This window comes from Cyrtonyx montezumae, unplaced genomic scaffold (genome assembly GCF_038088225.1).
Source record: "Cyrtonyx montezumae isolate F1298 unplaced genomic scaffold, pur_monq_1.0 scaffold_17, whole genome shotgun sequence".
Classification (NCBI taxonomy): domain Eukaryota; kingdom Metazoa; phylum Chordata; class Aves; order Galliformes; family Odontophoridae; genus Cyrtonyx; species Cyrtonyx montezumae.
The window spans coordinates 1,609,195-1,664,479 of NW_027071903.1; the positions used below are offsets into that span (position 1 = coordinate 1,609,195).

Here is a 55,285-nt window from a genome sequence, read left to right on the forward strand (position 1 = left end):
AAAACTCAAAAAAGCAGAAATGAAAGTCTGCCACTCCTCAGAATTATTTAACAACTGGTAAAAAGAACAGTGCTGAGGTTTTTAAACATCTCTTGGCAGCTGCTTAATCTTGCATATGCAGCACGTCAGCATAAAACTAATGTCTGCCAGATGTACATGAACAACTTATGATGTGTGTGTGTATATTTTTTAGAAGTTTCAATGTCAGTCATCCTTGAGAAGGATTTTTTTTTTTAATACTGTCACCTCCTAGGAGACCCAACCAAATTTTTCTTTAATTTCTATGCTAATTCCCACATGCTTTCAGCCATAGAGTGATACATTCACAACACAGATACGTCATACTGGTTCCAGCTCAACATATATAATTTTTTTTTTATTAGAAAACTGAGAAAACTTGATTCCCAAGAATTTAAACAGAACAAAAAATCACCATGTAAAGACATCGTGGCTTCACCCAGCAACACTTACACCCATGCAATTAAGACAACCTCATTAGCAGAAAGTGCTTTAATACGATTTTACCATGAACTGTGGTTCCAAATTACTACAAATTTCAGCTCTCACTTCTTTAGACTTGATTGAGTTGATAAAAAATCTCATGCTCACTACAGCTGAAGTTACTATCTACCTGTTACTGGAAAAGGTCAGTTAGCAGTTGCATGTTAAATAGGATCTTTGGCCTTTTCCTTCTGCAGTGCTTGTTTGTATCCAGATAAAGAGCAACAATAACGACTTTCATGAAAACAATCATTAAATCAGTTCATCTTAAAATGTACAGAAATGCCCTTCCTCCAACCTCTAGCACAGCACACCGTGACATTCCAGCAGACTGCTGCTCAGTAAGAACTCACGCACACTGCCTGGCGATTTTAAGCCATGAAATTCTTCGAACAATGCATAAACAAAGAAGCTTCTGGGACCATTCACAGCACTGCTATCAAAAGATATTTATTAAAATAAGTTACTTTAAGAATTTAAAACAGACTCCTTGAGAATAAACAATTCAACAGGTAACGCTCTTATAAATGATTTTCCTCCTAGATTATAAAATTAGCACGCACATTCAAACCTAGTTTCATATTAAAATAGCTGCAACTGTGCACCTTGACAAAGAACTGAGAGCTGGACCTTTGGAGTTAAATCAGTGCCAGATACAAGAAAGCAGCACACAGCCTTGCCCAATGCTCAAGTCAAATGCTCACTCAGTCATTTTCCTTCTGAATATAACATGTTTAAACTCAGGTAAAAAAAAAAAAAAATCCTTCTGTAAAATGAAATGGATTTTCCTAAATACCAAGGAGTACTTCATACAACTTTTAATATGATATCTGCATGGAGAACCTACACACAACTTTCTGAAGGATGTTAAGATGTGCTAATTCTTAAACATTTGCACAGCAGCAGCACAAGGAACTCCTACAAATCATACAATGGCTGTCCTGTGTCAGGTATAAAGATAAGGAAAGTAGTCAAGCCAAATGATTCACGTGGGCAATTTGGCTGTGTCTGCTCTGGAACTGAGCTAGAAATAGTAAAGTTAAACCACAAAATCTAGGATCTAGGATTTGTTCTCCCTGAGCATTAGCATCTTGTGGTCCCCTTTTTTTTTTTTTTTTTTTTTAATTAGTACAAGCCCAGCTGTTACTAAGCTGCCTAAAAATCCTGTTCTACCTGTAGAAACAGCTTCAGAACCTTCCAGGCAGGGCTTTGGGTCACCTCATCTGATCAACACTGACAACACAGTGTTCTCAAAACATAAAACGCGACACACATCAGCTCCTGAATGAAATATATAACACAGAGACTGACCATATGACACACTAAAATATGTTCTGGAAAACATTACATGCAATCCATGTGCACCTAAGCTCCTCACTATCCAGGAACAGCAACTGGATCAGCCCTTCATACATGGGTACTGCAGATAAGCCAGCTTTGTACAGCAATCTAGTATGAATAGTCTAGAAATTACCTTTAACTTCATCCTCTTCTCTTTTTCAGATGGCTGATGGGTATTTTATTTCTTCATTAAAAGTATCTAAAGAAGTTACCCTATTGTGGGATGCTATTATACCATTTCCATCTCAAGATAAGTGAGACAACTTTTTTTCATAATAACTAAAGCCTCAGTGGACTTCCTCAATCATCAGCTGTGAATAAACAACAGCATCAATTAAGCACATCTTGAAACAACAGAACAGCATGGGGAGCAAGAGAAACCAAAAATGGCTGAGGCATCTTCATCAGGAAAGGAATCCCAAAGGCAGGAAAGTTTTTCTGTCATCAGAAATACAGCACGACGCATGCAACATTTTATGGTTCAGACAGTCATTTAGACAGAACTTAACTCCTGTGCACACCTGTGAAAGAAATTCACTTATACAAATAGCAAAACTCCAGCCACGTAGAGAGAAAAGAACCAGGAATTTGAGAGTAGTAACATAGTGCTAGCAGAAAGAACTGACAGGTACACAAATTACCATAACTGGTTTCAAATATGCCATCCAAGGACTTTAGTTCCACTCTTGCAGTGAAGCATGCTTCCTAATCTATTGAGATTTCACATCTAGCTCACATGTAGCTCTATGTTCTTCACCTGACTAAAGATGTAAGACTTATGTACCTCTATATCCATGCACACTGCCATTCTTGGATTAGATGTATTTTGGTAAAACAGTCTTGTAAAGGCAAAGGGACCAGCACAAACAAGGAGATGTGACAGAAGGAAGGAAAAAAATGAATGCTCACTTGTCTCTAGGGACCTAGGCTCACAGGGAAAGAATGCCAAAAGGAGGGATCTCCAACAAGAGATCCTTCCTCAGTGGCAGTCAGACCTTAAATGAGATCTAAGAGTGATGCCTTCACCTCTGCTCCCAGGGCTGACCCAGATCTTCCCTTCAGGTGCTCTATCAGTAGCTCAGGCCATGACTCAGCAGTCCCCATACAGAACACTATAATCTGATGCTATTATTTAAGTAGGACTGCAAGACTAAAAAAGGACAGTTCATTAAAAAAATCATTTCTATGCACATTAGCAGCTGAAAGGATTTGAAAAATGATGCTATATCAAAGTAAGTGCTTTTCAGAGTTAAAATGCCTTTCTGGAAAAACAAAACAAAAACAACACAATGAAACACCACGTAATTACTTTAAAACCTTTCCCTCCAATACCTTAATTTAGGACCTTAAGTTTAGAGGGGCTGCAAACACAAGTTCACACTGTTCTCTTCTTAAACCTTTCACAAGGAAGCAACTAAAGTCAAACAGCATTTTTGATGTCAACAGAAGTAAGGTATTATCTGCTACTCAGAAAGGCCACAGAGAACTTCTCACAAGAGACAATACATTATGAGCTGTTAGCTGCCCAAAATTATTTATACAGTATCACAAGTACAGTCCATTGCCTAAGGTAAGGTAATATACATTTAAAAAAAAACTGTTGGTGCAAAAGTGCTTTTACAGCATTTAATAAATTAAAAACTCACTACCAGTTAATCTTAAAGAGCCAGGTTGTTAAAGTGGTGTGACTCCATGCATGCAAATTGTTGTGAATGTCTTATCTATAGCCTGCGTACACAGATACAATAGACAATTTAAACTTGTACTTCAGGTATTGATAAGCACTGAAGTCTATGCAACTGCCCACCTTCAGAGTTTTAATACACAGAAAGCCTGACCTGCACAGAGGTACAGGCCAGACTTTGTACAGAATATAACTTATTTGGAATTAAAACAGTTTTTCTTATAACAAGAAATTATTAAGAAAATCCATCTTCCCTCCTCTTCCTCCTCTTCAATTCATTCAGCATGATGAGATCTTCACAGAATAGGATGACGAGGATAAATCAGTATCTCCACCTGAACTGCTCCATAAAGCATGCATCAGTAAGTGATTGCTTTAAGAGTAGAATTTGCTGTTACTGACTTTCTTCTCCCTTAATCTTTAGGGAAAAGAAGAAGAAAAAAAAAAAAGTTAAGTCTCCTAGATATTTCCCAGAGTGAAATGCTTTACTATGTTCATTTTACTTAAGACATAAATGGTGAGTAATGTATCAGCAACAAGGATTGTAATGTTTTGCGTGAAATAAATGGGAATAAACCAGTGATTCATACAACTGTTCAGTACACACATAAAAAAGTTAAAAAATATATTTAAAGAAAAAAGTCTTCCTCCCATCTCATCTCACAAAGCCACAAAGATCTACTCAAAACTTACAGCTGATAGAGGGAGCCTCTGTCTTCCTCATAACCAACCCAAAGGTGGCAGCAAATAAGACATACCCTTCCCTCAGCTTTGGATAGGACACTGACACTTCAGTGGTCTTAAAACTGTTTTTATCTTTTGTGTTATGTGTCTCTGGAAGCATGTTTTGCTCCCATGGATTTAAGATGCTCAGGACACCACCAGGGACATAGCTTTGACAATGCAGGAGAGAGATGGTTTGTTCATTTGGCTATATAGAATGCATTTGCAAGCTTTTCTCCTAGAAAGCAGGAAAAAAGAACAGGATTACGTTTCACTGTAATTACTGAAACCTAGATTTCACTGAACAGCCATTTCACTGAGTCTGCTGGCCTCTAGTGGTTTGCAGCCCTGTCTCACTTCAGATACACTCATCCTACTCTGACTACTCTTAGATGCTAAGATTTTCTTAACATTAAGCCATAATTGGAGCTGCCTTGGAAAGAATTATTGACCCACCTCCGGTTACACGTTTCTTGACACATCTGTAGTTTGTGTTCATTCACATTGAACTCCCTTAATATAGCATCTCTGTTAGGGTTCCTTACATTCATGTGGGTGTCATAAAGGAATAGCTGGTTATTAAGCTCCTCCTGGCGCTTCCGAAGCTGCCGACATGAAGAATAAAGCTCTTCTTCATGTTCCTTCAGAAGAATATTGGAAATCAGTGTAATGCTGGTAATCAGTGGATGAAAGACATACCCAAGATTATACAGAATCAACAGAGTTTGGGGTGGAGGGGGAGGCTGTTTTGTTTTCCTAAACACATTCCATTATCTTTACATAATGTTTTCTAATTTTCTACCAGGTTTCTGCAAAGGAAGACTGGTTAGCTTGAGCAAAAACTGCACCAGGCTCCACACAACAATTCACACATATGCATGCTTACATTTGCAACATTCTTGCTACTCTATTCCTAAGGAAATTGAGTAGTAATTCCCCTTGATAACTTTGTACTTCATCTCCAAGAGAATACAGATGGAGACCTGTATTATAAACAGGCCTGCTATTAAATTATTTTGTGAAGGGTCATTACACAAATAAAGAAAAAAAAAGGGCTGAAGAACAGATGGATACAGCCCTGATCATTCCTGGTGCTTCTTGAATGATCTGGCAGATCATTTGATTTTGGCATTTGATTTAATCACTTCTAGAAGTTGATTAACCATGGCAAACCTTGATTTGCTGCAGACTGCCAAACAAAAGGAAAATTTTATTGCAAGTTCTCCTGCTACTGCGTTACCACCAAGAAACATCAGACTCTGTGAAAATATGGAGCTACACTGCATCTTCCTCTGGCCTAACAAACTGAAGGTGTTTCAAGAGTGTGAAATGTGCTACCACCAGAGGATCTAGTGCTGACAGACTGGGAGACACACTGCTGCTATGAACAACACTAAGAGATACACCTGCCCCAGGCAAAGAACAATCTGAATTTCTGAAGAGGAATCAGCAATACATCTATGCATCATTCCCATGCTCAGTATTAGGCAACAGTAAGTTGTTACCAATTTTCTCAAAGGCAACAAGCCAAAAAATATATAAATAAGTTTATCTGGTCTCCTGGATCAGACTCACATCCACGGAATACTAACACTTTAAATGCTATCTTCAAAGGACATACCTCTCTTTTCTTTAAACATGCACTTTTGGTCTCAGCTCCTTGCCTTCTCCTTCTCTTATAACTAGCCTACAGGAGAAAGCTACTATGGCTGCCAAAAATTGATTACATACAGTCATATTACATTGAGTGTTTATTAGGTGGCTTTGCAAAAATGTTAACAAGAGTGTCTGAAATAGGCTGCCACTCCCCCACGAAGAATGAGTCTACAAACTCAGTAATTTCTATTTCGGTGCACGTAACTGTAGGGACAAATCTCTCCAGAGACATAATAACCTACTGTTATTATGCAGAACCTGGTGTTTTAATCAGGAAAACTAACATGCACTGGTGTGAACTGCAGCATTAGCTAAATGGTTGTAAACAACTACAGATGAGTTGCACTTCTTCTTCCTCCTCTGAATATGGAGGGTACTGGAAAGTACCCAGAAACCCTCACTTCCCAGAAGCACTGTAAAATTTCATTACTTGTTCTCTGTGCCACTGTATTTAATAAGATATAATACAATACAGATTCATCTATAGTTATAATTGTATAGTTAGTTAAATATAGTTCTATTAATGTATAAAATATATAGAATAAAATATTATTGACATAGAGAGAGTCTGAGAATAAGCCTGCTTTAAATTAACGTATAAAGGAGCACCTCTGAAGCATCAACAAATGCCCTTTGCAAACCAAGCATTTGAATGTGTGGTTTCATGAGCAAAGGATGCATCATCACCATTTTGCCTTAAATGTATAAAAATACTAACTAGTATTTCAATCAGAAAAAAGTCTGAATTTCAGAGGTGAAACCCTGAGCTTAGCTAGCTTTGCATGGCATCAGTCAGTTAACAAGGGAAATACAACAACCATGCTGGTACAGCAAAAAGCAGTGGAGGTAATTAGGTTCTGTGCATTATTAATTTTAACAAGTAACCTGTCTCCTCAGTGGGAGAGTAGCTCAATTTGCATTACTGGTCTTCCCCAATATCTAAAGAAGCAAAATCAGACAATAACACATCAGACACTGGACAGAAAACTAAATCCTCATTTCCTGGTTTCCACAAAGAACTGCTAACACATAGTGTTAGTGCACAAAACAAACCAGAGGTTCTCACCAGAACTTGCTGCATTTCACAGTGAACCAGAAGTGAGGCTAGCTCTATGTCTTCACTATATCCATTCTTGAGAGGAACTGATCTAAAACCTGAAAGAAAAACAAAAACTCAAGTGCTTCACTGCTGAGAAGCAAAGACAAGAATGGTAGAACTAAGAAACAAAAGACTTTGTATCTAAGGCAGACACTCTGGCACAAAAACAGAAAACAAACCTTCCCAGATTTTACTCAGAGCACGTAACTCTGTTGCTGAAATGGAGTCCACAGTAAAGACAGTTAAAGACACAGGGGTTATATCAGTAAGGAGATAGGAATAATATCAAAGCATTGATCTTGTTGCTTTCATCTGAAAAACAGCACGAAGTAGGAGAGAAAGGAAGAACTTTAATGGAACCTCCTACTTTCACAAAAAGAAACCTCTGGGTCTATCAGTATACAATAACTATGTTTGGCTTTCACAGTCATGGCACACTATCAGTAGCAGCAGTTTAACCCTCTTGTGATTTTTTGTCACTGCAAATTTTTCTATGCTATCTAAATAAAATAAAAAATGAATAAATAAATAATTTCAGAAGGCAAGATAAGGATTATTTTAAATACTTTCACACTATCCACCCAGCATCATAATAAACAACAAATTAAAGGAATTCGGGTCAAAAAAGCACTTCTCATTTGGTGTGTTATAGCTGCCACTGTAGAGAACAAAATAATACCACGATTTTTAACATCCTTCTGACTTAGGCCCTCATCACACCTCCTATTCTTACCTGATTTGATTCCTTTGATGGGAAAAGTGGCATGTGCTAAGAAATTAGGGTCACTGAACATATCCTCCTCATAAACAACAAAGCGCAAAAATGCTAGATTTGGATCATAAATTTCAAATTTCACTTGCTCTGGACAGGGTGCCCAAACTGGATTAAGGCCATTGTCATCTGTAATGAAAAGGAAGCATTTACAGTATGAAGCAATAAATTCATTTCATTCATACATGGGTATGTATCCCAGGCCATTTTCTGGGCATACAAACACCCAAAAATCCCATTTACCATCTGTCTCATGTTGTAACCTCACTGCAGACATTTTGTATTTGTTTATTTGTGAGGGGAGATAGGATGAATCTTGGCAGGGATGAAAATCCACGAAGAAAAGCTATTATTCATCTTTAAATATCCAAAACCGCTGTGGATCCTAATTCATTGCTCAAATTCATAAGCCTCATGTTCCATATCAGAGGAAAAGCATGTACAATGTACAGTGCTGATGTATGATGGCCCAATTCATTTACGGAACACCAAGTAATGTGGTATGTGCAATGCAGTTAGGAATTCTGCTGTCTAAGGTCTTGGTCACTCCTGACAGAAATTTAAAATCATAACCCTCTTCTGTGTAGTACTGAAGAGCCACAATGCACATTCTGTTTCTAATTTTGTATTTATCTTCCACTGCTGTCTAAGCTGTAGGTTTCAGTAGCTTAGATAATTAGATTCAAAGCCTCTTGTCTATCACAGGAACACTACTGCACCCTGACATATTAAATTGGGAAAAGACATCCAGTCAGTTTATTAAAGATTGTTCTGTGTTATCTTCTTACATTCAAAATTTCAGTAATCAATTTTTGTTTGACTGCTGCTTAGATATTGCCCTATTTCAGTTGCTTAAATGAAGGTTCATGCACACTCAAACACACACACTCCTTATCCAGAACTCACCAGGAGTAAGCTTTGATCAAAATTTTACTGCATTGCAGGTTATACAGCTTTACAGCCACAGCTACCCAAGCTGTCTCTGAGGGAATGCCAGTCTCAGAACCCAAATTGAAATAAACACAGTCTGGGTCTCACAATACTAACTCCCCATTTCAGCCAGAATTTTGGCAACTGACTAACTCTGTAAGAGGCACTTTCAAGACAACGCTTTTAAAAAGCATGCAGACGATACAAAATGCTGCACGGGCAAAACCATAACACAACTGCAACTCTTTGTGAACTAACAGTTCAGGTTTTTTTCCCTGAAAAGTCTGGTATTCATTCAAGTTTTGCAAATTAACTCCGGAGAGTGGGAATGTGTAACTCATTCGATATCAAATTCCTCCCCCTATAGGTTGGTGGCCAATTACAGACATTGTAAATTCATTATTGTCACTCAAAGTTTAACCATGTCCCCACTACACAAAAACCTGCAGATACTCACTCACAACTGTTGTCTTGAATTTGTTGTTATCGTACTCAGCCCCACATATTTCTACCTCCACAAAGGGACACGCAATGCTTCTACCAAGCTTAGGGAGATGACGAGCACCTAGCACCTTCAAAAGAAACTGTGAGTTATAACCACAACCAGAGGAAAACCCGCGTGGGAAGGCAGCCCACAGAACTAAAAGAGAATTTCACTAGAGAAAGAAGAAAATCAGTTTGTCACATTACATTTTACCTTAAAACATTCCTGCTTCACTTCACAACCCTTGTTTACCTCTTTAAACTGCAGTGAGAAGCAGTTAATATGTTTCTGCCTCCTCAAAAAGCACATTTTTAAAGGACATCTCTCTTACTGAATAGCAACTGAGAACAGAAACATGCTCAATTTGCATTTGGCACTAGAAGACAACATGGTATAATTTTCAAATGATACATCCCATTTCTCCATGAAAATGAGACTGACATTCTGATTAAGTCACAGCATACCAAATCATATGATGAATAGGGGAAAATAATAATCAGCTTATTATTTTTTTCTGTTCAGTTTCTCTCCTTCATTATAAACATCTTTCATCCCCATGCTGCAAATTTCAGACTAGTTAATCTGCTGCTAACCAATCTCCAATAGGACATTTCTACTAAGAAGTTATTGGGTTGGAAACGCAAGTTAGTATATTTGCAATTTTTAAGATCAGTTACATAAAATTATCCCAAGATTGTGTTTTCAGTTCCGTAGCATGTGCTTCATTAGCCTGACAAAGATACGTATTTACTATCAGGAGCCTATCAGTTTTATCCTCAAACACTCCGACATTTAAGAACAGTATTTTGACAATCTGTCAGGTCTTTCTCTGAAATATAATAGCTTTATTTATAGTTTTATAGATATTTATGACTTGTAAAAAACATAATTTACAAAAGAGATTTACCCTCACTGTCATAATCATCTGCAATTTCCTCTTCGATTCATTTGGCATTGGGTCATATTCTTCATTTCTCATGCTTTCTGGCTGCAGAACATAGCCAGTGCGTCCATTTAGTGAAAACAAGGCATGGTTCAACTGCATGTATTTATCTAGGGAGAGAGTTAAACAGTCATAACAGAAAGATCCCCATTTGAATAAAAGGAAGTATCAGACTAATGGCTCCTCTCTGCAATTCTTCCTGGTTGCCACTTCCACAGAAGCAGTTGGAAAGGTAAGTTGGAAGACGCAGTTCCCTTCAGTAACTGAACCTGACAGGCTACTTTTCACCAATTTTAATCCCAATAAACCCATCTCCATTCACAATTAGTTTCCTGTGAATGTGTCATAAGCCAGCTTCCCTTACTGAGAAGCTGTGTACAGCTTTCCCTGTGTGTGAACAACTGTTCATCCAACTCAAGTTTACTGCAAATACCTCTGCTTGCTTATCATGAAGACATCAGAAGTAGAGTAAGCCCTTCGCAGGTAACGAATGGTCTACTCTGGTTCAAAGACAGGGAGACTGATTTTTGTGGACCTGCTCCAATGGAGGATTCACACACTCAACGAATTCTCAAATTCACATTCACAAACTCTCAAATTTTTGTTCTTTTATCACCCTTCTTACTGTGAATGACAAACGAATACAACAACCACAGTGACCAGAATAGCAGAGGGTCCATTAATGGTGAAAGAAGACACGGACTAAATCCTATTTAAAAGAAGTTATTACCTGGAGTTTGGAAGTTAAGAGCCACCATCTGAGAGCCACAAAGCCAGAGGCGAAACGGGTCATAGTTTGAGGAGTCAACCCTCTGCCCCTTCGGATAGACACGTGTCAGTCCCTTCAGGTTGTATTTCAGCAACTCAACTGGCTTTTGCTTAACAATGCTTTCTGCCTTGGTTTCCACAAAGGAACGGACTTCTTTGAAATCAGGATTTTCTGCACAAGGGAGAGAGGGAAAAAAAAGGGCTGTTACCACAGGAAAAAAGAAGTTGACATTTATGCTGTATTTCTAATAACATTTTGTTTTACTTTGGTTTGCTTTGTCCTTTAATGAAATAATTTGCACTGTTTTACTGCAAGTACAATAAATTGGTTGAACGTCAGGTCTGAAAGTTAAAATTGCCTGCCTGCCACATGCTTTGCAACAGGGCAGATAGTCCATAGCCACGCTCTTATCTCATCATTGCTAATAATGCACTTCTGACCACTGCGGGACACATTTAAATGAGACATCTTTTCCTGGGTTTAAATGGGTAGAAGAAAGGGTCAGCCAGGGTTACTCATGCCTCAAACAATGACTGTAATTATAATGTCTTAGCCACGGTGACAGCTTATTAAAAGCATTTGCAAAGAAGCTTAAGGAAGAAGGGCACATTTGCTGGCTTCTCTGGAATACAAAATACATATTTCAGTGTCAGATTCTATATGCACACTTACATAGATACCAGTTCTCACTTATATTAGGGAACTATATATCATTCCTATAGCTTACACATATGGCAGAGGCACTACAAAACCACTCAGAGTTCTTACAAATAAGCGTCAAGTTCTCAGCCAAATTTTTTCATCTCAAAAAAAGCCACCTGACAGATCACTAGTGAACTTCCCTATTGAAGTTATATTAAGACGATGTCTCTAATCAATTAGGTAAGAAATCTGGGACACTTTCAAGATCTCTCTTCTTTCAAAGCCTCTTTTCTAAAGGAAATTCACCAAGCCCAAGAAGCTTCCAAGTCTTTACCATGATTTTACTGACTACAAAAACATGGTGTGAGAAATGAGAACAATGAGAAACTATCTAGGGTTTCATCTCCTCATTTATGAGCTCTTGTTTCTTTGTTTCATACCACTAATTAGTTCCACATTTGGTCCCACACTTAAACCCTAACAGGTTGAGATATGTGATCAAAACAATTCTGATAAATCAGGGTCTTTTACTGGATACTTTATAGTATGAATAGCCTCAAGCTCCCCTACTGTACAATTCAAACTGTCACTGAAAATTCTCCATGGGTTAGGCTCAATATTCTCTAGTAGAGAAAGAATAGATTCTATCTTCATTTCCAGAATTTCAACTAACATCTGTACAGATTAGTAGAAAAGTTAAAATTCAGATATAATATTAAAGGAAATACCTAAATTGTCCTTGGTTTTGCTTGTTGGTTTGCAGTAGATTACCAGATCAGATAATTCAATAGCAATCAACTGATTTTTTTCCCAATACTTCCTCCTGTTCTCCTGTAAAGTTGAATAAAGTTTTAGATTATGGACACAGTAGGCAATATGGTACAGTAACTGCATTCTAACAAAATGACTATGTTGATGCTTTCTTTTTTGCCCAGATTCTTATTTGATTCTTAAAACACAGACATGGATTAACCAAGTGTGGGTGTTGTTTTTTAAAGCATATGTTACAGAGCTTACCTTAATCAATCCCAGTCAGAAGCTCAGCAACATTTTTTTTATTTAAAAAATAGTATCTTGGTTCTACTCCATTTTCATTAGATTCCTGACTCTACACCTCATGTAAATGCAAATGTATGAAGGAAAAAATGCAAAATATAGTGAAGTTTCTCTCTATTTACCATCTTAAACAGGAGCTAGGTCTTATTAGTAACTCCCCAACAGCTAAATTGAATCCCTAAGAGCATCATTCCTGTAATTTTCTATTTGCACATCAAACCAAAAATGTTATTTGTGGAAAATCATACGTAATCATTGAGGCCTCACCAATAATAAGCCCACTATACACTTCCCTGTTTGTAAGCACCTGCTATGTAGAAGCTGAGCCAAGGTCCTTGCAGCTTTAGTCTGGAGGCTACTGAAATCAGCAAGACTTGCCCTGAGCAGAGATGTTTTAGCTGGAGGCTTTTCAGACACAAGAAGCAATTACAGGTCAGAAAAATGTTAGAAGAACCCCATACCAAACAGCTATTAGCTTTGGTACAAGAGGTTACGAAGCAGCAGCAATTAGGAAGTCTTCCAAAAGAATTCTCTGAACAAGATGAACTGAAGAGGAAAGAAAATCAGAGAAGCTGATGAGTTGCTAGAATGTTTCACTGAATCAGAGTTTATACATTGAAGTTAAAGAAAAGCAAGGAGGAATACAGCATTAAGAACTGAAAAGACTTGGAAAAACAAACAAACCTGTAAACACAAACGCCATCGTACTTAGTGATTTACCAGTTTCCCAGACATACCTCAACAGTATGCAGTGCTCCATACAGCAGAGGAGCAATTCCAGATGCCTTGAGCTCACTTTTAGACATGCTAGAGATACCCAGCCAGGAGAGCTAGTAATGAACAATGCATCTTGTATATGTATTGCTCATTGTATATACCCTTTTATATACAATGTGCACATCCCCAGAATAATCTGCAAACGTGTCTGTGCCATAGTGCAGCATTAGACTTTTTCCTTCCCCAAAATTTAGACTGTTAATTGTACTGGCAAAGGCGGCCTTTCCTTGCCTTATTCCTCTCCCCATGCTGCAAGGATTTCAAGAGGCTACACTGAGAAAGCCTCCTGACTGACAGAAATGAGTTTAAAGCATCTTTGAATGCAGGCTGTTTAATACTTCCCATACAGAGGGAGAGAAAGCTGCCAAGCTCCTGAAGAGCCATTGATGTGCTATGAAAAACATCCCTTTTAGAAACACTTCTTCTAGGTCAGGTTTCTCTTTTTTCTCATTTTTATTTCTAAATGAAAGCTTGGCATAAGAACCACATCTCTCCTCCCACAACAACAGCTCCTGCTGTTTCTTCCCTTGCTGAATTTGCTGCCCCCTCTGTTTGAGGCACCAACTTGCTTGCTATCGATGGGATTTTGATGACCTTCAGAACATTGCCATTCCAGTGGAAAGATAAACAGCACAAGCCAATGCAATACTGAAAAATACTTTCCATCATTCATAATACCTACTCAATAATAAAGAGCAGAAACAGCAGAGGAAGCAGTATTCCTAAGCATGGTCAACACAAGGGCATTTTGGCTATGTCAAAGACTTCTTAAATACTAAAAGAGACAACAGGGAAGTAAATCAATACAGAATCAGAGCAGGAAAAAGAAGAGCTGAAGGATGTTTTTAAGAGGCAATAGTAGTACAGGCACATAGATTAGGTATGTAGTTTAGCAAGGTTTAGCAGTATGAAAACAAATCCTATTGCAAACGTATAGCAGTACATATTAAAAACCATTAAAGGGGTATATTTTTAACAATACCTCTTCTGCAGTTTTCCATGTGATTTCACGGACGCTTTGGTACCACTCAAACAGTTCTTCTACTTTATCAGTTGCAAATTCAACACACGGATCTTCTGGATTCTTAGGTTCCAAAATGAAGACAAATGGCTTTTTGTGTTTCCCTTGTGGCATTTTCACTGTTAGGTAAGTAGCAAGAAGTTTACACTAAAATCCAGAAATTCTGCTAAGCTGTCACCGTTGACTTGACGTAACAGCTAGTGGCCAAGTCCTGGTCTCTTACAGGGCTGAACAATTAGTCTCAGAACATTCTATAATATAATTCTATAATATTAATAGTACTCACTATATTAATAAAAATAGTTTTGAAAACCAAGTATTTTACACTAAACACAAAAGATCCTCCTCAGCACAGAAAGTTCAGGAGTCAACAGGAAGTACATGCAGATAGTACAAATCAGGAAGTACATACCAACATTGTAGGTATTCAGTACCAGTATACCATGACACAGAGAACCTAGTGGATTGTCCTCAATAATCTGTGAAAAACACAAGATACAGCTGTCACTCAGCTTTCTTGAGTGAATACACATAGAATATTAACAAATAATAACTAAACACCACTAAATCTAATTACACTGAGTTTCAGGCACATTATTGCTTAGATAAGCTACCTGAAATAAAAATCTGTACTAGTGTAATATACAGGAAAACACTATCACCTCCTAAAATCCAAACAAATCAGTTATCTTCTTGAGTAGCTTTCCTTGATGGACATCCTGACAAAAACGCTTGACAGCACAAACAACAGCAAAGAACACATTCATTTCTTTATTCTGCATTCTCTTAAACACAACATTTCAAGTCCATAAAACCAGATTTCCACTTCCAGCAGGCAGTATGTTCTAGGGAAACACAGCAGACAAACCTTAAACCTCACCTGGCTTTCAAGCTCAGCAGAATTATCAGATGACATGTCTTCAACATAATTAGATGGAAAATAGTGTTGGATTTTTTCTCCATAATCCCCCTTCCACCTGAATTGAAAAAGAGAAGCACAAACAGAGGGGAAAAAACAACAGTTTAAGTGTTTCAACAGGCCATTAATGGAGAAATGATTTCACAATTCTATGAAATAATCCTCAAGAAAATGGTCATTAATACCCAACAACAGTTTCTCTAGTTGGCAATCACCAAAAATATAAGTGATGAAGTAGTTGCAAGTTCTAACAAAGTGATCATTAACTGTAGTAACAGATCATTTTAGAGGGATTACAGTAACTGTATACTGCAATTAATGACTTAAGAGGCATTTTCCCCCTCCAGTACTAAAAATACTATTACGTGGTTGATTGCCCTGCAGAAACTACAGGGAAATATTAGATTCCCAAGCAATCTGCAAACCAGCTAAGAAAAAAAAATGCTTATGAAAGGAAACTACACAGACAACTAAATAAAATGGACTTCATTCTTGAGAAGAACTAAACAGAGCAAAAGAAACACACCAGTGATGATAACAGTAATAGATGCATGACTCCTCGAAACACACAAGTGTTAAGGAAGTATTAAAGCAGTAAAGGAAAAACAGGGAATACACTGGCATAATGAAGGTTCTGCAAGCTGAGGTTAGTTCTGTAGGGCCAAACAATGTAAAAGACACAACAGGAGACTTGATCTGAGGACTTTGGGTTTCATTTAGTATACCACCATTAACATATATAAGGCCACAGTTAATACACAGCAATCAGACAATCAGGTGAAGATTTAAAAACCTGCAACCCAAAGCTTTATCTTTTTCTCCTATTCAGTTAGTCACTAGAAGTTTTCCTATGAGGAATCTCTGTCCTTACCAGCCTCCAGTTTCCTTTATGACATTATGAATTAGAGCTCCTCGGCAGAAGCTCAATTCATCACTTCGTTTGGCTCTGTAGTCATATAAGGCTTTCACTGTTCTCTGAGGCTTTAAGAGAAACAAAGCAAACAGGTCATCCAGGGGGACAGGTCATAAAATGATCAATAATGCAATTTTATTTTTTTTAGGAGGTGGAGGAGAGGGTGGAATTGGATCCTTTTTTTGTTGTTTTTGTTATGAAGCTCAGAAAATGAAGTACTAAAGTTCCATAGTGACATCTATTGTTGGAAGCAAGTAATGCTACTTAACTGCTATTTTTCTAGTATCAGCTTGGAAAAAAAATGTTTTGTTTGTTTTTTTGTAGGAAAAAAGAAGTGAAGTGTCAATCTTCTATCATCACTACAAGTATTCTGTGCAGCTGGAGCTGGAGTCAGTTAGAGCTTCCACTTCCAAACCACATCAGCTATCCTGCTGCTCACGGCTCCTTTAGGGAGGCATCTACTTTCAGTAGGACAAATAATTGCTTTAACTTGAATTTATTAGTACTCAAATTCTTCAGTAGCAATGTAAATTCATTAGCCAAAAAGACTAAAAGAAAATTATAGCCACTGAATTAACCAACAGGTGAGCTTCTTATGAGAATCAAAAAGTAGGGGACCCTAACAAGAATTAGAGATATGGAAATGTTTGCTGTGCCACTATTATTCAGTTATTCCCCAAAACTTAATAAGCACATATAACAAATCCAGACACCTCCACAGACTAAATAGCAAGAAGTGCCTGAATTCCCAATATGGGTGAATCAGGATTTTGAGGAGATACTGGAAAAAAGTCACAACATACAAAAGTTCACAGTCCAGTCCCCCATAAATCAAGCTGCCTAACACTTTCAGTTAACTTTTTCATTACTGCTCACAAGAAATCAACAAACAATTCTCATCATTTTCAGGAGTAAAAGAGAAAATATGAAGGCCATCTGTCCTAAAGCATACCACTGTAGGGGTGATTTCACTGGGCTCCACGTACATCTTGACATCATAAAGAGAGTTTATATCTTTTTCCTACAAATGAGAAAAAGGAAAGAAGGTCAATTACAGTAATCAAAGATTAGAGAAATACCTTTTGACATTACAGATGCAAACTGAAGATCATAATATAGGTGTCTGGCCTCCCTCCTCATTTCTGTAGTTGAGCACAGCTGAACAGCAACATTAACAAAAATTATGAGGTCTACAATTTTTTCTGCTCCTTTTACTGTCTCCAAAAGAAACAGAAAAAAACCAGACTTGAATTTCCTGAAAGACAGCAAATTTGTTTTTTTCCTACAGCTTCTAACAGCCATACATTTGAAAACAGAAGGAATCATCTCAGGCTTTTTGAAAAATCAGTTACCTGTTTAAAGCTCTCTCATCATGAAATACACCCATCCAGAAAGTAGGCATCTATCCAAAGCTAATTATTTAGTTAGTGAACAGACAGGTATCTCCAGGGAAAATTTTCTCACACTTATCACAAAGAGTGAGCTTCAGAGGTACCTCTCAATTTTTACCACAAAAGACAGCAGGACACCACCCTGGGACAGCTCCAAAACAGTAAAGTAAATGCTACTGTCTGTCCAGGATGACAGGCACAGCAGAATCTGCCATTTCTTTCTGATCTTTAAGATCTCTGCCTACTCCAGAAACAGAAGAGAGAGCCAACTGCAGGTGAGGCTATTATCAAAAACAGAGCAATGATCATCTACTTCATGGAGCAGCTTTTCTAATCAAGTCATGAGGAAAGCAAAAGCTGTCCTGTTAACAAAGATGAAGCTTTTTCCTTCACGTGTCTCAAAAACCTTGTGAGAAGTCAGCATAAGTATCTTGATTTCACAGGCTGCTTAAGCTTTCCTGAAGGACGTCCATCACAGCCAGAACCAAACCCAGCTCCACCAGACCCAGACTTGGGACTCCACCTGCTAAAGTACTTGGCGCTCATACAAAGGGCATCACTTACTGTGCTGTAGCGCTCCAGCAGCTCCTCAGTCACAGGGTAACGCAATTTCATTTTCCTGTACAGAGGGTGCTTCTCATAGTATGTTACCAGCTCCACTAAACTCTCAAAGTAGGCTGATGTTCCAAGCACAAAATGGCGACCTTCTTGCTGAATTCGGAAGTGCTTCACCTTCCCCTCAGCTCTGTGAAACAAGTGCAAGTGCTGTAAAAGGCACTGGTACTTGGCACAGTGAAAGCACCAGCGCTGCAAAGTAGACCAAAATTGCTTTATGCATCTTAATCACGTGAAACAGATTCTCCCTCTTCCAAAGCATCTTTTATTCAAATAGAACTCCATTTGCCTGATTTAATTCCCAAAAAGATATTCTGACTTTTCTACAATGTACAGGGCCTTGGGAAAAATCCATGTTTTTACCTAGATTAAATTTCCCTATTACATTCCTCTTCACAGGGGTATTCTGCCACTTTCATACTAACATAAATGTCTTGAATCAGACTGAGAGTCCCGTCGGAATCCCCTGCTGCTGATCTGCTGCTGTCCCTAAGCAACGAGTCAAACTCACCTCAAACACAATTTGATTTGAAGGCACAATGGAGAATATAGTAATTCTATACATTTTATTAATGTTGTTATAGGCACCAGAGTTTCAAAAATATTTTCCCTGGCAATAAAAGCCTACAAATAAATAGAAAACAGTGCTGTTTTGACAGAATCCAAACAGATTTTAGTCAGTAAGATGACAGGATGGAATTTCCAGAGGATAAAGACCTAGAATTACTGCTGAACCAGCACCAGAAAGAAATTCAAAACATCACTCTGTTGCAGGGAACATCAAGGAGGTAAAGAAGGGTCACGCACAGCTGCAGTGGAAAAAAGGGACAGCTGAAGCCCAAATATTTCTGTAAAATTATAAAGGTTTATCCCACTGGCAATTTACTGTTGTTACTATACAAATCGACCATACTGATTACTCAAAATTTGAATGCATGACTTTATGATTCAAAAAAGACTATTTTTAATTGAGGAAAAAAAAACAACATATGTAACAGCATTGGCTACTAGATAATGTATTCATATCTGACTTCTCTTACCTGAAAGTCATGGCAAATGAACCAGGCTCATCTCTCTTTCTAATTAGAAAGGCTCCATCTCGAGGAATTCGCATCAGCATGTCTTCTGCCTCTCCTCGACTCAAGTTGCTATAGTACCAACTAAAACAATCAGAAATCAAAACGGACAAAGGATTACTGAGCTTGTCAAATGTAATTCAGTAACACTAACAGGCAGCATTACTAACAAGAGAATCTCTAGGGCTACAAGAAAAATTATGTATTCAATTTTCCACACCTTGCCACCTACAACAGCATCTTATTTCAAAATACTTCAACACAACAGCTCGTTTTGGATTAAACCATGAAGAATATGGCAGAATACCTTGTCTCCCTGCAATGATAAAACATAAACAAGCATTTCTTCCCAAAACAAAGTCACTGAATTCTACTTCTCATCTGCCATTCGGTTTTCAGTGACTACACTCACAGTTTTGACACAGTATTTTCCTTTATCTGCATTTGGGCCTCTCCTTAAACCTACTACTTGTCTCTAAAAGACAGAGACACAGGGTTTAACAGACAGACCACTCAGTGGATAAGGGATTGGCTCAATGATTGCATTTGAAAAGCTACCCAATGTTCAAGTGGAGACCAGCAACAAGTGATATCCCTCAGGGATCAGCACCAGGAGTAGCATTGTTTAACATGATGGTTGGTGACATGGACAGTGGGATTGAGAAGCTTAAAGGCATAGATCTGTATTTCTCAAATAAGGGAGAATTCTCTTTTCTGATTGCAGAGAAAACAGATAAAAGGGCAGTGATGAGAGCATTCTCCCATCAAACAAGAGCAAGCTCTGCCCAGAATCTTTTATCAGGCTAATAACAGCTGGAAATAAACATCAATCTACACTACTTCTAATGAGCATGGGATCAAGCCAGCCTAATCAACTCTGACAAGGGTCAGCTGGAATTAAGGATTAGGGAAAGGTAACAGTTGGGCTCGCTGCCCCAGTGATAAGAGTTGCCAGATGGCAAAGAACAGTTGCGATATCACAGTCAACTACTAAATATTTAACCCAACCCAACAGACACTATAAATTGCTAAGCAGAGAAGGAAGAGACTACATGCTTCCACAGCAATACAGTTCTCACTGATTTTTCCAGCTGTTGTTAGTTAAACTTCTTTCCCGGTGACTGCCCTGTTTCACCAGGTTCTGATGAAGTCAGTGATCTTATTCACTATCTCTAAAGGAGGCTTACTCCTCTAACATCCATGAACAAGCAACACTCAAGTGTGCTCTTGAATCTGGAGAATTTTCTAAGCAAAAATCCAAGATCATACAAGAAATGCAAAATACCCTGTAACATAACAGCCCCACTGCTTGCCTTCTGTTGTACATACTCTTTATTTTCATGAGGGCTGGGATTAGGCACAGCATCAGTCAAACGCAGCTCAAATTCAGCACATCTCAAGTGGACCTCCTTGTAGTGTTGAATGAGATCATAGATGCTATCAAAAGTGACATTGTCTGTCAGGTAGTATTTCACAGTGTCCCCATCAGTTGAAGAACGGATACGGCAGTGCTGGACTCTACCTGATCTCCTGAAAAGGCAAAGAGTAGGATAAGAGTAAATGAAAGGCGTTATTAACAGCTTTTACTCTTCTTAAGTATTTCCTAACCCATTAATAGGTATCTATTCTCAGATAAACCTGAGAAAAGGCAAGAAATATGTATTATCTCATAAAACAACTGAAGTAGCAACAGCTACAAAAATCCTGACAAGTGTTATCACAATCTCCAAAACATGATTTTTCAGTACAGAGTGGTTCAAAATGTGGCAAACACTCCCTCCAAAATTTACTCTGACAACCCTGATGGGCAAAGTCAAAAAAAAAAAACACACAATCAAAAAACCAACAAACTACTATGGAGAATTATTATTTTCCCTCAAGGGGATTCTGTCATCAAAAAGATAAATCTCTGCTAATAAACACCAAGAGCACGGAAACGATGGATCAGTGTAGAAACTTTTAATTTATCCCAAAACTTAAAGATCAAGTTTTGTCCCGTTCATGGAAGAGGTAACAAACCCTGCATCCTGACAGAAGACTAGCAATGTGAGAAAAGGTAAAGGATGTCAAACTAGCCAGTCCCCTCTTGATAACTGAACCCCTTCAAGTAGTGCCTGCTCTGCCAACAGGCTCTACTCACTGAATCAATGTTCAATGTAGAAAATAGTCTTTCAGTCCAACCAGTACCATTCTAATGAATAAAGCTTCTTATTTTTACTTCCTCTCAGATACAAATGCATACTTACAAGATATATTTTTATGCGATGCGATATGATAAACAAAATTAATATAAAGTTTTTATGACAATCACCATACCAGAATGACAAGGTGCAATCATTAGGGAAAGCCTCGCTTTCCCTAACTAGGAATGTCCCATCCTTGCCACCCATTTCAGCACAATATTCTTGGAGCAGCTTCTCAGCAGTTGTTCTCCCCTCTTTCATTTTTCCATGGAACCATTTCTCTTTTAAGTGTAGGTCAGTATTTTTTACCTCCTAGACCAGAAAAATATGGATTTTTATTGTCCACTTCTAATTAATAACACTTAGCCAAAGACATAAGAATTTAAACTGTCAGTAGACACATCAGTATTAAAACTTAACTATCAAAATCACTTTTCATTGTCTTTGTACTCATTGTTGTATGTCCTCAATTAGCCAAGGGAAAAATATATAATTTTTAATGAAAAACAGAGATAACTGGAGTACCTTGGCAAAGATCCCTTTTTAAAAACTATCTGTAGATACACACGTTATCAGATACAGGTTCTCTCTAATTTCAATAATGTCAACATAAAAATATACATCTGTAAACAATAAAATGAGAGATTAGAAAGAACACAAGCAATACAAAACAGCCGTCACCTTCGATGAATCCTCATCAGCATTCTGTTCTATAACATCACTGAACGAAAGCTTTCCATCAGCAATAGCACAGTAGTGCCGAGTCCATTCCTAAAAGTTGAGAGAGATTAAAACTATTAAAATAAAATAAGATTCAGACTCTAAAGGACAACTTCCAACACTAAACAGATTTACCTTCAATCACACATCATGAACTGAGCATGCAAACGTTAAGAAAACTCATGAATGCTTCCCTCTGGTATTACACAGCATAGTAGCAAACATCATATAAGCTATACCTGTTCTATTGCATCCCACATGTAAAGTTCTCCTTGTTGCTTTTTTTCTTCTTTCTTGTCTTCTAGGTTGACATCAATGTCTCCCTTTGGCCCCAGTTTTTTGTGCTGAAAAGAAAAAAAATATATAGCGTATAAATACAGTCATACAGAATGCATGCAAAATCAATCACACAATCTCAGTGTACTCAGTATTACTGGAAGTACATCTCTCCTTTGTTCAGCTTTCTTCTGGTATTATCAGAACAGCAGCTGTTCAACAAAGCTTTATGTAACAGTAGTGGAATTTATCTTTGAGATTTAAATCTCAAAGCAAGAATTTAAAAGATAGTACAGGTATCATTCAAGCAATGAACAGTTTGATAAGCTTAAAATTCTTTAGGGGACACTTGCATAACAAGAAATAAGGACAAGATAAGAGATTCTGAATAGATCAGGAAATGAGGAACAAAAACAAAACAGTAACAACAACCATAAGAAATTAAATGAAGTACACTCTCCTAGAACAAAAATTAAAGGAAGTTAAATATTTTATGGAAAGGGGATAAGTTCTACTTTCTTCTCCTCCTTGCCAGCTAAATCCTAGTCTATGGAGCACACTACAACTCCAGTGCAGAAAGAGGTAAACCCAGTGAAGACCCAAGTAGTGCTACACAATTTAGCCACAATTCAGCAGTATAAAGAATAACAAGAAGAGTAAGTCACTGCAAGGTCAGAAACAGCACCAGTGCTTGTAAGAGCTGGGGGAAGACAGCTCTCAGTTCATAGCTGCTAAAGTTCATGCTGTTTTTGTGCAGCACACAATTTGGCTGACAGAAAAGCACAAGCCAGTACCCTTGAGAAGTATTTCACATCCAACTCCTGCTATATACACATAGAAAAAAGTCCTCAGTTACAATGAAAAATGATGACACAACGATTTAGACAATCCCAAAGCAGCAATGAAAAGCTTATGACAGGGCATGACAGGAAAAAGAAAAAAGCAATCAAATACAGCCCACAGAGCAAATCCTTGTAGAAAAGGTTGAACAGATGAAACTGCAATAGCTGGACTACTCTGAAAGAAGACTGTAAAAGAAGGAATAAGGCTGGCCACAAAAGAAAAGAAAAAAAAAACAAAAAAAAGAACAAAAAAAACCCCATGTATACATACATACATAAAAGAACAGTTCTTGCTGTAACTTCCCTGATTTCATTCTTGTAAGAACATTCTTTCTTAAAAAGTACATTAGAAATGTTGTAAGAGATCAGTGTTCTTTCATGTATACTATTTAACTACACGCTGAAACAATACAGTGCAACCTATGTTGAAGGGCAAGGCTCAGCAATACCTACCTTAAATGGGCTCATGAAAAACACCAGCTCAAGGGACTAAAGATAATATCAAATACTTAAACTGTAGTTAATGATAGGATTAATCCTCTCATAGCTAGTAGTTCTCAAATACATTCAGTTCTGTAAACTTTACTACAGGAAGATTTCAACTTAACAGGCTTATCTGAAAAATCCCACAGGCCCTTACAGCAGAATTGGCTCTGTTTACTGACAACATTTGCCAGTCAAACAACACAACCAGCTTACTGACAGGTGCTGATCTATTTATAAAAGCTCTTTAATGCTGTTTTAGAGAGGTAAGAATGATATGGATGTTCTCATGCAAAGTTTGAAATTCCCCTTAAATCAGATCTGTCATGTTATTTATTCATGTGCTTATACAATTCCCTCCTACACTTTGAGTGGTAATAAAAGTCAGTTTAGAGAACAAAAAAAAAAAGGAGAAAAAACTAAACACGTAAGTTTTCTACTTCCTGCTCTTGTGCATCTCAGAGTGGTGTGCTAGCATTTCCAGTCCTACTTTAAAGAACTATATGTTTATATTCATCTACCCTTATTTCTTCTGACCTGCAGTGCAATACACGTGATGTAGTATGGTGACAAAAGCTGGAAAACAAAAACACAGGTAAAAAGCATTTTTTATTTTATTGAAAAGATCAAGAGCAGCCTCCAGATTATCCACTTAATTTTGCCTTTCAAAAAAAATAATTCTCTTGCAGTTCCAATCCAAGAAGACTTCTTTCAGTTCTGTCCCTCGTGCTGTTGCACATGAGTACCAAGTAAACCATCTGCATTGTCTAGCAGGTAAGACACCCTCACAGTGAATGCCTTCCAACAGAAGCATTGCAGTCTTTCAGAAGTGGCTCACTAAACTGCATATGTAAATCAAACTGAGTTAGTAAATGCCAATCAATTTTTGCAGTTTGCAAAGTAAGCAATCCTGACAGCTTTTGTCAGCAGCCTGCAAGTGCTTTGGGTTTCACGTGAAGGTCAGGCATTCTTTGGAAAAAACAGCTAATGTTAAGCCTACTTTCTATTCAAGAACATACTTTCAATATTTTAAGCCCATCACTAATTGTTTAAGAAGCCCATGATGAGTCTCTGCAGCAATGATCTCTTGCTAAAATTTAACAGTGACATTTCGGAAGGTGGAAGACCTTTAGAAAAGAGCTGACATTCCATCTTGCACTTAAATTATCAATATCTGTTGCAAAGAAAACTAATAGCAAGCACTCTAGCATGCATTTTTACAGAACTCCATACAATACAGCAAATCAGAATGGTGACTCTTTGTCTCTTCAACAGAAACCAACAGTTAAGCTGTGCTGGCTCCAGCTCGTCTTCCAAAGTACTTTACCTACTAGCACACAGTACCACAACAACTCACCTTGATGACAATTTTTTCTTTCAGCTGCGTTGGTGATGGTAGCTGATCTGCACTAGCTTCGACAGGTTTCATTAAAAGCTGATCTCCAAATACCTCCTTGAACACTTTGGCCATGTGTCGTTGCTGTTCCACACTACAGTGCTCTTCAATTGATAGAATGACTGGGTATCTTTTAAGAAAACAGATACAAATGAAGCCGTTCTTTTTGCTTCAACTGACAAGGCAAGGAAAACACCAACCTATCTCAACTCTCTCTCAAATATAAAGAAAATATTTAAAGCAAACAAGATGACAAAAGGAGCAGTTACACATACAACTGATAATGTCAGGAGGGACCTCTGGATACCACCTAGACCAAACCCCTTCTTTGGGAACTAAGTTAGATCAGACTGCTCAAAGCATTGACCAAACAAGTTTTCAACAGCTGCAAGGAGAAATATTTCTTAGCACCAGAAGACAGCAATTCAAGTCTTTCTCATTAATCTCGTCTCCAAAATAAACAAACTTAGTTCTGTGACCCTCCCCTTGGATAGCATGTGCTCTGACTCTACTATGGAAAACTAAGGCAAAGAAGGCATAGAGTACTTCAGCCTTCTCCATAAGTCTCCTGTCTAATTCAGCAGAAGGCTCAGTTCTCTTAATCCTCCTTTTGTTGCAGTTCTACTTGTAGAAATTTTTCTTGTCCTTCACATTTCTCAGCACTTTAATCTCCAAAAGGGTTTTGGCTTTTCTAATTCTGACCCTGCACATTTGGGAAATATTTTGATATTCCTCCTGAGAAGCCTAACCCATATGTATGTGGGGAAAGTATCACGCTTAATCCACCATTCTATTGGTTTGATTAAACCAACTGGCACTATGGTTTTCATTAACACAAGTATGCCTGTCATGTTTAAGAAAATAAACCTAATCCTCTGTGTCCAGTTAGTAAAGAGTAAAACCAGGGATGTCAGTCTCCTATCTCATTCCCAATTGCTGGGTAGTGATTTTCTTGTTAAGGACATCTCAGCACCAGGTTTAGAAGAAGGGCTGAGGGGGAGGTGCAGATTTGAACTCATTCTGCCAATTCTATGAAGCATTCTATGAATTCTAAGATCTTCCCTACAACAAGAATATCAACCCAATAGATAAATAGCTTGCCACTTCTCATTTTATAGTTTTTTGTCTGTTTAAAACACACTAATCAGAATTTGAAGTTTCACAACTCACTTCAGTAGAAGATGACCTAAGCAAGGAGATAGGGATCCCTTTAAGGTAGTCCCTAACAGCAAACCTTTATGTAGCAACAGTTTTTCTCTATATATTATATAAATCTATATATTAAAAAATAAACATAAAAAAATCCATGTTTGACAATAAAGATGATGATTAGGATTTCATTCTTTCCTTTTTTTTTCTTTAAATCACAGGCAAAAAAAAGTTAAGGAAATTCTAAGCATTCAAGACCAACTTAAGGAAAATAAATCAAAGCTTACTCAGATGTTACAAAGGCATGATCTTTGATTGCCTGTACTACATCATCGAATTTGATCTTTGTTGTCCGTGTCCATCCATGGTAAATGATGGGCTTCCCATCAGGACCATCCCAGCAGTCCACTAAGAAAGACAAGCAGTAGAAAAATGAAGACTCCAAGCAGTAAAAAAAAACAGAATGCACATCCAGTCCTTCAGAGAGTTTCATAATAAAATATTCTATTAAATGAATTTATCCTTCTCAGAGAGGAAATTAAGTTCACTTCAATAAGAGCACTACGGAGAAAATAAAATCCAGTATTTTCACAAAGCATTACTACCTGGGAATCTGGAAAAAACAAATTCAGGCAGCTAACCTGTCTTTTTACTAGATTACATTGATATTCCATGCAGAAATACATCAATTTAAACAGTCCTTCTTGGAATTGCAAGAGAAGAAGGAACCAAACAACTAAACAGGGTAATAGTGAGACATAATAAAAAACAACATATGGAATGGGTGTTTGTCATGGTAACTAACTTCAATTTAGAAGAAAAAAACCCACCTAGTTCTTTATTTCAATTCTTTTTTCCTTGTTAGTAAACAAGGGAAGCAGTGTTTACCAGGAGAATACGTTATAAACCACTCCACAAACTCATTACTTACACTCAATACATCGGCATCCCATCCTAAGGCATCTGATGTAAGCTTCTGTGGACGATTCACTTCGAAGCTGGTCTCCTGTCAGATATCTAAGGAATAAGAGAAAATTGCAGAGAAGATGGGCAATTTTCAGTCAGTTCCCACTCAATCACTGGGTAACGGTGCTTTTCTCTGTTATGAAGGCACTATGCTGATTTCATTGACTTTAAAAAATTAAAAAAAAAAAACAAACACTTGCTACGGAAGAACTGGATTTGAGTCTGAGCTCAAGGCTTATTTTGTAACAGGATTCAGGGTTTTTGCAGCAGAGGTCGTTACATCCCAAAATCTACATAAGATAATAAGAGAAGAGGAGAAAGGAATCCCAGAAGCAGTCTTTGCCACTTTTACATCACGCTTTAGGAAGATCTCACACAACCAGTGTATTTCTGGATATCATAATTTAAAAGTTTTACTTTCTTCTAACACGTGCCAAGTCCACTTGAATGGGGGACAGACAGTGGGACTTCTGGTAACTTACGTGTTATGAGAGGAAGAAATCCAGTAGTGGGACAAAGGATTATTCATGTCCTGCACATCTATGGTATCATATTTCTCATCCCAAATACTGTTTTCTTTTGCAAAAAGGTAAGTAAGGAACTAAAATACAAAGAGAGACAGAATTGAAACATTTTGACCATATGAGACTAAAAGAGATCCAACAATGCAGCAGAAGCATCCTAAAGGATCTTTCAACCCATTAAGAAACCAAGAGCTAGCAGTGAAAGAAAAACGTTCGTAAGGAACTACTAGAAAGTATAATCATCTTACCTCATCAACAAAGAGGAAGGGTTCAGCAGTTTCTCTCATAGTGTCATCAACAAACTCAGTCATTCGTTCTCGGACTTTACTCAGATCTTGTGCCCAAGATTCCTTCAGATAATAACAATAAAGTAAAAAAGCTTCAGGTGTGGTGATCTGCTATATAAAATCTAATAAATACCAGAGAGGTCTACAGATAGACATTAACCACTCTGTCAGCTATCTCATTGCCAATACATTTTGTCTAAAGAGCTTCCTCTATGATGCTTAAGAGGGAAAAAGTTTTCCAGTCAAGTACATTTATACAGATTGAAGGCCCATACGCTGCACACTACATCCATATATATATACACGAAAAGGTGGCCTCCTTTGAGTTTATGCCTTAACAATATCTTTTCACTTCTAAGTGCAATCTGAATGCCCTTTTAACACAGTGAAATAAGAGAAAAAGAAAGTAGCAACTTCATACAGAAAGTGTACCTCTCACTTTTCAATCATACTTGCAAACCTGGAATTCAGCAGTACCACACTATGTAAAAGGCATTGGGATTGAGAACTGGAAAGTGGATAGATTCCAACAGTAGTCTCAGACTCACTTCACTGTATCCTTTTGTGAATGTCTAGCCCCAAAGATAGGCCTGCAGACTGAATTATGATTTTTCTTCCACAGTGTCTGTGCTAAATAAGATCACAGAAGACTATGAAGACAGATCCAATCCCTGCCTCCATCGTTATCCGCTTGCTGGAATTGAACATCTGACTAGCCTCATTCAAAAGAAAATTAACTTGAATGTAAGCAGTCAGCTCAGCTTTTTATTTAAGAGCTGACAAAATGGGGCCATGGACAAGGTAATACCCCTGATGTATCTACAGTGACAGCTGTAACTGGGTCAGGCTATCATGCAGTGTTTATTTCAAAACTTTTCTGTTTATTACGTGACTAAATGGAGACCTGCTCAAACCGCTGCCCTAATTTATCCTGCCTCTTTTCCTACAGTGTACCTTTAGAGTCTTAATATGGAGAAATAAAAGTTCTCATGAAGTTCAATAGCAACGAAAGAGGAAAAAAATGTCCAAGACCTAGAATTTTATTTATGTCAGTGGCAATACTATAACATAACCTTTCTGTGGTTTGTTTTTGTTGATCTTAAAGCTACATGTAATTCTGTGAGACAACATCAAGAAAAAAATAACTGACAATTCTGTAACTTTCCCACCTGCTGCTCATGTAGAAGAAACCTCTGAAAGTCATGGAGATGAACTGCTGAAGCATCTGGACGGTCAGTATTACTTTAGAAAAACAAACAAACAAACAAAAACAGCGAGAGTAAGAAAGGAAAAGTAAAGCTAAAGAAACAACAGAAAAAATGTCATAAAATGTTAGAGCAGAAGATGACAGGGATTTATACTTTGCATTTGCAGTATAAATGTCCAAGTAAGACTAAGAAACTTTTTACAACTGCAAGGGAATTTACATTAGGTTTCTAATGTTGTATTATCTAATCACTGTATTTTTGAGCTTTAAACCTCCTGGATTTTTGATATATTCTTTATAGTGATTCACTAGGAAAAGTACTGAATCTCTGTTTGTCTTTTTGTAGCAAATGAACAGCATTCATATCACAGGGGTTTTGTTAAGTCTGAGGTATACAGAGAGTTCATTATTTTAAATTCTCACAGAGCCCCACTTCCATAAATAACTCCTTCTATATTATTCAGATGATCCACTGCAATAGATAAAATCTTCTTGAAAAATGAGGCAAGATGCAACTACACTGACAGAAAGTAACACAGCTGCTTCGTCTTTTGCAGGACACAGATGTTGCATCATCTGGTACTCATCCCTGAGATACCTGTGGTTTTAAGCAGTCACACCAAGTTAAATTCACACAGCATGACCAAGGACTAAGGAAATACACAGTATAACTAGAGCAAACTTTTAAAGCAAATTCCTTCTTCTGTTGTTGTAACATTCAAAGCTAAGATAAACTGGTTTAATTCATGATCAAAATACTATCAGTACCTGATATCTCTCTTTCTTGCTGTATGTATCTTACTAAACTTTCCAAGTCCACCACGTGAAAGTTGCAGAAACTGTTAGTGTCAGCATTCTGCTTGAATCCAGGCAAAGCCTGTGCACCACACCTCACCAGACTAAAGTTTTTCCAGCAATTGTCCTTAACAAGTTCCATTCTGTTTTAAGTAAAATCTGAAGGTGGGTCAATTTGCTTGTTCATGTCCATGCCATTTTTTCTATCCAGTAGGTAAAAAACATTTACCAAATAGTATCCAGAATGTACTTCCATGATAAATTCACCTTTCTGAATACAATGAGATCTTTCCTTTTCACTTACTAAAGCATACAAACAAAAAACAGTGATATAATTAAAAGAAAATCTTGCAGCACTGCAACCACACATAAATTTGGTCAAATAATACAAACAAGGAGTCTCACCCAAGAATGAACACAGAGGAATCCTTTTTGAATTCATCAAGAATCTTTAAAAAAAAAAAATAGGGTGGGGAGAGAGAGGAGGTAAGGAGGTAAGATAAAGAAAAGTAAGAGAATGTGCTGTTTTCTATTTAATTCCATCCAAAGTGGACAGTTGCGAATCAGGCCTCTCAATGTGAAAGCAGCAGAACACTTGCCATTTTGCAGCAGCAAACTTGCTATTGATAAAGCACCTTACACACAATCAGTCAATTTTCTGGGGAGCTTTTATTGCTCTATATCCCACATAAAATTGAACTGCGTATCTTCCATCATATTTATCCATTTGAATGTAAAATCTATTCTGTTTCCAGCTTGGAGCAACCTAGTAAGAGATCACAGAAAACTCAGCAGCTGACTCGTAGTAGTTATTGAACTAACTGAGGTGTTTCTTTGAAATGATCCACAAGGGATGATTACCAGAGTCTAAGGATGTCACATAACCTCCTTATTCTCTGTTTAACTCTTCAGCTTTCTACTTGAGCTAAGTAACCAGATTTTCATGACCAAAACCTGAACCCCAGAGGTAAACAGAGATTATTAAGCCAAACTAATTTCAGCATCTCTTTTAAGCAGCACTTAAGGAAGCACTACTGCCAAAAGGAAACAGCACCAATTTTCACAGTGAAGTTTCTGTTTTAACAAATGTAATTTGAATCAACAATATGCACATCATCAATAAAGATGTGTGCAAGTAATTTCAAATCACCTGTCTTCACAGTTACAAGTTCCTAACTTTCAGAGGCACTAAAATATATGCAGGTTTCACCAGGCTTATCAAACCACGCAGGTAACAAAAGAAAACTAAAGTCAGGCAGTCATTCCACTGCCTGAAGCACATCATGCTCTGCACTCATTGCTTGTCATTTCTGAGCATGAGACAATGAGAGTAATACCCATTACTTGATATTCAGGATACATCCCAGTGATTTACAGAATGCTATGGTGCAAAATTAATAGAAGTATGAAAAAAAAAATCATTGCATCTATCAGTGGAGAGATTAAGCAAGCTCAATATGGAGAGATTCTATTTACAAAAAAAATCTCAGAAGAAAAGTTATTCCTAGAAATGCCATTACTCATATGCTTTAGCCAATTGCTGATGGTGAATGTTGCCTGTACATCAGGCACAGTGCTATAAAGCTCTGCTGTTGCAAGAATAGCATTCCCTCTTAATTCTGATTGATCATATTAACACTGTGAAGGCTACTTATTAAAAAAACGTACCGATTTCTGTTGTTCAAACATGATCTTTTTGTAGAACAAATGAAATTGCTCAAAACTAAGCTCTTCCTTGTGAGCGCCTATTTCCTACAACAGAAAGTTGCATGTAGTGAATTGAGAGTTCCATGAAATGCATTTGCACAGCGTACAAGTTATCTCTACTTCAGCCACCACCACCACACACACTGAATTCCATTCTGACTCCATTTGTTTTACGTTTGGGGGTTATTACTTTTTAATACTGGGGGGAAGAGGGGTGTTGTTGGTTTGGGGCCTTTTTGTTTTGTACCCTGACATTTGGTTTTGTACCCTTACTGAGAATGGAGTAGCATCTGTGAAGAGAGTGAAGTTACATCTGTATTTTCTTATAACCTTACATGCAGGCAAAGTCGAACTTAGAAATTAATGAAAATAATGCATTTCTTTGTAAACAGTAATAAATATACGCAGACATACACAAAGTAACCTGAACAGAAATATCAGCATCTATCAGGGATACAAAACAGATTTAACTTAACAGGTTATTACCGCAAATTTATCCTTCAAGAACTTCATGCTGCTCACTTTGAAGTTTACTTGGGGAAGGACAGCTTTCAGCTCTCTAAGACTGATACTGAAAAATAGAAAATATAGGAAAAAACAAACAAACAATAAAACAATTATGTTGTATCTAGCCAGCTACCAATATATTTTTATAAACACTAAAATGTTACTGTCATAACATTTTTCGTAGGACTCATCTTTTTGTAATTCCTATAATCATAACACCTATACAGTGAGGACAAACACAGTGCTTACACACACAGAACTGTGAATAGATCATTTTTAAAAATGGTGGAGGAAACAGTGAGACCTCATCCACCCAGCAGCACCAAGTTGATACACCAGATAAGCCATCCCCTGCAGCTCCATTTCAATGGCCTGCTACTCTACTGGAGAGCAAAGAACACAAATTAAATCTCAGAGCTTCATACTCTGGGTAGGCACTGGTATGAGGCCCCAAGGAGGTCACAGCAGTAAAATGGGACATATGAAGGGCACAAGGGTACATCCCAGACTGGAAGATGAACAGAATAAAGACTCATAGCAGCAAACTGAAGCAGTGAAGAGATGGGAACGCAAAAACATCTATGGATGCTACAGCCAGTGCTCACAAGACATTAATGCAACACTGACAGTGCCCAAGGAAACAAAGCTAAAGAGGTCTGCGTTGAAGCCCAGTGCAATTCATAATCCATTAACTCCATGAAAACACAGGATCAGAACAGAGTCACTCGAAAGAAACCAGCATGTAGCACCTAGATGAAATAACAATTCGACTCTGAAGCAGCTGCCCTGTGAGAGATCCTCATCTCCATTGTGCAGAAAGGAAAAGGGGCAAAGCAAGAAGGAACTTAGAAAAAATCTATGCCAAAGCCAGATTAGAAGTCAGGAAATTCCTGGCTTTCTGCCCTGTCGCCAGACCTCTGGAAAAAAACCACTCCTTTTAGGAGCAAGAACGAACACTCCACTTGCAACCCAAATACCAAGAACAAGTGATTTCCTCTGGCTGAACAAGCACAAGCCAAAACAAAGACCTGAGGATTCATCACTACTGGCAAAAACGCAGTGCACTAAACAGGACTTGCCTGGAAGCCTAACCTTTACAATTAACCTCCCTAGAAACTGCAGCACTAAACAAAATGAAAACTCAGCTCATACTCCTTTCCTGAAATTCTCTAAAAGATTGAATCATCTAACAGGAGAACAAAGAACTGCCCTCTCCACCTGCAATCCCCCTTGATGCTCAGCAGACTGCCTTGTAGTGATGAAACAACGCTTAAGCACCAAGTGAAACCTCTTCAGCAGGCATACTGTTTGAACAGCTTCTGTACCTTAACATTTGCTTTGCTTTTATGATCCCCCCTCCCAAACACCTCAACTGCAAGCTGCTTTTATAAAAGTCATCAGGAGGTGTACACCAGCATCCAGTCAAGGACCTTCACTGTCGGTCAGGTTTGAAAACACCATTCCTCAAACTGTGTTCTGGTTCACACTGAAGCCAGCTGCACAACACCACAGGCTGTCTTCAGAACGGTGTTATTTCCTGCAGTAACAGCCTTATTCACACAATGAAACATCATGCTTTATTTTGTTTTAAGGAAAAGGTCTAAATGAGAGGAAACGCATGTTCTTTTCCAGACTTGGAAAAGAAATGAACATTACAAAGCAAAACCATGGTAATATAATATATGTGGGAGAAAAAGGGTTAATGTCCTTCCCAGTGTTCCACATTTTCTGGCAACTTTAACCAGAAGCACGCAGCTGAATACATTTAGAAAGTTCCCTCTGTTGTGCAAAACTGCAAACCTACTGCTCCCACAAAGCTGAAACAAGGTACTGAAACTCAAATATATAAAGCACATAGGAACCTACAGCCCAGGGGGCTTTTTTCACATGAGAAGCATCAGTGATTCTTTGGCTTTGGCCTATCTGAATACACGGCAACGACACAAATCCAGGTAGCCAGCTCAAGTGCACAAAAACTTCACTCAACACATGAACAAACATTTCTGTCCTCATTCCAAATAACTAACTTAGTTTCCTTCTGTGGCAAACCATGCTGCTGGGGTCCAATTTGGCTATCAAAGGGTAAAGACACTTGTAAAGCAAGCAACCTAGCAAACCTGCACAGCTGAGCTCTATCACTACACAGAAAGAATGGGGGAAGGTGATAACCTTCCCTTATTCAAGCAAAATAATTCTAGGCTAAAGGCAAAAGCATTCATTTCTCATCATTCGTTTCCTCATGTTACATACATAAATACATAGTGTTGCATTTAGCAATTTGCAAGGCAAAACTCAAGTTGTTAAAGCAACAACAAATACCATTTCCAGGGATGTCACGCTTTTAATCTCTGGCAAAGAAATTTTTCTCTCTTCACTCTACGTTACAGCCTACAATAAAAGTTCATTAAAAACAAACTGAACATAGAGTTTCTTACCTATTTCTTCTAGTCTGATCAACAGAATAGATCTGCTTTCTCAGCCAGCTTGGGGAAAAGGAGGAAGAAAGGGGGAAAATAAATTTAATCAGAGATTAATAAAGAAAATATAACATATGAAATATCAAAATCTGGAGATAAAATTCAACAGAAGTATTTAAAATTCAGAAAACATATGTATTTTGATAAAGCAAAGATAGTTTCAGCATAGCATCCAAGCTCTCAGTTTTGTAACTTTATTTGTAAACATTTATGTTTTTACTACTTAATATTGCATTTTAAAAGCACATAATACAGGAAAGGGGAGGGTGTGTACTGTGCAGAAGAACAAACAAACAGAAATTACAAACATGTAATTTGCTACAGTGGGCCAAGACTTCAGCTAACCTAAACTAGAGTTACTTCATTAAGTCAATGATTTATGACAGCTGAGGCTCCTGACTCAAAGTTCTGCTAACATGCATAAAAATTAAAAGCAGGGGGAAGGGAGGAGGAGGAGCTCAGAGAACATTTAAGAAAAGCCTCATAGGAATGCATGTTAGCCTTAGCTGACCAGCAAAATACTGTTAGCAGTATTAATAGTAAATATCTACACACTCAACTTATCTATAGGTTGCTCACAGCATGTCAGTGTCAAGCTTATCCTCAGTTCTCTAAGGATATCACTTTGTCCACTTCACAAACAGACTGAAATCTAGCAGCACTTTTGTATATCAGCTCTCTGCAGTACCATACAATAAAGGGAGAAAGAAGTGAATACTTTCTCCCCAAGTGGAATTGCAACCCAGGTAAAGACAACATCAATGTCAGTGCAGCAATTTGGTTAGGTAGATTTGGAGGACAGTATATCTCTAAAACAGGTAACAGTGACTCATCCCAAACAGAGAAGTCAGCAGTGATGAACAGCAATCAAGTGCAGAGACAGCATTAGAAGCTTGTCAACAAAATTCACATTCTGAACATAAGTAGTTTTAAGTGTGACATCTTCAGAAGCATTAAGGGTGCAATTTCACCATCACACTGGAGGCTGCTAAAAGGCAAGCCTTTAAGATGTTCGTTTGCAGCCCATCTCTCCAAGTGAACTGTTCACAAAGCTGTATGACACAATGGTGTCAATGGGAGGAATGACAAAAGCATGTGTGTGAATAGTTGGGACACAGGAGCTGCAACACACACATCTACTAGACCAAGCCTATTGTAACTGCAAAATGTGAATTGTCCATCAATTAGAACAGATGATCTTGGGATTTCATTCAGAGATTTTGAATGTGTCTGTGGCATACAGAACAAGGTAAACTGCAGGACCACAACAGCGATTCCAGAACTCGTATATAGAAAAACAGGCATGTATGTCACCTTATTCTATCATCAACTAACAGGAAAGTTGTTGTTTCTTAAGGTAACTTGCCAGTTACCTCATATCTTGCCCCTTAAAAACTTCTTTCATATGTTTTCTCCATTAAATTCCAAATAAATGTTAAGTCTTGCAAAGTGAAAAAATGTCTGCTTACCTCTCAGTGATAGCAGGTGTGGGAGCTCTCATGACCTCTTGATACAAGATATTCAAGCCACACAACCATTTATCAGCATCATCTTTAGAGTCAGCTGAAAAAAAAATAATACGCTGTGAGAAAGTAGAACATAACTTGTGAAATCTAGCTAAACCCCAGTACACAGAGCTGCAGGTCAACCTTTCTTATTGACAAATCTTTGCATAGCTTCATGTTGCTAATTCTAGAACTAATAATACACAGCACATTTTCTCAGACCTTATCCAACAAAGCTAGTTCTCAGACCTTATCCAACAAAGCTAGTTCTCAGACCTTATCCAACAAAGGTAAAATGATCTGGAATTAATTATCTATTACACTGGATTTGTCACAAGCAGTCTTTAGCTTCCAGCACATCAGACTGGAAAGGTTTCCAGAGCTGCAATCAAGTGACCCGCACCACACAAACTAAACTACAACTTCATTTTCAAATTAGCCTGCACTAGCTCATAGACAATTGTCAGTTTCTGCGATACAGACTTAATTTAACTCTATGGGTATTGTTTCCAGAGTTATTTGGCCATACTGAAAATGCCAGGGCAATATTCTGGCCATGTTAAAGATGAGAGCAAATCCCTTGCTGACTTTAAAGAGGACAACATCATCCCTGCTCCTCAGCACTGAAAACTTTACAGGAGAGATTTAACGAGCAGTTTTTCTTGATACAGTTGATTGAACAAAATCAGAAACTATGCTAAAAACCTCCAGTATATGTGTCAATGTGATTTCAGGAAGTGATATATTAATGAAAACAAATAACGTGTCTCTTAGTATATATTAGCACTTTAACAGTAGCTCTCTTCTGATGAACAACAAGCACTAACATTCCTCAAACATGCAGAGGTGTTGGCTGTTACTGTGCAAGACAGACTGTGGCAACTGACTCACGTACTACATCCACAAGTTATACAACTGTTCTGTTTAGACAATATAAGGAAAAGTCTCATACAATAAACTTTGACAGCAAAACATTACAAATGCGTCAGCTCACACGTTCAGGAGCCAAGTAAAAGGGTTCAGGTTTTAAGCATTTGATACACTCCTGAAGTCAAAAATTGTAATATTCTTTGCATTACCATTCCATTAGTGTATTTGATTGTTCAGTAGTTTGGTTTAAAGAGGAAACGAAGAAGAAAAAAGAAAGTTTACCTGCTAAACTTAAGGTATTGAGGACAAACTGGGTACCATAAAAAATAGTGAAGCAGTGTTCTTCTCTGTGTTTTGCTTTGCATCGTTCAAAGTCCTTTGAATTCTTTCCTGGACGAATTTCTTTTATTTCCATCAGATCCACTGAAAGGAAACAACAGGCAGTCAGTCAGCAGAACTGCACTTACCATCCAGCAGAGCCTGAAACAACAAGCCAAAAAACTCAAAACATGCATACACATATAATATATGTATATCGTTATATTTGGTTATATGACAAGAAAGGCACATTGCACCAGCATGCAATCCACAAATTAATGACTCAGTGTATTACTGACCAGGCAACAACAGCAGAGAAAGACTAAAAGAAGACGAAAAATAACTTCTCCTGTTTTTATCATATGACTATCACTGACTACCAATGGACAAAGTTCATACATACAGTCCCTTTGGGGTACAGAGGACATTTTCACAAATGGCATTTATACTGAACAAGAAATCTCCAACTTTTAACTGTTCAGAGACAGAGGAATGATACAGGTTCTAATTTACCTATGTAAAAAGTATGCATCACAACTTAAAAAGTCAGCTTGCTTCAGTACACCTGCTAGCACATTAAAGAGGTGTATCTGACACCCTCCAGAAAGTGAAGAGAAAATGCAGCCTAATAATTAAAGCTCAACATAACCTGTTGTAGCACCTTCATCTTGCTTAGGGCATAGCCAAATGGGAACAATGCATGAAGCACACATTTTCTCAAGTCAGCTCCCTTTCTGTCCAACCCTTGTTATCCTGCCAGCATAAGAGTAGTGAGATAGCACTGAAATAGAAATATGTGTAGTCTCAAGATAAGATACTTATTAAAAAACTGAGGAAGTGGTTTGTTCTGCCTGTGAACTAGACAAACAAGTGGCTCTTCCCAGTACTGGACAGTCTTGAGTTATGAGCTACAGAATGAAGAAAAACATTTCATGGCTGTTCTTGAAATGTGTTTATCTGAAGTAGCAGGATCCAAGGAAAATAACTGAGGGCTTCTGTTCATGCATTTAGGAACTCCATAAAATAAAAAGCAAGTTTTAACTGAGCACTTCATCACAGTTATTAACACATAACAAAAAGGAAACTCAGCTGCCAACAGGGTGGGGGAGCTGAACATGGGTTAAAGCTTTGGCCCATTCTCACTGGGTTTCTATGAAGCCAGTGTGAAAAGGGACACAAGCAAGGATGTCCATCAACAGAATGCTGATAATGAAGCATTCATTAACTCTATTTTTTATTCTTTACGAAGCACCCCAGGCCAAACTTCCCACCTAACACTCCTCATTCTTTGTCATTAACAACTTCTCTTGGGAAAACAGGACCTCAAATGCCAACCTAAATTATCCTTAAGACACAGGCATCTCTCTTGAAGTTAATTTTCCTAGTTAACTACCTTCAAAATAGAGCGCAGCTAACATCTCAACCTCTTCAGTCACTCTTTCAAACTAGTAGACCATCTAATATCTGGAAGGCCAAAAGCCCTAAGTTTAAGTGTAACCTTCTAAAATAAATTCATGGCATAAGCACAAATGATCCACAACCAGAAGCTCTTACTGATGACTCAAATCCTCTGACAGTCTTACTTAGGTCCCCAGCAGCATATCTGGATGTGCATCCCAAAATGCCATCTGAAAAAGATAGGCTAAGCCCACCCAATCACATTCATCACTCAGGATGCAAAGAAAGAAAGTACCTTGTACACCACAATAACCAACAAGGGACTGTACACCACACAGGCTGATGCTGATAATGGGCAAGAACAACATCAGGTACGTTTTCTTTCCCTTCCACTAACAAATCGCTGCTGAGAAACAGCTTTAACTTGAAAGCAAAGTGCACCTTCCATTTCACACTCCCATAAATCCACGCAGACAAAACACCACACCACAAAGAACCCCTCAAAGCATAAACCATAACAGCCATAGAATGGTTTCACAATCTGCACTGCTGTCATTTCAAGCGGCTCTTACCTCATCCAGACCTCCGAAACAAACACGCAGCCTTGCTTAATGTCTTCCCTCGGTTACACATGCATTCACTACACTCCTTTGCTTTGCATTACAACCTTTTAGCCCTACCACCTATGCTCTTGTGTGAATGTATGTGTATATACATACGTGCACAAAGATATCTGCACTCACAGCTTTCACGGTGCTACTTCTCTTACACTGCTTTAAGGACTGGACTATGGGAATAGATGCTGTTAACAACAGAAGAAAATACATGTAAGTTTATTTTTAGTAACTAATTTAGAGAAAACTATACCATCCTCTTTATGTATAGTAATAGAAGTGATGGAATTTGTTCACATAATAAGGCCTTACAAGAACTACATTGCCCTTATGGGATTTCTCATGTGTTCTTTAGAATAAGCTCAATCAACAAGAGGTAAACATATTATCGTTTCTCTGACTTATCCTTGAAAAAGATTACCAGGCCCTAAATACTAAACACTCAGTTTAGTAAGAGAACAAAATTCAAGTTTAAAAAAAAAAAAAAGAGAGAAAAAACATTACGAGACCATAAATGAAGAATTTTACATTCCAGTATTTTTCAGGTAACATGTTCTATATGCCCTACAATACTCTAGCAACATCATTACATTTATTTAAATAATGTATGGAACAGAACTTCAAAACTAAACAAGCTTTATTAAACGCTCTTTAGATTTGTACTGAAGGAATAATATAATTTCATGTTAACTATATTTTACAAGTATGGTTTAATATGTATTATTTCATATCATTGAAAGGAAAGTTAGGGGAAAAAACAGAGGGGAAAAGAAAGAGACAAGCACAGAAAGGATATATTTGGGTCTCAGCTAAGCCCTGCTGTCCCCCCAGGGGGGCTATAGTTGCCAGCACCCTCCACCCAACGCCCATTGCATCAGGAAGGGGCAATCCCAATAATCCAAGTAGGGAACAGCCAGGAAAAGCAGCAACATGTTTCAGACTCAGATTAGTAAATCAACTGTACCAAGTTGCCTGTTGCTATGAACCTATTACAGTACAATCTGTCACTGAGCAATTAAAATGTAACTTCATGCCTGCACTACAACTAGCAGCATAGTGCCTTGGACAGTCCCATCTTTTTACTACCTTGATGTCCTGGAGCCTATCTTCTCAACTCCACATGTGAATTTCAGACTCATGTTTCAACCTGGATTCATGGAAAGATACTCCTGGTGCCTAATATAACTGAAAAAAGCACAGATCTGCACATATGCAGCTTGCAAATTGTAAGATCAAGTACAATAGGCTTGCAAGTGTAATTTCCAAGTAACAGTTTAAGATTACCAAACCTCCCAAGGAAACACAGCTCAAAATGTGTTTTATAGAGGAGCTGACTCACACCCAATGAGATAAGGAGGACACTGCCAATGCATTCATTAAAGTGCCAAAGAGTTAGGAAGCCTAGTACCACACAAAAGATCTACAGTGCCAGCCCCTCAGGTGACTGATTAACACCACTGGACTCTGAGGCACCTTCAGCTCCCATTCTGTTCCAGGCTTCAATCTGGATATGCAGTTTTCAAAGCACTGGTGGCAGTTCAGAGCCTGAAGAAGCCGCACGTCTGCTCTTGATAGGGTGTCTGTTTGGTAAATAAGTTAATTCAATGGATCATTACACCACTACAGAGCAACTTTCCAATGACTGCACAGATTAAAAGGCAACTAAGAGTGCCTATGAGAGCTCTTTACAGCCACAAACTTAACAATAACCTTTTGATCCATAACATCTCCACTGATCTTCATTCAAATAGCTTGGCAACAAAAATCACAAAGTGCTGTTCCCTTTCTTTCAGCTATCCCAGGAGGCATATGGGAAAACAGAACTTGGATCCTACTACAGTAGGTGCAGGAATGATGCAGATGGAACTGCAGAAAACATTATGCTGTTGTACATGACAACACTGTGCTGATCATTCCAGGTACATTTGAAACAGAAACAAACCAGTACTGCTATCCAAAGGGAACAGTTTGCCCTAGCACTCACATATCACTCACTGCGTGCAGAAAGCACAACGCCAAGCAGATAACTGCACGAAGGATCTGTGCCTGAAATCAGCCGATGCTAACAGCAGGACTGCAATAGGTAAGCTAGAAGTGACCACGTGAGGTCACATTGGGAAGGCATGCTTTGATACCTTAAATGTATTATTTACTTTGCTAGGTATTTTCAACAACAGCCCCCAGAAGACTACAGAAAACTAGTGGCAATGTTTCAGAAGGGAAAGTAATAGACTCTGATCACCCAAACGGTGTAGACCCACATGCAGGAGTGGGCATTCTCCATACGAATATCTTTGCATTTTTATGTGTATATATAGTAACGTTCTGCACAAGCATTTCAGAACCAGTTTTTAGAATCCACATCTTTTCAACAATTTGCATTACAAAATATTCTAAAGAAGGTTTCGTTTCAGAAAGGCAGAAACTGCCTCCTGCAAGATAGGCAACGTGCAAATGAGCCCTCACTGAACGAAGGCCTTCTGTATCCTTTTGCAAATGGATTTCACTGCGGTCTGCAAGGACAATGACTTTGGTCTCCGTTTCACAGAATTAAAGATTAACTACACAAGGTGTGTCTTCTGTTTTATTCAAAACAGCAGTGAAACACTGTGTGCAGTTCTGAAGAGAAAAAAAGTGAGGCTCCTCTCACAGAAGGGCAAAGTCATATGAAGGAAGAAACCCGAAGCCTGTGAGTACAGAAGTGGTATGCAAAGCGATTCAGCTCATACAAACAGTGAAATTGAATATGACATCCAGTGGCCCAAGGAATTACAGCTAAATCACATTAGTATCTAAAAAACACAGTTTACAAGGATGCAGCATGAGAAACAGCATGGATGATCTTGGCATAGCACCCCAGTACCTTCCTGAGGGTACTCTGGGGCTGAGCTGTGTGTATAACAGAAGCTTTAGAGATGAGCATCATTTAAACCAACAGGTTTTTACAATATCATGTCACGCAGAGTCGTCACCTACAGAAACAACTAATTATCACCTCACCGATGATAGCTACACCTTATAAATTAACAACTCCTCACTGGATTGCTCAACAGAGAAACAGCATGTTACAGCCCTTCCCAGTTTGATGGGCTCTTAATTGAAAGGGCCACAGAGCTCAGATGGCTATTGGCTTTGGGGAAAATACACTGGACTATTTACATCTCCCACACGCTCTGATCAACCATGATGGCAGTGCTGTGGTCTGCAATGATCACCAGGCTGGATCCCCATTTCACTGGCTGGCCACGACAGGAACTTTGTAAGCTAGCATTAAACACTGCAAAACTGAGTTGCTGAAGAATGATTTGAAAACAGCTAAAGGCTGAAACACGTTCATTTTTTTTTTCATTTGACCACAGAAACCATGCTCCAAATTCTCTGCTGGAGGCTTACATGAAGATCCCCTACGTAAGAACAGAAACACATTGGTTTCAAATCAGAAAAAGGTGAACTTTAACATTCCTTTGAAATGATACTCCAGAAAAAGCAAGCAGATGCACTTCTGCAATGACACTTTTTTCTTAACAGTTTTTAGAATGCAAAATAGAAAGAAAACGATAGAATATGATTCTGGAGCATGTAGTAGGAGTTATGTTTGTTTCTACTGTTTAATTCTTACTACATGGCTGAAAGAGTACAGAAATTTAGACAGAAAAAAGACACCTGAAAATTAGCAAGATGAAGTCTAACAGTGAGGTCAGCAGAAGCATTTCACACTTCTCTGTACTACTTCACCCAGAAAGGCAAAGGTGCTGTAAATGTTTATACCATTTTCTCCAAAGAGAAAGAAATAAAGGCTTTCCGCAACATATAAAGTTCTCATTGACATTCAGATTTTACTAATTAGATGGCCAAGTGATTTAACTTGGTGAATAAAAGAAAAAAAAATCCCTCAATGACACTTAAAGTGAGCTACCTCCACAAACTTAAGGTTCTTGCTACTCTGACAGCTGACAGGATGCTCAGAACCAAAACACACTCCCTTGGGCAGATGACTTCAGCAGGGATATTAAAAGCAAACTCAGCAAAACTTCATTTCAGGGACAACCTGCTGCAGGATAAAATTCACAAAACACAAGAATAAAGATCTAAATAAATAAATACCATGTCAGCTAGAACAGCACCATCTGTGGCAGCATACATAAGCTACACATTACATTAGTTACACATGCCTGCATTTCACCTCACCCTGTAAACTGCACTTGGCCTGATCTGCTCCAATTATCTACATGACTACATTACAGATGCACTGCTGCTCCAGGGAGTGTTGATCATTATCCAGGTGCAACACTGCAGAAACGAGGTTCCTATTTGGCACTGTGACAAAATCTGAAAACAAACACAGGGCAATCCTGCAGATCAGGAATAGAGCAGTACTCAAAAGTTTAAATTCTACGTGCAACATGAACTTACTGAGTTAGTTCACTGTTCCTTTCACTCCCTTTCTGAATACATCCCCGAAATATGAAAATTCCACTTAGAATTTTTAAGAGGACTTATACTGTAAAATCTCCTTATTTGAGCAGGAAGTAAAGCTTAAGTCTCTGATAATCCTGTTTTCATAAATTGGACAAATCATTAGAAACATTAAATGAATCAGAGATGGTAAATGTATTTAATAAGTGGGCCACAGTCATTTGTTCTACAAATTCTGGAAAAAAACTGCAGAAAGAAACAGGAGAAGATAACATGAAATTAGCTGCTTATGTTAATTCTAAAATAACGCTATTCACTCTAGGTCTTATGTGTTAATTAAAAATGAAAAAAAAGTATAAGGAATTCCTGCTACATTAATATACATCTGAAGTTTTGTTAAACTGAAACACATTATTAGCTTTAGAAGCCTCCGTTCCAACAGGCTTTATTCCTGTGCTTCACAATTTTGCCATGGTGGTGCCATGGACCTCTCAGAGCATAAATTCTCCTGGCTATGGATCATCACACAAGGACTGATGCAGGAGCATCAGAAACTCCCACGTTTTCCAGACGCCAGCTGTCACAAACTTTCCCTTAACAGCTCTCCTTATGGCAATTCCCATCTGATAAAGGACAAAGCACCCATTCCAGCTCACCTTTTGGAAGACATACAACGCATCAGGTACTTGCTATACCAACTTAGATACCATAACCTCTTTGTGCCTTAGTTTATTCATGTGCAACTAAGTATGTCTATCACGACTCAAAGAAATGTTAGAAGCTTTATTTGGTAGCACTGGATGCACTCTTAAGTCAGCAAATGCCAGGTGCTGGACCCCAAACATGACTCTTGGCAGAGCACTGACTTTAGCAGTTCCCACTCCCAGCCACTCTTTCCTTCCTCCCTGCTTTTCACAGCTGCCAAGTAGTTCTCTGCCCTGTTACCTGAGCTATGACAGTGCAGCTGCTGGTGGGTCATCTGCTACCCTAGCAAAGCCACAGAGCATCAGGATCACTGACACAAAGGCAGAAGTGACCCCAGAAACCACAGCAATGCACAACATATCTGTTGTGTGGTCAGCCTGCAGCAGCTTGAAGAGGAAAGAGCTTAAAGAGCAGTACGTGCACGACTTAGGGGCCACCACAGATCCATGCACTGCTGTAAAGGGTTTCTAACACTACACAACCACACAGCAGCACTGCAGGAAGTGACACGCTGAGCAGTGCACTGCGATAATGTCACAGCTTCACAGCCGTGTACACAGCATGCAGAAATTAGCGTTTGCCAGAAAAGAGCCATTACAAATTAAATAAGCAAATCAATTCCCTCCATACCAGGAAACTGAAACTTCCTTTTCTGATGTGCTGATAACACAAACATTAGTTGAGCACTGTTCTGGTCACCAAGACCAGCACTTCTGAAATTGCAAATCCAGGAACTCCTTCACAGGCCACTAAAGCCCATGGGTACACAATCCACAGACATATCATTCTGAGTCCCATTCAAAGCAAATGTTTTAATACCACACTGCAACAAACAAAGCACAACTGGAAGAAAATTTAAACGAATAAATGTCTTGAGGGCAAAAATGTTGGCATCAGAAGTTAAATCAATGCTCAGCCACTGATGGCCTGACAACTTAGGACCGAGAGCTCTGAGATTCTGAGCCATCACCCAAGAACTCCCTTGGCTTCAACAATTCTTGGCTGTGCAGGTCAGAAAGTCCGTGCATACACAGCTTGTCCATGGTGTTAAGACAACCACAAACAGGTAGCTCCTTCACTTCTCTTGCACGTGGGCAGGGAGGACTGACACTAACATGAAAGGTAGTACACGAGGCTCTTTCTTACCTTCAAAGGAAACAGTGAGGTTACAGTGTGGTGTGCTCTGCACAGCCTGATCTGTAAAGCTAGAACAAAGCACCAGCTGAAATAAGACTTTGTGCTTGCAAAATTAAGAAGCTGTGCAGCACCATTCAGCCAAAGAGACAACTCTTAAGCTAAAAAGTCACCAAGACCCTCAGATACTCTATTAAAGCAAGAGAACTTCTGTGACACGTATCAGTTGAAAATCTGTCTCCTCAATCTATTGTTGAATTAGCACATCCTTCTGAAAGGACACAGATAACCTGTACTATTTCGGACAGGGGACAACACGGAGATTTCACACCAGTTCCTTTTTGTTAGAGAATCTCTTTTGTATATTATGACCCACCTCCTTCAGGTGGCCAGTGGAAAATCTCAGGCACTGCACGGTCCAAGCCACACAGGGAAGAAGACTGCTTAAACCAGATTTCCTTGCCTTTGTATACTGTCACTCATCACCACACCAAAGGCTTGGAACTAGAAGGGGTTGTATAAAGAAGGGTATCTCCATTTTAATGTACTCATCCAGAGTAACACATCTACACTGAGCAAAAAGCAGCTATGGTTTTAGCAGCTCTTTCACAGAATCACAGAATAGACTGAGTGAAAAAGGACCTTTAAAGGTCATCTGTCCAACTCCCCTGCAGTGAATAGGGACATCTACAGCTAGATGGGGAGCTTGAAACCCACTTCTTTTACCCCACGCTGAATGTAAAGGCTGATAGCTTTCTCATTTATCTTATTAAAACACAGGATATTGAACAATAATCTAAAACCTGAGATCATAATTCCAGAATTTAGTGTCCTTTGCTACTAAATATATGTATATATTGTGAAAAATAATAATAAAAAAAACCTTACAACAGTGAATATTTGGGGTCATTCATACGTACATTTATATAAATAAGTGGAAACAATTTTATCATAAAATTGGTTGTATCCTTTTAGTACAGCTCCAGAGAACTAAAAAATTTAATTCCCCTATCACTGGTATTCAAGAAGCCTATCCTTTAAATTACTAAATATGTAAAGCACAAATCCACACATACTCCAATTTTCAAGTGAAAAGGAAGCCTGAGCTCAGTCAAAAGAAGCAATAACAAATTTATTTAAAAATAACAAAACAACAACAACAAAAATGAAAAAGATTTCCTTCCTCTTCCGCAGAAACACTGCCAGCAAGTTAAAGCTGCACTGACTTTCATCTCAAGTAGACAGAACCTTTCCAACAGTTCACATCATTTTCTGAAGCAATGCCTGCAAAATAATTCTTGTGGTTAGGGAAGGTTCTTTGATTCTTGAGATGTGTAAGTAATAATTGTGCATATTTGTGCAAATGATATTCTCAGTAGGGCGTATTCTCAGATCTAAAGTTTCCACTGCTGTAAAGGTCACTCACACATTGCTGAATTAAAATAACTGCTGCAGCACCAGAACTTTCAGGCAGAGGCAGATGGCCTTCAGATAAATTACAGGTTTGCAGCTGAATTCCCTGCTCTGGTAACAAGTGCCAGTGTACCTGGAGGCAAGTCTTTACCCTGCTGAATTACCCAGGTGTCAGTCAAACCTAATATTCACCTTCTCTCTGAAGTGTCAACATCTACGAGTAGAGCAAGCAATTTAAGTAACAGATTTGGTACTATGCACACACCCCTTTAGGTCTGACTGCTTCATGCAAGTGGCTGCAGCAGTCTTTAACTCCACGATCCCACGTTATTTTTGTCAGAGGACTCTAAGGTCTCATTCATCCCCTGGGTGGGCATTTTCTGTTTTGCTCTAGTCCATGCAACACCCTAACTTTTATTTATTAATTACATTCAAGCCACACTCTCATAATGGAATTACTCCTTCACACAGGACTCGGTTTTCAGCATGCCTCATCCAAAGATTTAAGCATATCAGAACTGCTAAAGTACATTCACGCTCATAATTATAGGAAGGGATAATTACCCTCATTTTACATGAGTAACTGAGGCACAGCAAGACTGTTAATGAACATTTCCAGATGTTTGCTTTTTCCCAGAAAGCTACATACGAGCACATTTCCACCACCAGTGACAAAAAAACATTCTCATGACAACCTCTCCTTCGTTCTGCACCAATAGATTTCCTGCTGCAGATCCAGGCCATGCAAGGAACAAAACAGGAGCCAGCAGAAACGCAGCAAGTAGAAACTTAATGCATGTAAAGATCAACTTTACATGCATTAAGTTTGTCTGTCACTTGCACTTTACATGCATTAAGTTTGTCTGTCACTTGCACAGACAATTCAAACATCACATGCCTTCTCAGTGCTTGTCTTCACAGTCTTACAGACTGATGCATTTTTAACTCAGTGGATTTAGCAAAAAAGAAGTTTCTAAAAATCCACAAATCAGTAGCCAAACTCTGTTCTTCTCCCCACTCTCTCATATCATGATGAAATTTCCCCCACACACACACCTCCATATCTATGACCTCTTCTCTCACCCCAGTTTAATTTAGACTCGAGTATCTCTCATGCTCTTAACCCCTCTTCCTTCTCTCAGGCCTGGACTAACCTGTTTCTCATTGAGCTCCATCTCAGTAAGTTCTAGTCTCACCTCTGATTCCTATCCTGAGACAGGAAATCTCTCAGGAAAACAAATTTTAATCCAGTCTCCTTGCATTTGGAGCTTTTTCTTTTGGAGAGAGAAGAGGCAAAGAAGTACTAACCACTTTAAGCTACAAGACCTCTTGATGCTTAATGATGCAAAATAGTTGTCACTCGTATCAGAGAACACAAACACTATCATACTCAAGGATGCAAACTTGGAGAGCAAGATTTAGTGAAAAAGCATGTTAACCATACATAAGCATAGCATTAGTCATCTAAATAATGAGCTGCAGAAGATTCTTCACCAGCACTGCAACAACTCTGCATATTCCTGGCAAATCACCAAACTCTTTTCAGCCAAAAGCTTCATCATATTAATAAAGGCTCACTGAATAAATATTTGACAATTACATTAATTTATCAGTAACTCCAAATTCAGGGACAGTTTGAAAATACTCACAGAAACCTTCAATCTTGTCAGCTGTCTTGCTCCAGGCTACCTGCCTGGTTTCCATTATAACCTGAATAGTCCTCCTTTCTGGACTACTCTTCTTAATACTAAATACTGTCATAACAGTTCCCAGCTCCAACATCCTTTTGATCTGGCTTTTCTCATACTCCGGCAGCTCTCCATAGTCTAGACTCTTTCTGGGCATTTTAGTTTTCTTTTTCAATCAAACTTTTATGGTTTTCACTGTGCTGAAAAGAGAAAGAGAAAAAAAAACAGTATTTAAAACAGTGTTTTTATTCCTTCAGAACCACCACATTAATAAAATTAAACATAATGGTAGATCCACACGTAGGATAGACTCCTTTAAACAAAGATCAATCCCTGACTACATTTATCTTGATCTGATGATTGCAGGACTCTCATAAGGCATTGAAAAAGTATTACTTCAAACCCAACTTCTTTTCAAGTATCAGATCAGCTTTTACTTACTATTTAGAAGGGAGTAAAATACCATTAAGTCTTTGCTTATGGAGATTTTTCTATTTGACAGAGATAGAACCAGCTGTGTTCAGAAATCATTAATTCCCGAAAGGTTTCTTTATTGTTTCAGGCTATTTGTAGACTTGCGTGCCACAGAAACTTTATAAGTACTATGTTATGCTGGAAGTTAAACCTTCAGTTCTTGACTGAAACTGAGGGTAATTTCATTCCTGGAACTGTAAAAAAAATACCTGGAAATCCATTTTGCCCTTAGCATCAACAGTCAAGATATCAATATGAAAAACAATACGTGCAAGATTTCAAACACAATCAAAAATCTTTTTCCTCTCCCCTAGTTGTTTGTTTAATTATTATAGTCATATAATATTTAGAGGCTCAAAATGCTGTACCCACAGTGAACTGCAGCAGGTTTTCTGTTCTCCTTGCCTCACCTTACTACAGGAGCAATAATTTACTGCTTGAAGAGAATTTCAAAAACCTAACAGCTAATTATAAGCTCGATTACTCCTCAGCAGGATTATCTACAAACAGAAAGCCCCAGAACCTGCTCTATCATCCATGTACAAAGAAGGAAGTGATACTGTTTCTGCCCAAGCAGTGGGAGCTGTTGCCACATTGTTCCCAATGACTCCCCATAATTTCAGGCCTGGTCAGGAGAGGTCTAAGTGTCCTGATGGATCTCCCTCTGGCAGACACCACTCACAATATCCCCAGTGTTCTCCTCCTGTCTCCTCAGATCACTACTCTCCATCACAGTTTCAGCACTGATAACTAATTTGTCCATGCCAGTTCTCGCTTCCCCTTGGTAGCTTCTTCCAACCCTCCTCCCCCTCAACCCATGTCAGTCTCCTGACCTGTGCTTCACTAAGGAGCTCCTTTTCTGCTCTCTCAATACCACAAAGCTGTCTTTCAGTGTCGTGTCACTAACCACTTTCAGTCCCATCTGTCAGACTCTGAAGCAGCCCAATGCAATCTTTCCTATCTCTCTTTAAATTCCAGAACTTCAATGAACACTGGGGGCTTTTATAGGCTATCAAAGAAGCAAACACAAGGCCCCTCCTAACCACGAAGCAGCCTTTTCTGCTTGGCCTACATGGAACCTGAAGTCCATCTAGGGTTTTGTGAAGAGTTACATAGATTACACTGTGTTTAATTAGCTTGTTACTGTATAAGAAAAGGGTACTCCACTGCCCTACCAGTACTAAATACACATATATATACATGCCAATCCCACAACTGAGACCTTTGGGCAACTTCTCAGAGTTGAACACAAGGGCAGACTTCAGTCAGAATGTGGCTGATCCTTTCTGACTCCTGGGACAAATCAGGTTATCACTGAAATCATCACCAGCTTGCATCTAACAGTTTAGCCATAGTCATCCAGCTACAGTGACTTACAGTAACAAAAATCCAGAAACAGAAATTAAATAAAAAATAGAAGTCTTTGAAAAGCACATTGTTTCGTAGCTGTAAAATGAAACGTGTCTTAAAGCGACATGAAAAGGAATTTCTAAACATACCAATTTAATAACAGGCAATGAAGCATTTTTGAAGAGATCAGTCCCTTCGTACAAAGGAACTGCCTCTCAGAGGTGGCTTCTTAAGCAGTTTCCGCTGAATATAATAGACTGGACTTCCTCTTTTGAAGTAGCTCTTTCTTTTAAAAAGAAAGTGAACACTGCTTTTAGCCTACCTAAAACCTTACACTATAAGCCAGGCTTTTAACTTACCCTGAAACAACATTGTAGCTGAGGACAATGACTTCATTAGTAAGAAAGTGGAAAAAGCATCATAAGAGCTTCATCAACCTAACCAACCACTCCTTTACTGTCTGTTTATTTGTTCCATAATTTAGAACAAACACCACTGAGACCTTCCTGTGAAACACACCAGACCTCCCAAAAGTGGAAGCACCTGAATCAGACCTAATCTTTTCAGCACTGTCAGACCCAGACTCGTAAGTGTGTGCCCTGCAGCTTTCTTACACCCTTCACCGCACAGCTACTTGAATCTGCAGTACTTCTACCCATTCTCCCAGCAGAACTCCATTATAACCCTCACCAATGCAGTACCTGATTGCCTCTAAATCAGTGGAGTATGAGCTACAAGACGCCTCTGTGCGAAGCAGAAGCATTACTGCTCTTCTATGGAAAAGTTCCTGAAGCCTAAAGCAGAAAGAAAGGTCTAAATGATTCGATGAGTGATCTGGTATAAGATCTGGTTTAGGTACAGACACCAACATGCGACCCTTTCCCTTCAATTGTAGGCACCCCAGGAGGAAAACTTCGATGCTGCCCGGTATCAAATGCAGAATCGGGGTTACCCTGATCGGAAGACCAGTCTGCAATTCTTACCTTGTAGATAAAACAGAAACAGCTGCAGAGAAGTGAAATTGCAGACGTACAGCTTAGCAGAGGACACTGCAGACCAGCACAGCAGAACCGCTCCTCATCTCCAGGACAGCGCAGGTGCCTTCCCTGCACACGAAGGTTGCTCAAAAAGCGCGATCTCAACTCACGCTCGCCCCAATTTCTACATTTTCCCACGAGCTCCGGGCGCTGCCGTCCCCATTCTGCCCGCAGCCCCGTGACACCACCCCACCCGACCGGGCACCGCACGGCCGCGAGCACACAGAATCCTCACCCCCCTCCAGAGCCCCTCGCGGCAGCCGCCCTTCTCCCGCTGCCCGCCCCGCAGCCTCACCTCCGCCGCTCGCGGGGCGACACGGCGCTGGGCGCTGCCGGCGTTACCACGGGGAGCTGCTGCCAGCGGTGCCGCCGCGCCCGGCCGCGTCTCCCCGGGGCTCCCACTTCTGCTTCTGCCGTACCCGGGAAGGGGCGGACCACGTGACCCCGGCCACCACCTCCCGGTGCGCGGGGCGGGAGGCGCCGGCCGCGCGGGTTCCGTCCGCCGGCCGCCCCCGTCCGTTCGGGGCTGGCGGGGCGGGCCCTGCCTGCTGCTGCTGCCGCCGGCTCCCTCAGGGCGAGGGGCGTTCCCCTGTACCCCCTCAGCTGTGGTGTGGCCCCGTGCGAAACCCCTCAGAGATCATCAACCTAAGCGCTAAATAAATAATGACACGGCATGGTGTGGCTGGGTGGCTTAGGGTGAAGGGCTTAAAAACTGTGACAGGAATCGTGTTTTCAAGTTGAAATTCCCTGAGCAGGATCCACGGCCGTGTGCATTACATCACAACGACGTCGGCTTGTGGCCTGGTTGTTTTTGATTAAGAATTCCTCTGCGTGCAGGAATTACTGAAACGGTGCCGTATCTGGAATGAGATGGTGACAGCCAGTCCTGCAGCGAACAGCGGGAGCAATGCGTAGGTCAGAAAGGGATGAAAGTGTTCACTGTATCCAGCGAAGCTGTAAGGAGCAATTTGGGAAATAGTTAAAGCACCCACAGACATGTCAGCACCAGAAGTAGGACTTCTGAGTAGGACTTCTCAGGATGAGAAACTCAAGAGCGCTTGCAAAACGCACCACCATCAAAGGAAGAAAGCCCCGAAACTTGTACCACTGCTCTCTGAATCCCAGCTGTCAAATCCAGTGTTAATGTGGATGGGTTGGCAGTGAATCTCAACCTCCTGGTTCTGCTGCACTGGATTCAGCACCAGCACGCTCCTCAGCAGTCATACAGCATCGTTTCAGCACAGGAACTAGCCTTGAGCAACCCGCTAGCCACATAGGCACAGAGTTGACTGTCTTTCTGATATTCAGTCTTGCTGCATATGTAAAGCAGCTCTGCAAAATATAGCAGCCTTAGGTCTTAGCATGCCGCAGTGTGGTTGGGGCTCATTGTTGTCCTGGAAGGAAGATTAAACCTACCAGCTCCGAATATCACTTGTGCAACCTCAGACTTCACTGATAAAACTCTCTTACAGCTGTGTACAAGATAGTGCACACGTGGAAGAAAATCATAGCTTCAGCGGAGTTTGTAACACGGAATCCTATAAACTGTGGGCTGTAACAGAGCCTTAGCCATGTAGATGGGATAAGCAATTCTTAAAAAAGACACAATAAAATAGTGACTTTTGGAAGTTGGCTGTTGCTCAGCACATCCAGAAGCATGAGTACTCGGCTGCCCTCACAATCAGGGCAGAAGATGAGAAGTCACTGTGATGATCAGCAGCTCCTGCCATCTGACTTTTACACTGCAGTCATAAATATCTCAGAAAGGGCATTGAGACTGAAACTTTTTAATTACAGTATTGAAAGGTTCATCCTTATCTTGTTGCCTTATTTGGTGCTGAAGTGTTGATTACTTCCTCTTAAGAATAAGCAAGGCATCAAAGAGGATCACAGGCCTGGCCAGGCAGCCTCCTGCCTGCAGTAATGGTCACAAACCTAGTGCCATCTCCTACAGGAGCTACAGAGAAAATAAAGCCTTTGTGTAGAGGATGGAAGTTGAATAGTTTTATCCCATCAATTCCCATTTGTAAGAAAAACTGAAGAGCCTTTAGCAGGAGGAACTTGGAGGATATTGTCCAGCTGTAGCTCACAGCTCGAGCCATGAACTTCCCGAGGAGCCACCTTTGAGCATGTTCACTGTCTGACGGCTGCAACAGCCTCAGCACATCTCAGCTCAGCAGAGTTTTGGGCTCCCGGCGAAGTGCATTTCTCATGAGAAGTGTTCTGGTGCTCACTCGGCTCCACTCTTGAAATATTTTCATTTAAACCTTGGTAAATTATTGTCGCCATCACAATATTGTAAATCATAAAGTAAATATTGATTTAAGGTAAACTGAAGTAGCTAGCAACAAGCTGACAGGAAGGAAGGGAGGCTGTAGCTCTGCTGGCTGGCCTGCTGCCACGGCTGAGCCCTACAACATTCAGCTGCTTCTCGGTTCGCTGACCTTGCCCCTTGTTACTTGCAGGCTGTACCTTTAAAAAGGTTTTTGATCAATTTCTGCCCTCTGTCCTTGAACACCTGATATAATAACATCCCTTAGTGTTTCTGCAGCAATTTTCACTTGTAGGTGTCAAAACATTTTTAAAACAGGGTAGATTTTTTTTTCCATATTTCCAAAGCTACTGAGGTGTGGAGAGGGAGGTTTGCAGAGGTCCCAGCAGCAGCCAGCCTGGGGCAGAACACATCCCCAGGCTTCACACCAGTCACCTGTACACCGAATGGCATTTCCTCATAGCAAAACTCCCTACTCCAGAAGAAAACTTTCATTTCTCAGAACCATTTTTTTTTTAAAGTTCCAGTTTAGCAGAAACTCTGTCATGTGATTTGGGCCGGTCGATACAAACCTAAAAGCAGATGTGAGAATGTGTGAACTAAGCATGGCTTTTCTACACACCTGCTAGCTAACTCCTTGCTTGGTGGCCTGGGCTGGTTTGGTTGGCTGCACAAAACGCTGCTGTACTTACAGGGCCAGCAATTATACCTTCAGCTGAAACATGAAGCACTGCAGATGGTTCCTCCACAGCCCCAGTGCCGGCAGCTCTTCTCCAGCACCATCATCTGAGGACCATTTCAGCATCAACGAGGCCTCAGCAAGACATGGAACCACAATAGCTTTCCTCCTGTGATTTTTAATCCACGGGCTGCTGGTCCTGATGGAGCACCCTGCCATGGCAGCAGCACTGGGAGCTTCCCACCCTCCTCTGCTGAGGCCTTCTTAACATTGACTTTGCTGCTGCAGGTGGAAGTCCTTATGGGACCATGAGAAAGGCATAGCCCAGGCTTTTTTTTACTCACTCCATGGCTGACTGCAGAGATTTACTATTGGCCAATGCCTTCCCTCAGGGCACAGAGGAAGGGAGGAGAAGTTTCTTGCATCAGTGCTCACGCATGCAAAGATCAGCTTTAATCTGTCCCACACCACTTGGAAAACTTTAGAAGAGCCCTCCAAACAACCAAAGCAATAGCAGGAACTGAGGATGAAAGGAGCACATAGCTCCTATTTACAGATAAGCATGTAATCATGCAAAGCAC

At 39.3% G+C, this 55,285-nt stretch overlaps 1 protein-coding gene across 1 annotated transcript; it reads right to left on the reverse strand.

The window, feature by feature from the left end:
• Positions 1-3,359: 3,359 nt before the first annotated feature.
• Positions 3,360-49,092, reverse strand: PLCG2 (phospholipase C gamma 2). The gene is made up of 32 exons (XM_065733105.1): positions 48,854-49,092; positions 37,489-37,629; positions 36,301-36,394; positions 34,790-34,837; positions 32,334-32,418; positions 31,809-31,892; positions 30,546-30,589; positions 29,308-29,380; positions 28,100-28,201; positions 27,810-27,928; positions 27,293-27,378; positions 26,649-26,769; positions 25,174-25,342; positions 22,455-22,559; positions 22,177-22,266; positions 21,629-21,807; positions 20,642-20,842; positions 19,277-19,396; positions 18,186-18,366; positions 17,183-17,251; positions 16,189-16,298; positions 15,279-15,375; positions 14,811-14,877; positions 14,360-14,517; positions 12,273-12,375; positions 10,864-11,073; positions 10,098-10,243; positions 9,164-9,278; positions 7,738-7,905; positions 6,972-7,060; positions 4,706-4,890; positions 3,360-3,944 (listed from the first exon to the last, which is right to left on the reverse strand). The coding sequence occupies exons 1-32, from the start codon at positions 49,047-49,049 to the stop codon at positions 3,902-3,904; spliced, it is 3,798 nt and encodes a 1,265-aa protein (XP_065589177.1). The 5' UTR covers positions 49,050-49,092; the 3' UTR covers positions 3,360-3,901.
• Between the last annotated feature and the right edge of the window lie 6,193 nt (positions 49,093-55,285).

Bases quoted from the DNA above. Each gene is read 5' to 3' on its own strand.
- PLCG2 (XM_065733105.1), bottom strand. From the start codon at position 49,049: ATGCCCAGAAAGAGTCTAGACTATGGAGAGCTGCCGGAGTATGAGAAA. The intron at 22,560-25,173 runs GTGAGTTGTTGT...TTTTCTTTTCAG, and splicing joins AAGAAAAAATTGTCATCAAG to CACAAAAAACTGGGGCCAAA. The intron at 19,397-20,641 runs GTATGTACAACA...TGATTGTTTTAG, and splicing joins AGCCCTCATGAAAATAAAGA to TTGGTACTATAGCAACTTGA.